Genomic DNA, 72,089 nt, shown 5'->3' on the forward strand with positions numbered 1-72,089 from the left:
GGCTCTGAAGATAGGTTTGGGAGAGAAGAGGTATTAGACTGACTACCAAACTGAAGGTCTACAGAGCCGTTGTGCTGACCTCATTGTGATGTGCTTGTGAAACATGAACAGTCTACCAGCGCCACATCAGGAAACTGAATCGCTTCCACTTCAACTGTCTTAGGAAGATTCTGAGAATCACCTGGCATGATAAGGTACCAGACACTGAAGTCCTTGCTTGAGCTGAACTGCCAAGTATTCAAACTATGCTTCAGAGAGTGCAACTCTGATGGCCTGGCCGTGTTCAAATGCAAAATGTACGCATGCTAAAAAGACCATTTTATGGAGAACTTGCATGGGGTAGGTGATCACATGGTGGCCAGAAGAAATGATACAAAGATATTCTCAAGGTCTCTCTCAAGAACTTTGGATTTGACTGTGCAACATGGGAGACACTGGCACAGGAATGCTCCACATGGCATGCCCACAAAACAAAAGGTGCATTTAGGGGTTAGGGTTAACCCTAACCCCTAAATGCTCTTTGAGCAAAGCAGAATTGAGACAGCACAAAGTAAATGCAGGATGTGCAAATTTGGGATATCTATCCCAAATATTCAAATAGAATATCTGTGCCCCACCTGTGGTAGAGCATTCCAGGTTCATATTGGTTTGATCAGCCACAGGCAGACACACTGAAATTTCACTTTACAATGGTGATGTCATTTAGGTCCTCTGCGAAGATGAAGGACCTTAACCAACCAACCAACCAACAAATCCCAACAGCATGAGATAGAAAGAGAAATCCCATTTAAAGCTAGAGTGGACACTATAAAATATTTGGGAGTTTACCTGCCAAAACAAACTCAGGGACTATATGAACACAACTACAAGACACTTTTCACACAAATAAAGTCAGATCTAAGTAAGTGGAAAAACATCAGTTGCTCCTGCGTAGGCTGAGCAATATAGTAAAAATGACAATTTTACCTAAATTAATTTACTTATTCAGTGCCATACAAATTAAACTATCAGATAATTATTTTCTAGAGTGGGAAAAAATGGTATCAAAATTCATCTGGAAGAACAAAAGGTCCAGAATATCAAGGGGACTAATGAAAAGAAATGCTTGGGTATGTGATCTAGCCCTACCAGATCTCAAATTGTGTTATAAAGCTGCAATTATCAAAACTACTTGGTACTGGCTAAGAAACAGAAGAGTAGACAAGTGGAATATGGTAGGTATTCAAGACACAGTAGACAATGAATATAGCAATCTATTGTTTGATAAACCCAAAAGATCCTAGTTTCTGGGATAAGAACTCAGTGTTCAAGAAAAATTGCTGTGAAAACTGGATAAAAGTGTGGTGGAAACTAGGCATAGACCAATGCCTGACACTGTACTCAAGAGTAAAATCCAAATGGGTACATGATCTAGGTATAAAGATTCATACTATGGACAAATTGGTGGAGCAAGGAACAATGTATTTATCAGACTTATGGAGAAGGGAAGAATTTTTGGCTAAAGAAGAGATAGAAAGCATTATGAAGTGCAAGATGGATAATTTTGATTACATTAAACTGAAAAGTTTTTGCACAACCAAACCCAATGCAACCAAAATTCAGAGGGATGTAGAAAACGGGGAAAGAATTTTTATGTCTAAGCTTGGGGATAAAGCCCTCATTTCTAGAATATATAGAGAACTGAGTCCAATGTACAAAAATACATGTCATTCCCCAATTGATAAATGGACACAAGATTTCTTAAAGCCAAAAGAAAACAAAGTTTATTAAAGATTCGCCATACTGGGTTGACTCTTAAGGAACCTAAGCATTTGTCACACTTGTATTCATTCACAAGTGTGCCAGACAGAATCTCAGCTAGACAGAATCTGAGCTGGATTGAATCTGAGTGCCTTCACTGAGGCAAGATGGAATTTAAAGACAGAAAAGACTGTAGGAGGGATCTAGGGGTGGTCTGGTGGTCTGGGGTGATGGGAGGAGGAGTTGAGGGAGGGTCTTGAGGAGAAGTCCAAGGAGGGCTTACTGGTCAAGTGTTGGAAACAGCTGGAGGAAGTCAGGAGACATCAGACAGTGGAGGGCCTGGGTCAGAAGCAGGTGTTGCCAGGTTGTCTGGGGTCCCACGGCTGGTCTCCATAGATCAAACCTAGGGAGGATACTGATAGGAGTGGCAGATAATAAGATCAAAGGGAGGAATATTAAATGAAGGCTAAATAGAAGATAGGGAGTATCTGGCCCAGGAGAAATGAAAGGTGAATCCAAGGAGCACCCCAAAAAGGCCAGACTTTCTGGGGCCCTTTAGACTAATGGGACAAAGGCCCTCCCGATCCAAGGGGAAAAGGTCTTGGCTTGGGCTTGTACCTCATCAAAAGGATGGTCATTTTATTCTCTCTAGTAAACCAAAGAACCCTGCTGCAGGCCTTTTGATGCTTATAAACCCTTGGAAAAGTGAGTGTTCCCAAGAGGCAGCAATTAATTCAGGTTGAGAAAATGAATATTACATGAGAGGGTGTTAGAGGTGAGCTTGACACACCAAAAAGGTATCAAGGAAAATTTATTTAAAATGGAGCTCAGAGGAGGGAAGACTTTTTACTTTACTTCCCCAGAAGGAACATGGCTACTGGAAGTCTATGACCAGGTAAGGATGAGGCAGGATCCCTGTGGAATTCTGAACCTTTCTCAGAGTATACGCATTATTGCTCTTCTAATGATAAAATATTTGAGTTAAGAATATCATCTTACTGTATAGGAATACAAACAGTTTACCTCATTAAATCTTTTATGTTTTCTCTTGTTTCTTTTTTACCTTTTTATGTTTCTCTTGAGTCTTGTATTTGAAGATGAAATTTTTTATTCAGCTCTGATCTTTTCATCAGAAATGCTTGGAAGTCTTCTATTTCATTAAATATTCATGTTTTCCTGTAAATGCTCAATTTTGCTGGGTAGGTGAGTGTTGGCTATTCTCCTAACTCCTTTGCTTTCTGGGTAATCACATTCCAAGTCCTCAGGTTCTTTAATGTAGAAGCTGCTAAATCCTGTGTAAACCTTATTGTGGTTCCATGATATTTGAATTATTTTTTTTCTGACTTTTTGCAGTAGTTTCCCCTCAACCTCAGATCTGTGGAATTTGGTTATAATATTCCTGAAGTTTTTATTTTTAAATCTCTCTTAGACAATGATTGATTTTTTTCCATTTCTACTTGACCCTCTGGTTATGGGATATCAGGGCAGATTTCCTTGGTAATGTCTTGAAAGATGATATCCAGGTTCTTTTTGGATCATGACTTTCAGGTAGTCCAATAATTCTTCAATTATCTCTCCTCAATCTGTTTTCCAGGTCAGTTGTTTTTCCAATGAGAAATTTCACATTTTCTTCTTTTTTTTCATTCTCTTGACTTCGTTTTTTTCTTCTTCTAGATGTCTTGTGCAATCATTAGCTTCTACTTCCCCAATTCTAATTTTTAAAAACATTTTTACTTAAAGTTTTGAGTTCCAGTTTCTATCTCTGCTTCCCTTCTTGCCTTCCTCCCTTCCTGATATGGTAAGCAAAGAGATATAAGTTATACATCTGCAGTTATGCATAGCATTTCCATATTAGTCATTTTATACAAGAACATTCAAATAATGTCACAGCATCCAGCTGAAGAGACAAATTAATTTTCTAATGATACATTTGCATCATTTACATTTTTCAAATGAAATGCCTTTCTTATACACTGTTTCCCCCAAAATCCCAGTGGAAAGCAGAAGCATAATAATAACATAAAAAATGTTACCTTTTAAACATGAAACAAAATTGCCAGTCAGATGACATCAGTTCAGTTCCAGGTATTTCTGAACTATCTTTTCTTAAAATTGTTTTCAACTTTATTTGAGAAGATATACATGAACACCTTTTAGAAAAAAAAGCAAATTTTTCACATGGGGTTTTAATACTTAACATTGTGGTTGCTTTGTCCATATGTGCACAAAAACACACATAGAACTTGATCTGTCTATGCCTATTTTAGTCCATCAGAGTCTTTTGATGATAATTTTAAACAGTAGTTTAACCAATTTTTGTAAATGATTTTATAGTACTTTCATGTATCCAGTTTCCCTAACATGTACATGCATATAATATTAACCATAAAGTCCACAATTAAATTTAAATCTTCTGTGAAGTCATCCTGCTAAAGTCCAGTTCTTCTTTTAAATATGAGTGTGAAGGTTGTTGTTGCTGCACCAGCCTGCAGATGCTCATGACCACCTAGGTGATGCTGGTTAGCTGAATTTTCCTCCAATAGACTCAACACAAACTTTCTTCAGTAGATGATCAAATTTTTCACTCATTCCAAGTATCTCTGTTCCGGTTCACTTCCCTTGTGTTTTTAGTGTTGTTTCCTGCATAGATTTGAGTGTAGTGTCACTTTTTTGTGACAAGGTTACTTTATATATTTCTCTGTTTTCATTCTTTAACTCTTCATATGTTAGCAGCTTTTCTCTTAGGACTTTCTTCCACAGTTGTATCACAACCTTGTGTTTTATAATCAGTAATCCCAGGAGGAGTTGATTCATTCATGGAAGCAATGAAGGGGATTGGTTCAGAAGGAGGAATGGGACCTTCTTTAGCACTCCTTTCAGATGTAAGAGATGCTCCAAAGATGAATCCTCAGATATTTTTGAGTCAGATCCTGGCTTGTGTGAAAAATACCCAGGTGATGCAAATCGACGTTCCTGTCCCAGATGCAGAGCTTTCCAAGAGGAGAATTTTCAAGCTGTTTAAACTTCTCAGGAAGATAGTTATATAGGAAATTTTTCCATCAAAGTATCCTGTTACATAAGGAAATACAAGTTTAGGGGCAGAATCATATTTAGGGTGACCAGAAAGAATTCCTTTAGCAATGAATCTCTGAGTAACAAACATACTTGTTGCGAAAAAGGGAACAGACCTGTACCAGAAGCTCTCTGGCTTACATTCAGCAAAGACTCTTCTGATGGAATGTAATCCGTTCCTAGGTCAGGGAGTGGCGCTAACCCTTCTGCACTCTGCTCTGTCCAGAAATTGGTCTTTGCACTCACCTTTCCTCCAGGAGGCAGCCCCCCCCCCCCGCCCCCTTAGATATGGGAGGGAGGAAGGAGGTGTTTGGGATCGCTGTTTGTACTCGTTCATCTTGGCTCCGCCCCCCAGGAATTAATTTTCTAAGAATACATTTGCATCATTTTTATTTTTCAAATGAAATGCCTCTCTTGTACACTGGTTCAACAAAAATCCTGATAAAAATCGAAGCATAATAATAACATATGCAATGTTACCTGTTGAAAATGAAACAAACTTGCCAGTCAATGACATCAGTTCAGTTCCAGGTATTTCTGAATTATCTTACCTGGAAAAATCGTTTCATCCGTCTATCCATGGAGAGTAATTCTAATCTAATTACATCTAATTCTTCTTCTTACAGTTCCTAAGGACATCACCTTCCTGCGGAATGTGAAGAATATTTTTCTTTCCAGTTCGATGCACCGGTAGACGGGCAGACATCCCGGTTACTGCTCTGGGAGAACACCCCTGACTCTCAATGAGTAATTTACATCAGTGTAATTTACATCCGTGTAATTTACATCAGTGTAATTTACATCCGTGTAATTTACATCAGTGTAATTTACATCAGTATAATTTACATCCGTGTAATTTACATCCGTGTAATTTACATCAGTGTAATTTACATCAGTGTAATTTACATCCGTGTAATTTACATCAGTGTAATTTACATCCGTGTAATTTACATCAGTGTAATTTACATCAGTGTAATTTACATCCGTGTAATTTACATCAGTGTAATTTACATCCGTGTAATTTACATCAGGAGACACTCAGTCCAATCCAGTCTCGACTGACAAACGGTCCACAGAATCCCGTCTGCTGCCAGTATCCCAAAGTACATGCCTTCTGCTTTCAGTTAGTCGGGTGCCCACGTTTATCCCGGCAGCCTTTCTGCTGGGCAGGGGGAGGGTCTAGGCCCAAAGTAAGGGGAGAGGGGAGCGAGAGCGTGGAGAGATGGGGGAGGAGGAGCTCTCAGAGATGCCCAGCCTAGTGGGAGGTGCCCAGGGTGGAGTTGGGAGGCCTGGGGAGAGTCTGGGGCGGGTCATTCCAGCTGCAGTCATTCCCGATGACTGCGGGGAGGGCTTGGATTGGAGGACAGGGCTCATCCTGGGGGGTCTTGGGGGGGAGGTCTGGGGAGGGGAGGCGGGAAGGTTGGGGGGTGGCCCTGGGTGTGATTGGAGGAAAGGGCTCATCCTGGGGGGCGGGGGAGCATGTGAGGGTGGGCGCTCTGGGGAGGAGGAGGCCCCTACCAGAGCGGACTGGGCGGAAGCAGGAAGCCGGAAGCCTTCCCTCTGAGATCGCTCTGTCCCCTTCCTTGGAGCTGAGATCTCTCCATTTTCGAGCAACCGGCTCCTTAGGGGCAGGTCCCAGGTACGTAGGTCGGAACTGGGGCCGCACTCAGTGCAGGTGGGGCTCATGGTCTGCCTCCCTGCCCTGGCCCAGCCCCCAGTCATTTCCCCTTGTCCAGGGACCCCCTCCCCACTTTTCCCATTGGTTCACACTTTCCCAAACTCCAGTCTTTGCCGAGAGGGACCCCCTCTGGACCCAGGTGTCCTGTCTCCCGGTCCCCAGCTCCTGTCTTCAGCCCTGAGGACCCCACCTTGGAGGCAGGAACCAGAGCTCTCTCCTGGCCCCTTATCCTCTCATGTCGGGCACGGGGCTCCGTCTCCACCCTCCCTTTAGGGATCCCGGGTCTAACCTTTACCAGGGGGTCCCAGTAGTCCCCTGGCTCCAGGTTAGGCCTCAGAACGCTGTCTGTCCTTCTGGGGACGCTGACCTCCCTGCCATGAGCCCTTGGAATGTCTTGCCTCCCAGACCTAGCCTGTTCCCCTCCCGCAGACTTCCTACTGCCCTGCCCCCACTTCTCTCCAGAGCCCTCAGGTCCCATGCAGGGGCTGAATCCCAGACTGGGTTTTCTCTCCCAGTCTGAGACTTCCCTGGTCATTCCCTGGCAGCTCCATTCCAGAGTCACCCTTTAGAGCTCTGACAGGGGTCACTGAGGCTCTGACTGGTCTCCCCTGTGGGATCCCAAGGTGCCCTCTGCCTTTTGGGCTCTGTAGAAGGATGAGGAGGGGAGGGGGATAGAAGAGGAATAAGAGAGGGAGGGAAGTGGTCTCCCTGTTCAGACCCTCCTCATTTCCAAGCCTGACTTTCCCTGCCCCCTCTACTCCTTGGAGTTTTGCCCCTGAGGGCAGGTCTAACTCCTGTGGGACCTCACCCTCTCTAAATCCCAAGTGGGCAGCCTCCTGCCTGGGAGGAGAGGGGAAAGAACTCTCCCTGTCTGAGATCCTTCTCCCTCCCCAGCTCAGTCTGCAGAGGTCCAAGGCCTGGCCCAAGCAGGGATTGGGTTAGATCCAGACACCAAAGCTGGGGGGAAATTAGAAGATTTATCGGGAAATATCAATCGCCTGCACAGTATGAGCCCCAAGGCAGTCAGCCTGGGATTAAGATCCCAGCTGAGGTAGATGGGCTTTTCTGTGCAGTTGAAGGAGGGAAGGACTTCCCAGATGGCTCCAGGTTGTCTCCTGGTTATCAGAAAGGCTTAAAATGAGGACATTCCATGGGTAGTTGGAACATCTATGAGCAGGAGCATTGGTTGCTGCTCCATTTGTGGGGACATAGAGGGTGGGGAAGCAGGTCCTTGGGGTAAATCAGGTCCAAGGATAAGATGGAGGAACTTTACATATTGGAATCACTTTGGTTCTTTTGCTTCCTACACAGAAAGCCTGGATCCCGAGGGAATGGCCCCTGGGAGTGGTGGAGCCCCAGCCCAGGTGAGTGCAGTCCATCCACAGGCTTGACCCACATCTACAAACCCATTTCCATGGAAATAGAGAATGGTCTGTGGAGCTGGTGATACTCCCTCATGGATTGTTTCTGTACAAAAAGAGGCGTGAAAATGAACAAAGCAGTAAAAACACTGCCCTGCCTGGTGTCTTGAGCAGGGTCTGCCCTCCCCCATGCTGCCCTCCAATGTTTTTTCTCTGAGGCAGTCAGGGTGAAATGACTTACCCAGGGTCACATAGCTAGTAAGTCTCAAGTACCTGAGGCTGGATTTGAACTCAGGTCCCATGACTGTCTACTTCTCCACCTACCATACCCCATTTGGTTTTAACTTCCCTTCATTACAGTTGAATGACAAAGGTGTGCCCTTCATTCCTTAGTCTCTATTACGCAGGGATCAAGTCTTTGCTGTCTTTGTGCCTGCCAGCACCCCTCCCCCTACACACAGCTCCTCCCCTCCTCCCTCTTCCTTGTGGCCAAGCTCTCCTTTGTAGCAACTGAAGGCCCAGTAAACCATGCCCCCCCCCCCCCCCCCCAATCTTCTCTGGGTAGTCCTGGAACAGAGCCCTGAAGGCTCCTCCAGTTCCTGTCCTTTGCCTTGGGGTCATCAGAGCAGAACTTGTGCTCCTGGTGCTGCACATGTCCTCCTGCCTCAGCTCCCACAAGCCTTCCCAGGTCCCTCCAAAGCCCTCCCCTTTACCAGCTCTTAGGTCAAGTCACTGAGCATTTTGAAAGGGCCTAGATGTACAAGCCCCTGATTTCTTGTGCAGACTGCTCTGGGGCCATCCTCCTGCTCCTGTCTTTCTAGGACCTACCCTGGCACAGTGACTGAATGATAGATGCCTTCTCTGCTGTTTAAAGGAGACTCCTGGCATCCTTGCCTCTGTTGGTCCTGGGCACCACAGATGGGATAATTAGGTCTACACTGCAGTGTGCCATGCACTGGCAGAGTCCATGAGAGCAAGGAGAAAAGCAAGAATTGACAGTCAGGTTAGTGTGACAAGGTACCTCAGACAGCATCTTGGAAACTCTGAGTCTCCCACAGGCAGGTCCTACCTGGGAAGGCAGTAATGGGTGGAACCAACACAGGCCAATACTCAGTTTAGACGCTGAGCAAAAATCAGATACTCCTAGGATGTTCAACAAGCAAAAGTAGCTTTATTTAAGTGTAGATTAAAAGGACCTTCAATAATAATGTGAGAGTTTTAGCTTGAGTAGACAACATTCCCCTCACACCATGTGGGAGCTCATCTGGTCAGCAGAGCAAGGTGTGGCTATGTGCCATTTATGGAAATCTGTCATGTGTGAAGGACCTTGATTTCACATGGATAGACTTTTATGCCTTTAGGTTGTCAGGCAGCCACACTACTTCATCCAAAGACCCTTAGAATACTGCTTGAAGGGAGGCACATGGAGCCTTTGCCCACTGCGTAAGCAGGTCCTGGGGGTAGCTTTGTCACCTTTCTGGGAGAAGAAAAAAAGTCAAATTCTCCTAAACGGTGCTCGGGGTCAGGGCCCGAGCCCCCTGGAGACAAGATGATCTTCTAATCTGTGGGCCCTGAAGGAAGGAGACCTGAGACAAGACGATCTAAGCAACAAACCTTTATTCAGGGTTAGGGTTTATAAAGGCTGTATCCACCAATCACATACATGCTGAGCTCATCCCATTACTTCACCATCTCATGACTATTCCACATCCTTACACCCGCAGTAAGGAAGCAGGCTTATCTTGTTCCTGCAGCTAGTTCCTGGGTTCCCAGGCTCACTTGTAACTTCACTGTACAGAACATCAGTATCTGCAGGAACATCAGGTTCCAGGGTCACACAGAGCTTCTGCCAGGGTGTGCATCAGCACCGTTCCCACGGGAACAGGCTGTGCCTCTGACTTGCACCCCCTGGGACCCTCTGGGCCCCTTACAAACTGGGTGACAGGGAAAGGATAGAACTCCTGGAGATAGTGACCCCTTCACACATGGGAAGGGTGCTATCTTTGACAACTGTCAGGTGAGTGGTCCATCTAATATCAAGACTGGCTGAAGGAAGAAAACCAGCATTTATGGTCAGCCAGCTACTGAGTGCCAGGCGCTGTGTTAAGCGCCCCAGCAGTGTTTCACTTGACCGTCACAACCAGCCTTGGAAGACGGCCATCGTCATCCCCGTCTTATTTTTACTTACATGGTCTGGAATATTTTGGGGAAACGTGTTTTATCTCATTTTTAAATTCAAAATTTTTATGTCAGAAATTAGCCATCTCTCCCTTCCCTTTCTGTAAAACCTCTCCTCCCCTTGAGAAAGCAAGAAATACTAGCCCCTACTACATGAATGTATGTAGTCAAGCTAAACAAAATTTCTCAATGGTTATAGCTAAAGAAAATTAAATCAGCCAGCACAGTTATCAAGAGGTGAGCAACATGTCATCATGAGTCCTCAGGAACTGCTTGATCGTTGCATTGATCAGGCTTCCCGTGTGTGTATACGCACACATGTATGAATGCATACATCATCAGTCCAGGGCCACCTAATCATCTTCCCACCTGCTCCCTCCCCCACATTGAGAATACAAGAAAAACAACCATTGTACACAATGTCAATCTGAAAAAAAAAATCCCCAGGGCCTATGCCCTCAAATGCATTTCTCCTTCTTTCCCCGAGTCCTTCCCCTCTGGGCAGTGGGCAGCATGGTCCTTCATCATTGGCCCTGGGGAGTCTGCATTGGTCATTGTGCTAATTTAAGATCAATGCCGTAGTAAACCATTACATTGTTAAACTTACTTATTCATTCATACCCCATTTATGACCAAACCCTCAGCTTCTCTTTCTTTGCAACATCTAAAAGAATTATAAAAGTGGAATTTGTTTTGTTTAGGCCTAGTCCCTCCCATAATCTATCCACCTTCTACTTCTCCCTCTCCTTTGTCTCCTTTCCCTCCTTTCCACTAGTGAGCAAAATGTATTTCCATATGTAACCCTGTGCTGTGTGTGTTCTTCCTGCCTTTGACTGGAGGGCTGAGCTTCAGGCATCTGATGTTCCCACCCACTCCCCCCTCCTTGTTTGGATAGATGCCTACTTGTGCCCCATCATAATGTGAGGTAATACTTACTATCCTTGCTTTCCATCCACCCACCTTCATGTATTCCTCTTCCTCCCTTTCCATCTTTTCCTTAAGATCAAGTCGTAACAGAATCCCTCCCAGGTCTTTTCTAATGAAATTCCTCAGGAGCCCTGAGAGTGATCACAGAGGACATATCACCTCCCCATATTTGAATAAAAGTAGTTTGTCCTTTATTTTTTATTTCCCTAGGCAAGTTCATCCTTTGCTTTCTTATATTTCTCTCGACTTGTGTTTGAATAGCAAAAGCTCTTTGCGTTAATAGTCTTTTCATCAAGAAAGCTGGGAAGTCATTTCCTTCACAGTTATTTTCCCCTTATATCATTATGCTCAGTTTTCTTGGGTAATTTTCTCTTGATTGTAAGACCACATCCTTTGCCTCCTGGCATGTTCTGTTCCACGCTCTGTGCTTTCTCATGATGGTTATTGCCAAATTGTGTGTGATACTGTGGCTCTTTGATACATGAATTTTTTTTTTCTAATGGCTTTCTGTATTTTTCTCATTCACTTGTAAGCTCTGTGTTTTGGGCAGTGGTGTTCCTGGGAATTTTTATTCATAGATTTCTTTCAGGAAGTGATCTGTGGTTTATTTTGACTTTCTGATCTGATTGTAAGACATCTGGGCAGTTTGAAGATTTCTTGAAATCTCCTATTGAGACTCCTTTGTTTAATGACGTTCAGATAGTCCAATGTTATTTAAATTTTCCCTTGTTTTCTTTTCTATGAGTTGTTTTTTTACTATGACATAACTGTCATTTTCTTCTGTTTTTTCCCCCCACTCTTTTGAATTTGTTTTTAATAATTGTTATTGCCTTGTGGCTTCTGTTTGTTTTATTTCAAATTTTAGGGAGTTTGTTTCTTGGCCATGGTTTTGTATCTGTTCTGCCAAGCTGTTACCTCCTTGATTCTTTCTTCCACACCACTCATTCTTTTTCCACTCCTTTCCCCCCCAAGTACTCTCATTCCATTTACAAACATGTTTAACTCTTGCTTCACTGCTTCCAGAAATTCCAGTTCAGTTTGTGCCAAAGCTGATTCTCAGAGGCTGTGCTTGTAGATATGAATCCCTCTTCCTTATTTGTGTCTTCAATTCTTCTGTTGCCATGACCTTTCATTATAGGAGGTGCTTCTTTTTCTGTTGGCTCATTCTTTTAGCCTGCTTCCTCTGTAGCACCCTAGAGGGAAGGTCAGGGCTGCTCTTGTGACTGCTTCCTTGGGGTCCTGAGTGTTGTCTAATTACAGGATGTCATGGAAGGGTCAGAGATTTACTAGCTTTCAGTGTTCCCAAAGTAGTCTGATCCAGAACAAAATAGGATTGTTGCCCTCTTGCTCTGAGCTCTCTATGTTTCTGACCTGGGTTTGAGTCTCTACAAGACTGGACTGCTGCCAGGCTCTGTCCCTATTGGCCAACTACTAAGCTCTGCTGGCTGGCTCAGAGGGGCACAATTGTAAGTTTCTCTTTATTTTCCCTTGTTATTCCACTTCAGGCTGGGCTGGACATTGGAAGGCAGACCCTGCTTGACGTCCCAGGCCTGAGCCGCACTCTGGTCCTGCAGGCTTCTGTCCTTCCTTGCTTCATTCTTCATGGTCATTCCACTGCTTGACACAGATTGCCTAGACTCTGGTTATGTGAGCTGGACCTGGGTAGAGGGTGAGAGAGCTGCCAGTGGCAGCCATCCTGTTGCAGTTCCCTGATGTGGGTCTGAATCTTCTTTCCCTGTTTCACAGGATCTCATTGAAGGATTGCTCTTTGTTTAGTGTCTTCCTCACTAGACTTGTTCCAAGGGTCCATGGACCTCCTGTTTCCCTCGCTTTGCCAACCTGGGCCAAGGCCTCACAGGTGTTTGTGGTTTTCCCCATCAGGATTTGGTCTGGTACATTGCCCAGATCTCTTAGCTGTTTGTGGAGAGGAGTTCACTGCCTTGCTTTCTCCCTCTGCCATCGTGACTCTGCCAAACCCACAGACATTATCCTCAGTTTACCTAAGTTGAGATTACTGACCCAGATGTTAAGGGATGTACCCAGTATCACATAGCTCTTAGAGTTTGAGGCTTGATGTGAGCCCAGGCCTTCCCCAAAATCAGTCTTCCTGACTCCTGCCCCAGTGCTCTCAGGAAAGGATGAAGATGAAAAGGTCCTGGAAGAAATCTGGCACTGAGATAATTGATCAGCAAACCTTCATTAAGTGTGTGGGACACACAGAGACAAGGGACAATACAGTTACTTTGCAATTGTGCAAAGTAGAAGCTAAGGAAAAGTGAGAAAGCACTAGAATTAAGAGGGGTTGGGATAGGTTTCCCATAGATGAGACTGAAGCAGGGACAGAAAGTCAGTGCAGCCACTAGGGCAGCTTGGTGGTGCAGTGGATAGACTGCTAGGCCTGGAGTCAGGAAAGCTGAGTTCAAATCAGACTCTTACAAGCTGTGTGACCCTGGGCAAGTCACTTGACCATGTTTGCCTGTTTCCTTCTCTGTAACATGAACTGGAGAAGGAAATGGCCAACCACTTGAGTATCTTTGCCAAGGAAACCCCCAAATCATGCAGAGGAGGGCATGACTGAACAACAAATGTAACATTAGGGAAGGTAGTAGGCAGAGCTGAGGAGGCGCAGTGTGACAGCGGGGCTGTTCAGTGAAATGGGACTGGGCACTGAAAATGTATGGAGCCTAGAGATGGAGGGTCTTGTTTGGGAACAGCCAGAAGGCCAGGGTCCCTGGAGAGAGGAGCACATATAGGGTAGGGACTAAGTCATAAAGGGCTTTGCATGACTTTTGTATCTGTATTTTGTACTGGTGGTTGTTGAGTGGAGGGGCAGGGTGGTGACATGGTCAGAGCCTCCCTTTAGTAAAACTGACTTTAGTGGCTGAGTAAAGGACAGATTGGAGTGGGGAGAAGCTTGAGGCAGGGAGACCCACCAGCAGGGTATAGCAATAGCCTAGGTGTGAAGTGATGAGGGCTTGGGCCTGGGTGGGGACAGTATCAGGTAGGGGAGAAGTGGTCCCATTCGAGAGAAGTTACAAAGGTGGCATCAGCAGAGCTGGACAACAGAAGGGATGTGAGGGAGAGAGAGTATGAGGAGCAGAGGGCGGAACCTGGCTTGTGGACACTTGGGCCAGGTGTTACCCGTCTTGGTTGCTTACTCCCAAGTTCTGGATTGGATAGGTGAAGACTGGGCCTTGAGGCAGCCTTGGGGGTCCGGAACAGTTGGAGACTTTAGGTGGCATACCTAGAGAGAAGCAGGTTCAGAATCCATCATTGGTCTGGCTCAGTTCTGGTTCCTAGCCCTGCCTGCAACATGCTTAAGAATGCTCAGGGCAGGAATCACAAACTAACATGGGACCTGCAGAGCTTGCCAGCTGACTGGTAGTGGCCAAGTTCACTAGATTTGCTGTTGCCATAAAGGCTGAAAACCAGATCAAGAGCCTGCTGAACTAGGATCCCATTATAGGCAAGGGAAGCCTCCATCACCGTTGTCACAGATCAGACCACTTGAGGAGCCCTGAAGTCTGCAGGTCCCCATCCTGAGCTGTCCTTGAGATTCTGGAGGAAGGAAGCATTCAGGATCCCCAGGAGAACACAGGCTCAGCTGGGAGCTGGGAGCACTGTCTCATCTCACTCAGTGCAGTCCAGATTCTGATGACTGTCTCTCTAGAATCCTCTTCATGTTTTCATAGATAAGACTTTATTTCAGTCATCCAGGAAGAAAACTCAATCTCCTCTTTATCTTTATTCTCTTTTCAGCGATTATGTTAAATGTTTGTTTTTCCCCATAATGCAGAGTGCCTGCCAGCTCCTCATGGACTTTCTTACAGACTGTATCACATCAGGTCTGATAAGGAAGAAGTTTCACATCGCCCTCTCTTTCTCCTCCATAGATGGAGCTGCCTCACAGATAGAACACACACTTTCTTCCTGATTCCACAGTGAGACACATTCCATATTAAAACATTTTTCAGCTTTATTACAAGTTATGATGTTTTCTCATATTTGAACATGAATAGAAGTTTTCTCAGAATTCTGTTTGCTTTCTTCTGGCTGTGGTGCCAAGAGGTGACTCTGAAATTTCCTCCTATAAAGTGAGGAGGATTGGAATATTTAACTCTGAAGTGACTTTTGCTCTATGTCCTGTGACCTTTGATGACTTAGGAGGCAGTGACATTTAAGGATGTGGCCGTGGACTTCACCCAGGAGGAGTGGGGCCTCTTGGACCATCCTCAGAAGGAGTTGTACGGGGAGGTCATGCTGGAGAATGCCTGGAACCTGCTCTCCCTGGGTAAGGACACTTCCTCTGCTCACTCTTAGTCTGCCATCAGAGGGAACACTTTCATTCCCTGGTATGCAGGCTTTGGAGCAGCTCTTAGTTATTAGAGAAAAGTGTATGTCTCCTGTATCCAAGAGACAGGCTCCTCAGGCTGTACGGTTTTCCCAAAGAAAGTCTTTGCCCTGTGTGAGAGGAAGCTGAGGGTTTCCTTTGTTGCCCCTGATGCAGTATCTTACCCCTTCTAGGGAGCTTCAGGTCAAAGCACCACTCATTGTGGAAAGGTCTTGGATGTGGAACCAACCTCAGGGGTTATCAGGTCTGACCCCTCCCTGAACATGAGTTTTGCTGCCAAGTCTCTGAAAACTGCTCAGGCAGCTTTTCCTCCCAACTCCTTCCTCTTTGGGACAGGCCTAATATTTGGAATATTCTTCTGGCTAACAAGCACACATTGGTAGCTCAAAGCTCTCACTTGTGTCCTGTGTAGCAGGTTTGTCCTTAATCTCCCTTTACGTTGGCCTAAACTTCCAGCGCAGATGGTGGGCTAGGAAAGGAATAAGCATGTATATCCACCTGCTGTTTGCCATGTGCTGGGCCAAGGGCTTTCTGTATCCTCATAACAACCTTCCAGGTTAGGTGACGTTATCATGCCCATTTTACACTTGAGAAAGGGAGGCAAACATAGGTTAAGTGACTTGGCCAGGGGCACACGGCTGCTAACTGTGTGAGGCTGTGTTTAAACCCAGGCATCCCTGAGTCCAGGCCCAGGGATCTCTCCACTGCGTTGCCAGTTCCCTCTGATTTCTCACAGTGGAATCCGTGCAGTGAATCCATCCTTCTAAGGGGAAGGTGCCCAGGATCAAGTTCTCTGATGCCACATTGGTTCCACGATTTTCTCTCTCCCCTCTACCCAGAGTGAATTGTATGGAACCTCTCCTTGAGGATTTCTGGGAACAGCACTGGGGTCCTGGGCTGCGTGCCCCTTTGGGTGGCAAGGATGACAGACTGAGTGAGAAGTAGAGTTGGCACCATTGAGGGAGACTCTCACCCAGAGAGGCAAACACCCCCTGAATGAACACTGCACATTTTTATATAGGAGTTAGGGAGTGAGGCGCCAGGTAGGGGGAGAGGGCAAAGGTTGATTCATCAAGTTTCCTGTTGCTTGGGCTTGACCCTGATCTGGCACAATTACGCTTTTTCTCTGTTTAATTCTAGGAGTTTCTGCCTGAGTGGAGCATAACAGGGTGAGGGTGGGATGGGGGGGGTGGGGCAGAAGGTTTGGCTGTTTCTCAGAACGAGTTGTACAACATATCTTTTTTTGGGTTATTTGTATAATAAGCACTAATGGGTCAGTATAGACCTCTGTGGGTGACTAGAATGAAGTGATCCTCACAATGGAGCAGCTCTGAATTACAGAGCTTTCCCTAAAGAGAACTGAATTACAATCTCTCTCCATGCTCATCCCTAATGGATACCCCATGCCCAGGGCTGCCAGTTTCCAGAGAAGATATGATCTCTTATTTTGAGCAAAGGAAAGTACCATGGATGCTGGAACGAGATGGCCTGAGGAGCCCCTGCCCAGGTGAGTGAAGTGAAGGCAGGTATATGAGATCTGTGAGTATGAGAGGCTGCTATATGTTGTGGTGAAGGAAGTACTAGACTTGGGGCCAGGAAAGCCTGACTTCGAATTCTTTTTCAAATTTTTTACTAGCAGTGGCTTCCTAAACCAGTTACTTTATGAATTGTTGGTGGAGTTGTGAACTGGTCCAACCATTCTGGAGAGCAATATGGTTCTTTGCTGAAAGGGCTATAAGACTCTGAATACTCCTTGATCCAGACACTGCTAGGTGTACATCCCAAAGATATCCAACAAAAGGGGCGATGATGACACGGACTTTTTTGCACCAAAATATTTATAGCACTTCTTTTTGTGGGGAAATGAATTAGAAATTGAGAGGATGCTTATCATTTGGTGAATGAATAAGCCATGGCATATGATTTTAATGGAATATTATTGTGCTATAAGGAATGACAGGCAGAATATCAGAAAAACCTTAAACACTTCACTGAACAGTTGCATAATGAATGAACAGACCCAGAAGAACACTGTGAACTGTGAATGACTTAACTTTTCTCAGCAATGCAATGATCCCAGATAATCCCAAATGATGGAAATTTTTTTCATTTCCCTAACCAGTCAATAAAGTGAATTGATAGTTACTCTTTGAAAAATTTTTTCCTAATTGCTCATGATGTGCATTCACAGTAATCTTGGGTCCAAAAGCCTGTTATCTCTGCTGTAAGAATGCAATTCAGAGTAATCTTGATCTGGTAATTACATCTTTGATGAGATGTGATGATAAGGTAACCCAGCAATGAGCGGACTAGTCTGGTGCAGTGACAGCCAGTCAGTGGGGGTCTGCACATGCCTGTGATCATTTGATGAATGTCCTACCTTCCTGCAGGTTTGGAAACAATTTGATAGCAAGTTGAGAAATGGAAAGGATATGTTGCCCATAGTCAGAAGCAGTGATGTTCTCATCTCATGAACTACACAAGGATTATTTGCCTGACAATAACAATTTGGAATCACTGCCAAAAGAATCCTGTTCTGGTTCAATATGCACAAGCTTGTTGTCCCACAGACTAAATATGTTAGTAACAAAACTGGGTGATTCTTTACTGCTTGAGGTGCCAATGACAAATTTCAGTTCAAATCCTTTGGACTAGTGTCTAGAACCTTAAAGTGTTTGTGAAACCCGAAGTGGGAAAAGGCTTCAAGAAGACCTATAGTGAAGCGTGTTTTCCAATTTTCTTACAAAAGGATAACAGACCCATAATTGTGTATTTGAGACATTTTGAGACATGGGAAATGCTGCACATTTTTAATGTTGTGTTTATTATAAGGATGTTTTTTTTTTGTACAAATTTTTTTTAATATGATATTTTCCCCTATTAGATATTAAAGCAACTTTTAAACATTTGTTTAAATTTACAGTTCCAAATTTCTTTCCCCTCTTGAGATGGTAATCCATCTGATATAGGTTCTACCTGTGCCATCATTATTTCAAGGATTTTATTTTTAGTGAGCAGAGGCATTTAGAGATGATTTTTATTTATTTTTAGTTTTTTTGGGGGGGATATTACTTTGAATATTTATTTTTAGTTGTCAACATTCATTTCCACAAAAATTCCAAAAAATTCCAGATTTTCTCCCCATCTCTCCCTTCCTTGCACCCCATAACACCTTGCATTCTGATTACCCCTTCCCCCAATCTGCCCTCCCTTCTATTACACCCTTCCCTTATCCCCATCTTCTCTCTTTTCTTGTAGGGCAAGATAGATTTCTGTACCCCATTACCTGTATTTATTTCCCAGTTTTATGCAAAAACAATTCTCAACATTTGTTCCTAAGACTTTGAGTTCCAACTTCTCTTCCTTCCTCCCTCCCCACCCATCCCCACTAAGAAGGCAAGCAATTCAATATAGGCTATATATGGGTAGTTTTGCAAAAGACTTCCATAATAGCCATGTTGTGTAAGACTAACTTTATTTCCCTCCATCCTATTCTGCCCCCCATTTATTCTATTCTCTCTTTTAACCTTGTCAGTCCCCAAAAGTGTTTACTTCTAATTACTCCCTCCTCCCCTTTGCCCTCCCTTCTATCATCCCCCCCCCCCACAGCCCACTTGTCCCTTTCTCCCGTACTTTCCTGTAGTGTAAGATAGATTTTCATACCAAATTGAGTGACCATGTTATTCCCTCCTTAAGCCAAATGTGATGAGAGTAAGCTTCAGTTTTTCCCTCTCATCTCCTGCCTTTTCTCCTCCATGGAAAAAACTTTTTCTTACCTCTTTTATGAGAGATAATTTGCCCCATTCCATTTCTCCCTTTCTCCTCCCAATATATTCCTCTCTCACCCCTTAATTTTATTTTTTTACATATCATCCCTTCTTATTCAACTTGCCCTGTGCTCTCTGTCTCTCTCTATGTGTGTGTGTGTATGTATGTATAATCCCTCCAACTACCCAAATACTGAGAAAAGTCTCAAGAGTTACAAATATTATCTTTTCATATAGCAATGTAAACAGTTCAGCTTTAGAAAGTCACTTATGATTTCTCTGTCCTGTTTACCTTCTCATGCTTCTCTTGATTCTTGTGTTTGAAAGTCATATTTTCTATTCAGTCTTGATCTTTTCATCAAGAATGCTAGATCTTGTGTTATCCTGAATGTATTTTCACAATACTCAAATTGTTTCTTTCTAGATGCTTGCTATATTTTCTTCTTGACCTGGGAACTCTAGAATTTGGTTACAGTATTCCTAAGAGTTTCTCTTTTCAGATCTCTTTCAGGAGGTGATTGGTGAATTCTTCCAATATTTATTTTACCCTCTAGTTCTAGAATATTAGAACAGTTTTCCTTGATAATTTCATGAAAGATGATGTCTAGGCTCTTTTTTTGATCATGGCTTTCAGGTAGTCCCATAATTTTTAAATTGTCTCTCCTGGATCTATTTTCCAGGTCAGTTGTTTTTCCAATGAGATATTTCACATTGTCTTCTATTTTTTCATTCTTTTGGTTTTGTTTTGTAATGTCTTGATTTCTCATAAAGTCCTTAACTTCCATCTGCTCCATTCTAATTTTTAGAGAACTATTTTCTTCAGTGAGCTTTTGAATCTCCTTTTCCATTTGTCTAATTCTGCTTTTTAAAGCATTCTTCTCCTCATTGGCTTTTTGGACATCTTTTTCCAATTCAGTTAGCCTATTTTTAATTAAATTTATTTATTTAACTTTTAACATTCATTTTCACAAAATTTTGGGTTACAAATTTTCTCCCCTTTTATCCCCTCCCCCCCCAACACCAAGCATTCTAATTGCCCCTATGACCAATCTGCTCTCTCTTCTATCATCCCTCTCTACCCTTGTCTCCGTCTTCTCTTTTGTCCTGTAGGGCCAGATAGCTTTCTATACCCCTTTACCTGTATTTCTCATTTCCTAGTGGCAAGAACAAGCCTATTTTTAAAGATGTTATTTTCTTCAGCATTTTTTTGGGTTTTCTTTAGCAAGCTGTTAACTCGCTTTTAATGATTTTCTTGCATCTCATTACTCTTCCCAATTTTTCTTCCACCTTTCTTACTTGATTTTCAAAGTCCTTTTTGAGCTCTTTCATGGCCTGAGACAATTGCATATTTATTTTAAAGGTTTTGGATGCAGAAGCCTCTGGGGGTATGGGTTGTTCTTCCTCATTGGAAAAGATGGAAGAAAATACCTGTTCACCCAGAAAGTAACCTTCCATAGTCTTATTTTTTTCCCCTTTTTTGGGCATTTTCTGAGCCAGTTACTTGACTTTTGAGTCCTTTGTCAAGAGGAGGATATCCTCTGGGGACCTGTAAGTTCTCAGTTCCTCCAAGATGTCTCAATCAAGGGAGAGGAGTTTACTCCTCTCCTGGCCTGTGCACTGGTGTGGGAGCAACCAAAAGCTTTTCTGCCCAGAGTCTATGAGTAGAATTCCCTCTCCACAACCACCTCCAACTCCACCATGCCAGTGCTCTTCCTCATCCCAGGGCCTGGCTCAGGGCTGAGATTCAGATCAGCAGCTCAATTCCCCCTGGGGCTTTAGGTGGAGGGCTCCAAAAATGGATGCTGGCACAGCAGTGGCTGCTGCTGGTGTTCCAGACCACATTCCCTTTTCCTGGGTTAAGGAGCTTTCTCAGTGACATTTGAAGATGTATTTGGCATTTGTGGGTTGAGAAATCTGGGAACTGTTGTTGCTGGTGGTGCCCTCAAGCCTGTTTTGGGTCCTGTCCCTGCCATGCCACCCAGCCCACGCTGGACTGTGCTCTGCTCTGCACCCCGTGCAACAGACCTTTCCTGTTGGCCTTCCAGGCTATTTTGGGCTGGAATTCTCTTTCACTCTGTTGTTTTGTGGCTTCTGCTGCTCTAGAATTTGTTTAGAGTCATTTTTTACAGGTATTTTATGGGCTATGTGGGGGACCTTCTACAGGTCTACTCTGTTCTGCCCCCCGGGCTCTAGAGATAAGTTTTTAAAAAAATGAAATAAATAACCGCTATCAAAATAAATTTATAGGTGAAGGGGCAGCTAGGTGCTGCAATTCATAGAGTACCGGCCCTGGAATCAGGAGGACCTGAGCTCCCATCCAGCCAGAGACACTTGACAATTATTTGTTGTGTGACCCTGAACAAATCCCTTCACCCTCATTGCCTCACCGAAAGAATTTTTCTGTTGAGAAATATGAATAGGCCAGAACAAAATATTTTATATTTTAAGTAAACACACACAAAAAAATATTCTTCATGTGACCTCAAATACTGCCACAGAAAGAAATAAGACTGAACGTTGGTACTAGGGAAATTACATTATCCTTATAAACAAGAGAGATTGTGAAATATTTTGAATATTTAGGATGTATATACCAAGTGGCATAATATCTGAAGGAGGAACTGAAAGTGCAAATAATGAAAGTGAGTGGAAAAGATTGAGTGGAAGCAACCTTTCTAGGACTGTGGACAGAGCATGTTAAGTCACAGCTTTGAGTTCATGTCTCAAATTTCAGATTTTGGATCAAGTCATTCAGCCATTCATTATGAGCTCAAGGGATGAATTTCAAATGGAATAAGAACACTCTGCCTCTGTCACAGGTTGTGAGGATCCAATGTAATTGTGTGTGAAGCTCTTTATAAATTAAATCATCCTTAGGATGTAAGCTAATGACAATTTGAAATAATTGATTCTGCCCATTTGAAGACTTTTGAAATCTGAAGACCTTTCTCTTTGCCTGGGGGAAGAGAATGTAAAGGAGTTTATGTTCTGCTAATGAGGGAAGGAGGTAGAATTATATATGTGTCTGTGTATATGTGTTTTATTCTTTGTTTCTTTCAGAAGGAAAGATCAGACTTGAAGTGAAGAAGACTCCTGCAGAGCCGAGCCTTTCTGTGAAAAACACTCAGGAACAAAGATTCATGGGTGATGGTCCCTGTGACTTCACTTGGAGAGAAATCTGCTCTCTTCATCAGGGAATCCACACTGGAGAGAAACCTTATGGATGTAATCAACGTGGAAAGACTTTTACAAAGGGTGCCCATCTTACAGTACATCACAGAAGCCACACTGGACATAAACCTCATGAATGTAATCAGTGTGGAAAGACTTTTAGACAGAGGGGCAGTCTTATACTACATCAGAGAGTACACATTGCAAAGAAACCTTATGAGTGCAATCAGTGTGGAAAGACTTTTATACGGAGGGACAGTCTTATCCTACATCAGAGAATCCATACTGGAAAGAAACCTTATGAATGCAATCAATGTGGAAAGGCTTTTATACGGAGGGACAGTCTTAGCCTACATCAGAGAATCCACACTGGAAAGAAACCTTATGAATGTAATCTGTGTGGAAAGGCTTTTACACAGAAGTGCATTCTTAGTGTACACCAGAAAATTCATGCTGGAGAGAAATCTTATGAATGTAAGCAGTGTGGAAAGGCTTTTACACAGAGTTCCAGTCTTACTCTACATCAGAGAATCCACACTGGAGAGAAACCTTATGAATGTAATCAATGTGGAAAGGCTTTTATACGGAGGGACGGTCTTAGATTACATCAGAGAATCCACACTGGAGAGAAACCTTATGAATGTAATCAATGTGGGAAGGCTTTTACACAGAGTGCCAATCTTAGACTACATCAGAAAATACATACTGGAGAGAAATCTTATGAATGTAATCAATGTGGAAAGGCTTTTACAAAGAGTTCCAGTCTTATGCTACATCAGAGAATCCACACTGGAGAGAAACCTTATGAATGCAACCAATGTGGAAAGGCTTTTGCACGGAGGGACAGTCTTAGCCTACATCAGAGAATCCACACTGGAAAGAAACCTTATGAATGTAATCAATGTGGAAAGGCTTTTACACAAAAGTGCAATCTTAGTGTACACCAGAAGATCCATGCTGGAGAGAAATCTTATGAATGTAAGCAGTGTGGAAAGGCTTTTACAGAGAGTGCCAGTCTTAGACTGCATCAGAAAATCCACACTAGAAAGAAACCTTATGAATGTAATCAGTATAAAAAGTCTTTTACACAGAAGTGCAATCTTATTGTACAGCAGAAAATCCATGCTGGGGAGAAACCTTATGCATGTAATCAGTGTGGAAAGGCTTTTACACGGAGTGACAGTCTTACCCTACACCAGAGAATCCACACTGGAGAGAAACCTTATGAATGCAATCAATGTGGAAAGGCTTTTACACAGAGGGGCAGTCTTACCCTACATCAGAGAATCCACACTGGAGAGAAACTTTATGAATGTAGTCAGTGTAAAAAGTCTTTTGCGCAGAAGTGCAATCTTACTGTACATCAAAAAGTCCACGCAGGAGAGAAACCTTATGAATGCAATCAAAGTGGAAAGGTCTTCAGAGGCAGCTAGAGTCTTGCTCAACATCGGAGAAACCACACTGGAGAGAAACCTTATGAGTGTAATCAACGTGGAAAGGCCTTCAGAGGCAGCTCAAGGCTTGCTGAACATCAGAGTGTCCACACTGGGGAGAAACCATTTGAATGTAAGCAGTGTGATAAAACTTTTACAAAGAGGGTCAACTTTAGAGTAGTACATCAGAGAATCCACATTGGAGAGAAACCTTATGAATGTAATCGGTGTGGAAAGGCTTTTAGATTCAAGTCTGGTATAATTAAACATCAGAGAATCCACACTGGATAACCCATAAAGACTTCAGGCAAACATCAGCCCTCTTATTACATCAGAGAATTCATATAAAATATAGAGCTCCTCACTGACTTGATTGAGGAGAGGCATGTAAATGGAGTGTAGAGCTTTGTACACAGCAGAAAATTCTGCATACAAGCCATTGATCGACTCTATGTGAAGAAGGTTTTCAGTCAGAAATCATCTCTTATCCTCTCATCAGAAGATTATGTTAACAGGATTTTTACTGAATCAGTCTCTAACTTGAGAATGCTTGGAGCCACACAAAGCAAGCCTAGAACCAGACATGCCAGTAATCAAGTTGTTTAATTAATCAGTGTCAGAGTGAGGAATGTTCCCTTAGCTCAAGTAAAAGCATAGGTTTTACACTTAAGTCACAAGTGGGGAAGCAGAGGTGGGGAAGGTAGATTACAAACAATCTTTTAGTGGTTTCCCACAAGTCCCACAACACAACAGTTTTGCAGTCACATCTTTGGAGGTCATGACCACCTCCCCTAAAGAAGAGACCCAGAGTTCTGAGAGGGGAACAGGTTCTACAGTCTTTGATTGGCTTCACTGAAGGTCCAGTGATTGTGACCCTTGTCAGAGCTTTGATTCATCAGTTTAAGCTGCGTTGTGAGCGCTGACTCTCAAGCCAGAGAACAGCTCTTGAGATTTAATTATTAGTATATTCACTATGCATTTCATGTCTGTAATATGAAAATTATAAATTTGTTTCTCGTTGCATACTAGGAAGAAACCTTGTGAATGTGCTCCATGTGACATGACTTTCTCTGGAACATGGAGGTCACTAGTGAAGCTTACATTTTGCATCTGATTCTAACTGAATGGTGAAATAAGGGGAAATACATCATGCCATCCCACCAGGTTGCAAAACCAAAAATGTGGAAATAGGCTCATAAATTGAAGGAAGACATCTGGGTGTTCTCAAAAACAGAATATCTCCAGAATTAGGAAATAAACTCACATCAATATTATGTCAACTTGGGGAACAGGTTTGGAGAAGGGAAGAAATCAGAGGTGTTTGATCAAGAGAATAAAAATTGGGGTAATTTGAGAAAATTTTGTGGTCTCCTGTCGGCCAGCTACATGTATATATTAACCTGTGTCCAGGCTACTGAATGTGACAATCAAGAAACCTCATTCACTAATTTTTATGATACAGCAATCATGGTGATGAGGAAAGGATTCCCCTGATGGATGTGAGTTAGAGCAGAACCATTGTGTAAAAAAGCAATCGTTCTTACTGCTCATAGGCAGTAAGAGGCCCTGCCATTTCTATCTATCCACACTCTCATGCTTGCTCCTGCTCCGCCAGCCTGGCAGGGAAATTGAAGGGAGCAACCAACCACATTAGATGCTTCTGGGCTGATGGTCACATAAAATCTGGGATTCTGGACAGTCAAAGGGACCTCCTGGGACTTCTCTACAGGAGATGACTTGTGTCTTGTAAATCTAAATAGACTGTTTTCCTGTTACCCAATCAGAGCAAAATTTTGACATAATTTTCCTTAAGCCCTTACAACTAACAGTATCAAAGACCTTGGTCAGATATACAAACATTGTGTACAGACCTCTGTTCTGTTCCTGGCATTCCTCCTGGAGTTGTCAGGCAGCAAGCACCATATCGACTGTTCCTTAGCTCTTTCTGAAGGCTTGCTGACTCCCAGGTAGATGACCATCTTGCAGAGGAAGAATTAGCCTATTAAGGAGGACTCTGGCAACAGTTTTGCCAACAATCACTAAGAGAGAGATTGCCGCCTGTGATTGTTGCAGGACAATCTTTTCCCTTTACCTTTATACAGATGGACAATGCAGGCATCCTTGAAATCTTGGGGGATAATCTCCTCTTGGAAAATTTCAGTCACCTTTTGTATGAGCAATGGTCCCCCTACTTTGTACATGTGAGCTGGAATGGAATCAGTACCAGGTGCTTTGCCACATGAAGGGAGCCTAATGGCCCTCAAAACCTCTTCAGTTGGAAGTTCAGCTAAGGAGAGATTGACTTTAACTTGAGGTAAACAGTCACTAACCCTAAATGCCTCAGCATTGATTAATGATGGTCTGTTGAGAACACTGGAAGTGTTCAGCCCATCTCTCCAGGATCATGTCCTTATCATTAATCAATGTGGCTCCAGCAGCACTGAGTAGTTGTGATGCTCCATAGGTCTTTGGTTCATAAATAACCTTTAGGGAATTATTAAAGTGCTTTGGATTGTCACTATCAGTATAAAACTGAATTTCATCTGCCTTCTTACTGAGCCAGGAATCCTCCATCTCTCTAAGCTTTGCTTGTACTTTTTTTTTGATGAAATTAAATGATGCCTTCTTAGAGGTGGATAAACTATCCTGCTGGTAAATCTGTGGAGTTCTTATTTTTCATTTAGCAGCTTCTGAATTTCCCCATCATTTTCATCAAACCGGTCTTGGTGTTTCCAAGTATTCTGACCCAGATGAGTAAATGCAGTTACACCAGATCTCTGAAAGCTGCCCACTCCTTTTCTTCTCCACTGTTGCCAACTGTGTGTTGACTTAACTTTCCCTCCAAGTTAGCAACAGACTGTTCACACTCAGAGATGAGCTCTAATTTGTTGACATTAATTCTTCTGGTGGTCATTTAGCCTTGGGGGTGCCACTTTTGATGAATGAGGATATTTAGCTTGGAAAGAATAAGTCTATTATCATTCCAGCACTCTGCACGACACATTGCCTGTCACTCTCGCGTGTTGTCTGTCTCTTCTCCTTACAATCACAAAGTCTATTAGATGCCAGTGTTTCATCCATGAAGTTTTATTACATTTAGGTGAATGGAAAACAGTGTTGGTGATGAGGTCATGAGGTACACAGTCTTCTGGAGGAAGTGACCATTGCTGTTGCTGTTTCCAGCTCCATTCCTCCCTAGATCTCCCTGCCAACTCTGGTAGTCTGAACCGAACTGTAGCATTAAAGTCACTCAGAATTATGAATTTGTCCTCTTTTGGCACATTGATGATGAGTCTCTAGGTCTTCATAAAGTTTTTGTTTGACTTCACCAGGGTTCGTTATGGTGGGAGCACAGGCATTGATGATGGCATAGCGTTTTCCTGCAAGTGGCAATTGCATTGTAGAGCTCAACTGAAACAGGAAATCAGAGATTTTTGCCTATGTTAGATCAAATTACCCAGTCCTAAGAAAATCTCTCTTCCCCTCCCCAAAGAAAATCTCTCCCTCAGAAAGAGATGAGGAAAGGAGAGAGGGAAAGAGGGAGCTCTGAGGCTTTGGTCCCTAAGCCCCAGCTTCCCTTTAAGATGAATAGCAAAGGCCAGGAGGGATAAGCACACCAAAATGACTTACTCTTTTACATGCTGAACCAAAGCTGAACTCTGGACTATGGCCAAGGAGTTTCCAAGAGGCCATGAAGCCACAGGCAGTTTGACAGGAGAATTCCAACTCACTTTGTCTACTTATCAGTCCAGCCTCCCTGACATTTTATCAATTGATACAGGTTCTGGTGAGTACTGAGGAGGCAAAACAGTGGTACAGAATTACTGACTGTAAACATCCTCGGGAAGATATTTCTTAGACTCTGCCTAATAAGGACCATGTTTATTAGACAGAAAAAGTTGGCCAGTTCCTTATGGAAACCATTCCTGAAGCATTCCCAAGAAGGATTGGGTCTGTTATGTGGGTTGTAGAGTAGGATCATGTACATAGTGGAATAAAATATAAAATGCAGATTTTTAGTAGTATAATCAAATCTATAATATCAAATCAGCATCTACTCTTTTCAGTTCATTACAGGCCCACTGAATCTTTACAGCAAATTCAGATACAAAAGGCTATAACTGAAGTTGTTACAGGACTAAATGACTTGTAAATAGGATCAATAAGAGACTGAAACAGGATTGATGTTATTCTCAGGAAAAATGATTTCATTGTTGACAAAGCAGACATTCTGAGCAAGGTGACAGTAGTTCGGGGTGGTGAAGCTCCTTCCAAACATTCACTATACACCAAGATCCCTCCTATCTTTCAGGACCTGGAAGGTAATAGGTGAGAAATTACAAGACAAGGGCTTTGAAATAGAGCCATGTAAAGCATTGCCTAAAGACTAGGAAATAAGATTAAATGTCATCATCCCCACTCTTCGTTGGTTGCTTGGTTGTTGTCCTTCATTTTCAAAGAGGACCAAAATGACATCACCATGATAAAGGCAAGTTTCAGTGTGTCTAACTGGTTGATCAGACCAATATGAGCTTAAAATGCTGTACCACAGGTTGGGCATAGATATTCCTTGTGAGTATTTGGGGTGGATACTCCAAATTCGTGCATTCTACATTTACTTTGTGCTGTCTCAATTCTGCTTTGCTCAGAGCACAGCAACTTTTCTTATGTGAGCATGCCAGGCTGAACAGTCCTGTGCCAGTGTCTCCCATGTTGCATAGTCAAATGCTAAGTTCTTGAGTGAGTCCTTGAGAGTGTCCTTGTATCACTTCTGACCTCCGTGTGATCGCCTGCCCCATGTGAGTTGTCCATATAATAGTCTTTTTGGCAAGCATATATTTCTCATTCAAACAACATGGCGAGCCCCTTGGAGTTGCGCTCTCTGAAGCATAATGTGAATGCTTGGCCACTATTTGTAAGTCATAGGAAAAACCATCTCTCCTTTAAATAGAATATTCTCACCATACCTTGGCAGCTTTATTGAATTTACCTTACCACCCAAAGTTAAGAATCATGACCCAGTGTGATTAGTGCTGGGAGTGTTCTTCATCAACACAGACTTAGTCAGAGGCAGGGGTGGGATCTGGAAGTGAAGGAAAGAGCCTTAGAGCCTGGGCTGGGTTTATCAGTCTTCTGAACTTCTAAAGATGTGAGATAACTGGGAAGGGGGTTTGATGGGGAAGGGTCTTTTAGATAGGTATCTAGATTAAAATTAAGGTGGGAATAAGGGACCTTTAGAGGGGTGGGTATTCTAAGGAAAAAGGCACAGGGAGAAGATAAGGTTACAGGGATAGGGTAAAAAGAGAGGCTGATTAAGAAAATCTTAAAAGTATCCTTTTCAGATCATAATGCAATAAGATTGTATTGAATAAGGGACTAAAGAAACACAAAAACGAATTGAGGTAAAACAATATAATCTTAAAGAATGAGTTGGTTTAAGAACAAATGGAAATAATGATTTCGTTAAAGAATGACGAGACATCACATTAGAACCTATGGAATACAGAAATGACAGTGGTTAGAGGAAAATTTGCATCTCTAAATGTTTGCATCAACAAAAGAGAAAGTGCAGACTAATGAATTGGGTATAAAATTAAAAACTAGAAAAAGAATAAATTCAAAATCCCCAATTAAACATTAAGTGGGAAATCCTAAAAATTAAAAGTGAGATTAATGAAATTGAGAGTTTAAAAAACCCAGTTGGCTTTTGAAAAACATAAACAATTAGTTAATTTGATTAAAAAAGGGAGAATAAAACCAAATCACTGGGGCAAAAAATTAAGAGGATAAATATATGATTAGCAAGGATGAAATTAAAACGAATATAAAAAGTTATTTTCCCAATTATATGTCAACAAATCCAACAATGTAATGTAAATGGAAGAATATTTACCCAAATATAAACTGCCCAGATTAGCAGAAGGGGAGATTGAGTATTTAAATAGGCATATTTTAGAAAAAGAAAAAGAACAGGCCATAAATAAGCCTCAGGACCAGATGGATTTACAGGTGAATTCTATTAAACATTTAAAGATCAAGTAATTCCAATATTTAATTATTTGGAATAATAGACAAAGAAGGGATTCTGACCAAGCTACTTCTATGAAACAAATATGATATTGATACCTAAATCAAGAAGAGCAAAAACAGAAAAAGAAAATTATAGGCCAATTTCATTAGTGACCATGGATGCAACAATCCTAAAAAAAAACAAAAACAAACCAAAACTAACTAAAAGATTACAACAATATATTACAAAGATTATACTTCACAATCACTTGAGCTTTATTGCAGGAATGGTTTAAAGAAAGCTATTAAGACAATTGATTAAATCTATGGTAAAAGTTTTTTTAAGCTCATACGTTTGTATCAGGAGATGCAGAAGTAGCTTTTGATAAGGTCCAACACTCATTTTTACTGAAAACACTTGAAAGTATTGGTATAAATGGATTGTTACTCACATTGATGAAAAGCATTTATCTAAAGCAAGCATTATTTGTCATGGGGGTAAACTAAAAACCTTCCCAGTAAGATCAGGTGTAAAACAGCGATGTCCGCTGTCACCAATATTCTTCAGTATTGTAGTGGAAATCCTAGCAATGGCAATGAGAGGAAGAATAAATAGAAGGAATCAGATCATGGAATGAGGTAACAAAATGATCTCTTTTTGTAGATGAGATGATGATATTCTTGGAAAATCCCAGAGTCAAATAAAATGTTTGTTGAAAAAATGAATAATTTTAGCAGAATAGTGAGATATAAAATACACACAAATCATTGATATTCCTGTACGTATCCAAAAAAAAAAAAATACAAAACCAAACTCTGCTGGAGGAGATAGTAAAAAATACCCCATTTGAAATAACTCTAAGCAGTATAAAATACCTGTGAGCAAACCTGACAAAACAAATAAAATTATTTTTAAAAAGTTATACAAAAAAGATCGCATTTAAATGATTGCAGAAATAGAAATTGTTCATGGGTAGGTAGGACCAATATAATAACAATGAAAACTTTTACCCAGACTACTTTATATGTACAACCTCATCCCAATTAAATTACCAAGAAAAATTTATGGAATTAGAAAAGATAATAACAAAATTCATTTGGAACAAAACGTCAAGAATACAAAAAATATAATAAAAGAAAGCAAAGGAAGGTCCAATATCATAGATACTAAGAACATATCTGACCAGGAGAAGCTCAGTCTCAGCCAGTCTGGATTGTTACAAACTGCGTAGGGCATCCCCAAATTCTCCAGAGCCATTGGCTGCTGGCTCCTCGAAGTATAGGTTCCATCACTTTCAGTTAGTCTGCTGCTGCAGTTTTATCAAGGCAGTGTTTGTGCTCACAAGGAGGAGGGGTTGAGTCTGGGAGGGAGGGAGGTGGGGGAGGCCCTGGGAAGGAGGAGCTCTCAGAGATGACCAGCCTGGAGGGTGGTGGCCCAGATGGAGATGGAGCACTGGTGTGGTGTTTGGAGACCTGGGAGTAGATTAGGAGGAAAAGGGGATCATTGCAGTGGAGAAGGCTTTCTACATGATGGAGGGGTGGGCTTAGGGAGGAGAGGCAGTCAGGGTCCTTGAGTCCTGGCCCTGGGTGTGATTGGAGGAAAGGGTTCAGCCATTGGTTGGGGGACTAAGGGGCTGGATAGGGTGGTGCTCTTGGGTAGGAGAAACCTCCCAGGTTGGACTGGTGGGAAGCAGGAAGTCTTTGAGCTGAATCTGCTCTGCTTTCCATGAAGCTCAGATACTTTTTTTCTTTGGATTTCAGCTTTCAGCCTTCCCTTTAAAGTTGGATGTCTCTGCCTTCTGGACACCTGCTCTGTGCATGCAGATTCCAGGTAGGTATTAGCCAGGGCCCTCCACCTCCCAGCTTTTGCTGGCTGTCCTTGCGCTTGGGCCTCATTCTCCAGGTCTGCCAGAAGCTTGCCTCCCAGGCCTGGCTACTGGACAAGCTCCCAGCACCTAAAACTTTTCCAGACTCCCAGTCACTTCCTAAACATCCTGAGATTTCTCACTTTCCCAAACTTCAGACTCTGCCCATAGAGATCCAGGTGTCCTGCTTTCAGGCTTCCCTTCAGGACTCAGGTGTCTTTTCTCCCTGCTCCCACCTCCTGGTTAGTGATTCAGTTGTCCTGCCTTCAGACCCAGCCTCCTGTAAGGATCCCCAAGTCCTGCCTTCCTGACCCCAGACCCCACCTTGGATTCAGAAGCCAAAGTTCTTTCCTGATCCCCCTTATCTGAATCCTTGGCTCTTGGGCTCCTTCCTTATCATATCCCAGGCATTTGACTCCCTTGAGGAATTCAAAAAATGTGGGGATTAAAGTTATCCAACCTATAATAAGGGAGATTGAGGCAGAGTTCTGAGACAATGGCACTTTATTAAGCATCTATGGTCCCCTCTAATGAAGGGGACCTCTGATCTTCCTCACGATCTGAGACACCCTCTCCTTCCAGGGCTCAGTTGTTAAGGGCTGGGTATCTAGACATTCTGGAGCAATTATACCAAATACAGAATAATTCCATTGGTTGACATATGGTGCATAGGCTAAAATAAGCCAAGCAACGTATAAGCAGGCTTCCAGGTTGGGCAAAGTGGGGAATATCTCCGCTGACCAGGTGGTCACAAGCTGGAGGGGGCTTCTCCTTCACTTAGGCAGGGGCTAGGCATACATCCCAGAACACATGGGGGGGTGGAGTTTTCCATACCTTGCTACCTCCCAGGATGGGTTTGGTCATGGGATTTGAGCAAAGCAGGATGGAGATATCCTTGTCAGCATTCTTGGGCCTGGGCCCCTGAGCTCCATAGCTTGTAAGGAAGTAATGATCATTGCATTAGAATTTGAGGCTTAGTACAGGGCACTTGTATTTGAATCTATTTTCCTATGTGACATATAAAGTATGGATTAATACCTGGCTTATTCTTACCCAAGTATGCCAAAGAGGCGTGGCAAAATACAGAAGAGCCTTTGCTCTTGAGAGCCAAAAATGACATTTTAGAGGGGGAGGGAGTGTCAAAGGTTGGGTGAAGCATGAGGCATCTCCACTGGTCACAAGATGGCCACCTGCTCCTGTTGGACAAGAGAGAACTGTCCAGAGACACAAAAATAAGTCGGGAGATTTTCAATGTAGCTGAGTCACCTCCACCCCACTGAGCATGGTCACCATGACAAGGAAAAACCAGAGGGCAGGGGGTTCTCTACTATGACTGAGCAAGTGAACTTACAGTGTGCAGCTCACAGCTCTGGGGTCAAGTATGCAGAGCTTCTCATCCCACCTGTATAGAATCACATTAAATAGATTGTCACTGATGGGAATGGAGTAGGGGTCCTCAATGAATCAACTTCCTCACAAGCCTAAGCTGTACCTGAGGATCCCAGGCATCCTCCCTATCTCTTAGTTAGACCTCAGGATACACTCTACCCCTGCTCCCCTTCCCCTGGCCTCCTGCTGCCCTGCCCCCACTTCTCTCAGAACTCTCAGGTCCCCTACCAGGGGCTGAATCTCAGATTGAGTTTTGTCTTTCAGTCTCAGGCTTTCCTGGTCATTCCCTGGGGTCTCCATTCCAGATCCCTCCCTATCCTCCAGCTTCCCTGGCTTACCTCCCTCCAAGATCTAGCAGTCAGTCTATTTGCTTAGAAAATGGGTGTGTTAATTGGGGAGAGGGGAGGTAGGGAGGACAGAGGACCAGTTGGAGTGAAAGCTCCATCTTAGGGGTCATTGAGGCTCTGACTAGTCTCATCTAGTCTGGTATCCTAAAGTGCTGTTTGCCTCTTGGGCTCTGTAGGAGGATGGGGAGGGGAAGGGACAGAGGAGGAGTAAGAGAGGGAGGGAAATAGTGTTCCTGTTCAGACTCTCCTCATTTCTAAGCCTAACTCTCCCTGCTCCCAGTATGCAGAGAACCAAGGCTTGGTCCATGCAGGGATTGGGGCAAATCCACACACCAAATCTGGAGGGAAATTAGAACTTTTATTATGAAGTAAAACAAATAGCAATGACCCAGAGTATGAGCACCAAGGCAGTTAGCCTGGGATTAAGGTCACAGCTGGGGCAGATGGGCTTTTCTGTGCAGAGGTGAAGGAGTGAAGGACTTCCCAGGTGGTTCCAGGCTGTCTAGAATGAGGACATTCCATGGTTAGTTGGGACATCTGTGATGAAGAGCTTTGGCTGCTGCTCTATTTGTGGGACCATAGAGGGTATGGGAGCAGGTCCCTGGGGTGGATCAGGTCCAGGGATAAGATGGAGGAACTTTACACCCTGGAGTCACTTTGGTTCCTTTGCTTCCTACACAAGTAGCCTGGATTGGGAGGGAATGGCCCCTGAGAGAGACTGAACCCCAGCCCAGGTGAGTGTAGTCCATCCACAGGCTTGACCCACATGAACAGTTCAGCCATTTCCATGGATAGAGAGGATGATCTATGACTCTGTTTATAATGGGTGTATCTAACTCAAAGTGAGAATGTGATAAGACCTTAGCCTGAAAGGGCCAGGGTCTCACATTCCATCCTGGGCCATCTCCAGTCATCCTCATGAATATCAGGACATTCCATCCTGGGCCATCTCCAGTCGTCCTCATGAATATCAGGCCACTCCATCCAGATGGCTTAGGAGAAGAAAGTGAGGTTGGTGCCCTTGCACAGCCCTCCCTCACTCAAGTCAAAGTCAGCTATAAGTCATGTCATCATCTTGAAGTCCTGGTCCTCTTTGAGAGTGAAGGACAAACACAACACAACATCACAACAACAAGCTGCCTTATGGATCATTTCTGTACAAAAAGAGGCATGAAAATGAATCAAGTGGTAACAATAATGCCCTGCTCCTGTCTTTTTCATTTTAAGCTGATTCATTGGTACCTTCCTATCTTGAGCACTGCCTCCCCTCCCCATACTGTCCTCCCACGTTCTTTCTTTGAGGCAATCAAGGTGTGGTGACTTACGCAAGGTCACACAGCTAGTAAGTCTCAAATGCCTGAGACTGGATTTGAACTCAGTTCCTGCTGACTCCATGACTTGTGATCTATCCACTGCTCCACCTTTTGATTTTAACTTCCCTTTCATTACAACTGAATGACAAGGGTGACCCTTTCATTCTTTAGTGTCTGTTACCTAGGGATCATGTCTTTGCTGTCTTTATACCTGCCACCTTCTCCTCCCCCTACATGTAGCCCCTCCCCCTCCTCTTTCTTCCTTGTGGCCAAGCTCTCCCTTGTAGTGATTGAAGGTCCCAAAAAACCCTTCTCCCTGAATCTTATCTGGGCAGTCCTGGAGCAGAGCCCTGAAGACTCCCCCAGCTCCTGTCATTTGCAGTATAGTCATCAGAACAGAACTTGTGTTCCCAGGGCTGCTCACACCCTCCTGACTCAGTTTCCCAGAGAGCAAAGGAGCATTTATGATCAAGTACCTACTAAGCACCAAGCACCAAGCACCAGTATCTCACTTGACTCTGACAACAAACCCTGCAAGTGGATGTCATTATCCCCATCTTATTTTTACTTATGCAGTTAGGAATATTTTGGGGGAAATATTTTCTACTTTATTTTTTAAATTCAAATTTTTTTACAGCAGAAATTAGCCTTTTCTCCCTTCCCTTTCCACCAACTCCCCCTTTGAGAAAACAAGAAAAACTAGCTCCTATTACAAAAATGTATGTAATCAAGCAAAATGGAATTTCTTATTGGTTATTTCTAAAGAAAATTCTATCTCTGAGGATCACCTCTCTATCAAAAGGTGAGCAACACGTCATCATGAGTCCTCAGGAACTGCTTGATCATAATTCCAATGTGCATATGCAAATATTTATATATACTCACATTTCTATCAGTCAAGATCTACCTTCCCATCCTTCTACTTTACTTCTACCCACCATCTTGCCCTCCCCTTGGCCTATCCCCTCTAACAAGTCTTCCTTTATCTTCCCATTCTCATAAATCTAAACACTCTTTTATACACCCTTTTAACATATTCTCTCACCATCCCCTCTACAGACTCCTTCTTAATTCTCACCTCTCTCCCATCCCCCTAACTTATTATTTCTTTCCCAATTTAGAAGACTTGTATATTCTTTTAGATATGTATGTATTGTTCCCTCTTGAACCCATTTCCAATGAAAGGAGGTTTTCAGAACTGATAGCCCTCCTCCCCTATCTAATTCCTCTGTGTTGGTTCTATCTCTGGCACCTCATTTGTATAAGATAATTACTCTTCTTAGATATTCCTGAAGTCATATCATGGTCAGGTCTGCCCCAATCTTTCTTATGAATTACTCAACTACTAATAACAATCTTAGATGTAGACTTTATATTTTACATACATAAAAGGTAAACAATCTGTCTATTGCATCCCTTGTAACTGGGCATTAGTATGTACCTTATATTTTTCTTGGCTCTTGTATGTTGAATCTTCTACTAAACTCAGGGTTTTTTTGTTGTTGTTAATAAAATCCTGAAAATTTGAGAATTCATTAAACATCCTTCTTTTTTCTCATTTAGAATTATGCTTATCTTGTCTGGGTAGCTGGAACACTAGTTCTTTTGTTCTTTGATATATACTGTTCCAAGTCCTTTAGTGTTGCCAGTGCTAGCTATTGTGTGATTCTAATCATGGCACTGCCATATGGAAATAGGTTTTTTTTTTCTTGTTGCTTGTAATATTTTGTCCTTGATATGGGGGTTTCAGAATTTGACTATACTGTTCCTGTGGGTTTTCCTCATAGGATCTCTGTCTTGACCCCATGGGGTCTCTGTAGCACAGTGGGATCTGATCTTCCTTGTCAGCAGAGGTTCCCTCTATCATCCCCGAGTCAGACACACAACTCCCCTCACTGTCTCAGGGGTAACTGTTCCTGGGGCTGGCGCAGAGGCAGCCTCCCAACCCAGCTGATGCCAGCTTGCAGCTTGTTTAAGCTGACCAAGGACCTAGCCTGGAGGTGTTTACTCTTCACAGGAACATCCTGGGATTTCTCTTCAGATTTTCTCTGATTATCCCAGGAGTACTCCTGTTCTACCCCTACTCTCATTTATTTTCACCTTTTTATGTTCACTCTAAGGCACTCTTAGCTTTTTTGTGGAGGAAAATCTTTAGAGCTTGAAATTTTGTGACCTGCTGTGCCATCTTTCCTGAATCTTCTCCTCTGACTCTTAACTAAAAAACAAGTGACTCCAGGGATTCCAGAGAAAATAAAAGATTTAGAAATTCTTGGGAATTTCAAGAAGTTTAAAAGAGCAATAATTTCCTCAATTGTTCCTAAGCAAAATAATAGAATAAAGGAAGTGAAAGATGAAATATAGATTACAAAGAGACCCTAAATCAGATGTTTTAAAGAAGAAATCACAATGTTGAAAAATAAATTGGCAAGTTAATGCAAAAGGTGGTGGATTGTTCCAAAACATCAGAGTCTCTGATAAAGTGAATCCTATGCTTATGACTGATATGGAATAAAATGAAATGGAAGATCATTAGATTCCAAGATCATTCACTAGACATATGTTGTGAATGTATCAGACTGGAAACATTGATGACCAGTCCCAAGTATCAGAATATTCTCAGATCTGGCCAACCTTTCCTATATATGGCCCATAAGTCAACCCCATAACTCAGAAAAGACAGAAAGAAAGGAAAGGAGTTGGAGACACCAGTTGTAAATGGCTACCTCTAGCTATTTGATCATGGAGTGGAGCAAAGATATTTGGCAATATCTCAGGGTGATCATTGAGGGTGTTTTGAGAGAAGTGGTTTTATTTGTGACAACAGGAAAGGAGTCCATAGTGTGGGAGAGAGTGAAAATTAGTGAAAAAAAATGGAGATACTAGAAGAAGAATATCCCAAGGTAGATGAGGGATGGAATGGAATTATTTCAAAACATACAGAGATTTTCTTTAGCAAGCAAAAGGATGACATTTTCATCAGATACCAGGGCCAAAAAAGAAAAGAAGACATCTGATTTATGTGAGATAAGGAGAATAAGACAACTCTTGATAAATGTCCAGTATTTCCAATGAAATGAGGCCAAGTTCTCAAGTAAGAAGCTGTGAAAGGGTTGGGTTTGGGTGGGCAGAGAACAAGGTATAAAGGACAGTTAAGGATGAAGGAAAATATTTGGAAAAGTTGCTGTGGTGAGTGACATGGGGAGTTAGATAGGGAGATGTCAAAAGATTACCTTGCCCCAAAAATGGTCTAGCTGAGATTATGGAGCCTAAATTTGTGGTGGACCCAGGAAGCCTGGTTTCACAGTTTTCTCACTCTCATCCAGCAGCATGAGGAAGAGTGAAGGGTACTGCCTTACATGGAAATAATGTGAGGGTGAGCTTTGCATAAATCATCATACCAAGTCTCTCCTGATCTCTGTGGCTCAATATCTGCCCCATTTTTGGAGAATCATTGACCAAGTGCATGTAGGTGGTGATGACCACTTCCTTTTAGGGAGCTGGGAGGTAGAAACTTGAAGTTTTCCCATGGTATGAAACACTTCAGGAGCCTAGAAAGAAGCCTCTGTGATCTTCAGTGCTGGGTCTGGTCAGGTTCCATCAAGGTCACAAAATTAGTCACCTAACAAAGGTGACTAATTAGAGGTGATTGGATGTATGAAAGAGACAGAACCATGACTGAAGTCAGAACATGAATTTGACAACTTAGGAGAGAGACCAGAATGCAAGGATTGAGGTCGAGGCTGGGACTTGCTGTCAGTCCTGGGTCCAGTCAGGCCTAGCAATCATAGTACAAAGAGCCTTTCATCTCTGCTGCAAGAATGCAATCCAGAGTAACATCTTGATCTGGTAATTACAGCTTTGATTTGATGTGATTACAAGGTAACCCAGGAATAGAGGACTACTCTGGTGCAGTGGCACCCAGTCAGTGACAGTCTGTGCATGCCTGTGATTATTCGCACCTGAATGTCCAACCTTCCTGCAAGTTTGAATACAATTTGATGTCAAGTTAAGAAATGGAAAGACTAAGTTGCATGTAGTTGGAAGCAAAGTGTGATGTTTGTATTGCATGAACCCCAAAAGCATGATATGCTTGGTTATAATGATTTGGAGTCACTACAGAAAGAATTTTTTTATCGTTGAAATATACACATGCTTGTTGTCCCAGAGGATAAGTATTTTAGCAACAAAATTGAGTGGTTATTTACTGATTAAGATGCCAATGACAAATTTTAAGTTCCCTTCCTTAGGACCACTGTCTAGAACATTTGTGGAAATGGGAAATGCCATACATTTTTATTCCAATGTTTATTGCAAGGACTTTCTTTTTAGTACAATCAGAATTTATTTTTACATAATATATTATTTTCCCCCTATTTGATATTAGAAAACAAACTAATTTTATTTAAATTTAAAATTTCAAATTCTTCCAGTCCTTCCCCTCCCCTCTCCCTGTGAGGTAAACAATGTGATATAGGTTCTACATGACCTGTAGAAGCTCCCCACCATAGCCCACAAAATATCTGTAAAAAATTACTCTAAACAAATTCTAGAGCAGCAGAAGCCACAGAATTACAGAGTGTAAGAAATTTCCAGCCCAAGACAGCCTGGGAGACTGACAGGAAAGGTTTATCACACTAGGTGTGGAGTGTGGCAGGGACAAGACCTGGAACAGGCTTCACAGCACCAGCAGCAGCAACAGTTCCCAGATTTCTCAACCCACAAATGCCAAAGACAGCTTCAAACGTCAATGAGAAAGCTCTTTCACCTGAGAGAGAAGGGAACTCAGTCTGAATCTGCCAGCAGCAGCCTCTGCAGTGTCCATTTTTGGAGCTCTCAGCTTAAAGACCCTGGGGGAATTGAGCAGCTGATATGAGTCTCAGCCCTGAGTGCCTCTCCTGGGTTGAGGATGAGTACTGACATGGTGGAGCTGGTGGAGGCTATGGAGAAGGAATCCTACTGGCAGATCCTGGGCAGAACAGAGTGCTTGTGGTTGCTCCTAGAGTGCAGGCCAAGAGAGGAGTAAACTCCTTTCCCTTGATTGGGCCACCTTGGAGGAACTGAGAACTTACAGGTCCCCAGAGTATATCCTCCTCTTGACAAAGGACTCAAAAGTCAAGTAACTGGCTGGGAAAATGCCAAAAAAAGGAAATAAAAATAAGACTATAGAAGGCTACTTTCTTGGTGAACAGGTATGTTCTTCCATCCATTCAGATGAGGAAGAACAATGCATTCCATGAGAGGAAGATCTAAATGTCAAGACTTCTCCATCCACAACCTCCAAAATAAATATGCAATAGTCTCAGGCCATGGAAGAGCTCCAAAAGGATTTTGAAAATCAAGTAAGAGGTGGAGGAAAAATTGGGAAGAAATGAGGGCAGTACAAGAAAATCATGAAAAGTGAGTCAACAGCTTGCTAAAGGAGACCCAAAACAATGCTGAAGAAAAAAAAAAACATCTTTAAAAATAGGCTAACTCAGTTGGCAAAAGAGGTCCAAAAAGCCAATGAGGAGAAGAATGCTTTAAAAAGCAAAATTAGGCAAATGGAAAAGGAGGTTCAAAAGCTCACTGAAGAAAACAGTTCTTTAAAAAGTAGAATGGAGCAGATAGAAGCTAATGACTTTATGAGAAATCAAGAAATTTCAAAACAAAACCAAAAGAATGAAAAAATAGAAGACAATGTGAAATATATCGTTGGAAAAACAACTGACCTGGAAAATAGATCCAGAAGAGACAATTTGAAAATTATGGGACTACCTGAAAGTCATGACCAAAAAAAAGAGCCTAGACATCTTTCATGCAATTATCAAGGAAAACTGCCCTGATATTCTAGAACCAGAGGGAAAAATAAATATTGAAAGAATCCACCAATCACCTCCTGAAAGAGATCCAAAAAGAGAAACTCCTAGGAACATTGTGGCCAAATTCCAGAGTTCCCAGGTCAAGGTGAAAATATTCCAAGCAGCCAGAAAGAAACAATTTGAATATTGTGGAAATACAATCAGGATAAGACAAGATCTAGCAGCTTCTACATTAAGGGATTGAAGGGCGTGGAATAGGGTATTCCAGAAGTCAAAGGAACTAGGATCAAAACCAAGAATCACCTACCCAGCAAAGCCGAATATAATACTTCAGAGGACAAAATGGTCATTCAATGAAATAGAGGACTTGCAAGCATTCTTGATGAAAAGACTAGAGCTGAATAGAAAATTTGACTTTCAAACACAAGAATCAAGAGAAGCATGAAAAGGTAAACATGAAAGAGAAATCATAAGGGACTTACTAAATTTGAACTGTTTACATTCCTACATGGAAAGATAATATCTGTAACTCTTGAAACTTTTCTCAGTATTTGGGTAGTTGGAGGGATCACACACACACACACATGCATGCACACACACACACACATGCACACACACAGAGCTCAGGATGACTTGAATAGGAAGTGATGATATCTAAAATAATAAAGTTAAGGGGTGAGAGAGGAATATATTGGGAGGAGAAAGGGAGAAATGGAATGGGGCAAATTATCTCATAAAAGAGGCAAGAAAAAGCTTCTCAATAGAGGAGAAACGGGGAGAGGTGAGAGGGAAAAAGTGAAGCTTTCTCATCACATTTGGCTTAAGGAGGGAATAACATGGTCACTGATTTTGGTATGACAATTTATCTTACACTACAGGAAAGTAGGGAAGAAGGGGATAAGTGAGGTGTGGGGGCATGATGGAAGGGAGGGCAAATGGGAGGAGAGAATAATTAGAAGTAAACACTTTTGGGGAAGGACAAGGTCAAAAGAGAATAGAATAAATGGGGGGGCAGGATAGGATGGAGGGAAATATGTTAGTCTTACACAACATGACTATTATGGAAGTCTTTTGCAAAACTACACATGTGTAACCTATATTGAATTTCTTGCCTTCTTAGTTGGGATGGGTGGGGAGGGAGGAAGGGAGAGAAGCTGGAACTCAAAGTGTTAGGAATGAATGTTGAAAATGGTTTTTATATAAAGTTGGGAAATAAGAAATACAGGTAATGGGGTATAAAAATCTATCTTGCCCTACAAGAAAAGAGAGAAGATAGGGATATGGGAAGGGAGGGGTATGGTAGAAGGGAGGGCAGATTGAGGGAAGGGGTAATCAGAATGCAAGGTGTTTTGGGGTGGGGGGATGGAGAAATAGGGAAGAAATTTGGAACTCAAAATTTTGTGGAAATGAATATTGAAAACTAAAAATAAATAAATAAACATTAAAAAAAAAAAGGAAACTAGGCATAGACCAACATTTAACACCCTATACCAAGATAAAATTAAAATGGGTACATGATTTAGATTTAAAACTGATACTATAAGCAAACTGGGAGAGCAAGGAGTAGTTTACCTGTCAGATCTATGGAGAAGGGGTGAATTTATAACCAAATGAGACAGAAATCATTATGAAGTGCAAAATGGACGATTTTGATTACATCAAATTGAAAAGTTTGTGCACGAACAAAGCCAATGCACCCAAGATTAGGAGGGAAGTAGAAAGCTGGTAAACAAGTTTTACACCTAGGGTCTCTGAGAAATGCCTCATTTCTAAACTATATAGAGAACTGAGTCGAATTTATAAGAATAGAAGTCATTCCCCATTTGATAAATGGTGAAAGGATATGAAGTCAGTTTTCAGAGGAAGAAATTAAAGCCATCTATAGTGAGGTGAGAAAATACTCTAAATCACTATTAATTATAGAAATGCCAATAAAAGCAACTCTGAGGTACCACATTATACACATTATATTAGAAAGGCTAACATGACAAAACAGGAAAATGAGAAATTTTGGAGACGTGGAAAATTGGAACTCTAATGCATTGTTGGTGGAGGAATAAACTGAACCAGCCATTCTGGAGAGCAATTTGGAAATATCCCAAAGGACTATAAAAATGTACACACCCTTTGACCTAGCAGTACCACTTCTATGCCTGTATCCCACAGAGATCATACAAATGGGAAAAGGACCCACATCTATTATAATATTTATAGAAGCTCTTTTTGTGGTGGCAAAAAATTAGAAATTGAGGGGATTTCCACCAATTGACAAATCATTGTACAAGTTGTACTATATGAATGTAATGGAATACTATTGTACTTTAAGAAATGATGAGATGAAAAAAAAAAAAAGAAATGGTAACTTGTAGTAGGACTGGACCTATAGTCCTTAAATGCTGCTTTCTGTATTATTTGGTTTCCAGAAACTGATGCCCCTGAGAAATAAAATATTCTAGCCTTGGAAAAAAAAAAAAAAAAAAGAAATGATGAGATGGTAGAATTCAGAAAAAACCTGGAAAGTCTTGTATGAACTGATGCTGAGTGAGGCAGGTAGAACCAGAACGTTGTACACAGTAACAGCCACATTGTCCAATAGCTGACCTTTACAGACTTAGCTCTTCTCAGCAATGCAAGGATCTACCACAACTCTGTGATCCCATTCACTGCAGCACACTTTACAACTATTGCCGTGAATAATTTAAGGGTCTAATTGCATAGTATAATGATCTCTCTATTCAGCAATAAGCTAAACATAGTTAAACATAGTCAATTACAACATTCATAGCAACATCCTTGAGCGAAACGTGTCATTTAATGCATCTACGTATCTCATGATGCTCAGTGCATCACGTGGTGTGCAGCAGATGTCATTGCATCCCCAAAGTCAACACGATAAATCATTAAGGGGTAGTAGAAAATGCCACACCATCCACCCCCAGGGCACTATAAAAATGATCTCCTTATTCAATGCCCAGCGTCCAAGTAAAGTCCGCTGTCATATTGATTCGAGGATGACTTCCAAACCTCTCTGCTCCTTCTCTGTGGGCTGACCCAGCTCTTCCCTGGGTTCACATGCAGCCAGCTCTCTGCTCCTGTTCCTCGTCTCAGTTCAGAGGGACTGTTCCATTCCGAACTCTTTCTGCTTCTGCCTGACAGCGGTCTTCAAGGGCTGCTGCCCTTAGCTTCTGTTTCTAGGAAAGCAAAGCTTAACAGGGCTATTAGAATATTTATACACATTACCACTGCCATCACCCCAATTTGCTTTTATAGCTTTTAAAAGGGGCTTAAGCTAAGCCTTCTTCCCATGGGAGGATCTCTGCTTATCAACTCAATTCACTCACAAAGACTAATGGACAGGGCTTTTGTCTGAGAAATTAACAGACCAACAGACAAGATCCCAGAGGAAAGGATCAGCAGTGCCAAGGAAGCAGGAAACCAAGAAGAAGGAGGATTGAGAAAAGCCCATTAGATTTGGCCATTAAGGAATCATTGATGATTTTGGAGAGGGCAGTTTCAGGTGAATGAGGAGGAGGAGGAGAAGAGGAAGGGCTGGAAGTTGGCTTAAAAGGATAAAGAAAGAAAGCTTTCAGGGATGGTTGAATCTAGAGAGGGTGGAGGAGGACCAGGCATATTTGGAGCTGGGAAGGAGATAGCAGATAAGGAGGCACTGGAGATAATAGAGAATGGGTATAGTAGTAAGGGAGATCTGCTGGAGAATTTGGGAGGGAATGGGATCAAGGGTATATGTAGATGGACCTGCCTTGGTAAGGAGACAAGTCACCTCTTTATCCAAGAAAGGGGTAAAGGAGGAGATAGTGGGGGATGATGTTGGAGGTATTTAAAATGGAGAAGTGAGAAGGAGGTGCTCTTGGAAAATGGTATCAATTTGGGGGGTGAAATATGAAGCAAAGCATTTAGGAAGCTAGAGGAGAGATGGGGTGGGAGGTTTCTTAAGGGGTGAAAAAGGTTTGGAATTTTTACTGTGGTGAAGACATCTAATTAATTAAGGAAGTGTCAAAGGATTGCCTTGCTGCAGGGAGAACCCAACTGAGATTATGTTATTTAAGTTTGTGATGGGACTGGTCAGCACAGGTTCACAACTTTCTCTAGCTTTGCCCAGCAATGTAGGATAGGAGTAAGGGAGATGTATGGTAGGAATGATTCAGCTGTGGGGTTTGGCAAAGTATAATTGAGATTCCAGAGGATAGAATGGCATTGGTTGAGATGGTTCACCCCAGGGTTGAGGAGAGGGATTGAGAGAGACAAGTGAAGTGATTCAATGATAGTCCTTCATGGAGATCTAACCTTGTATCAGATGGTATCTTTGTGTCCTGTGAGGCTCCAGTCATACATGCAGGATCAGGATGCAGTGTGGGCTGGAGGAAAACACTGAAAGGCAGGAGGTGGTAGTGTGAGAGGGATGTGCTAGAGAAAGCCCTGGGGAAGACAGGTTGGTGCCTAGTAAGGTTTAATTCATATTCTTCACTCCCTCCCTCCCTCATTCATCCTTGAGTCTGGAGTGTGTCCAAAGAGATATTCTCTGACAGAAAGGTGTAGGTTTTAATGAACTCCAGCTTGGTGCAAATCAACAGTGGCAAATGGTGACCAGTGGAGCCAATGGATGTGATGGGAGCACTGCCTTCTGGTCAGGCCACATCTGGGAATTCTGGGCACCTTATTTTGGACAGGATATTGATAAGCTGGAATGCATCCATGGGTGTGCAACCAGGGTGGGGAGTCTTGAGTCCATGCCAGCTGAAAATTGGAAGGGGGAACTGGGAACATTAACCTTGTTTAGAGAAGGCTTTGGGAAGAGAAGACAAGAAGAGAGGGAAGGGAGAAGGGTCATCAAGTGTTTGGAGGGTTGCCTCATGGCAGGAGAATTGGATTAGCTTTGATTTGCTCCAGACTCAGGCACCCAGAGCACCAGGTGGAAGTTACAGAGAGGCAAATTTAGATTGTAGAAAGAAAAAACTATGTAAAAGTAGGTCTGCCTTGGGAATTCCTGTTTTTCCTTTCTCTGGAAGTCTTTGAGCAAGTAAAGAGAAAACTTGGGCCCCAGGCAGTCTGCTCCCCAACTTCCTCCATCACTCTTGGGGTTTCAAGGTTAACTAGCTGTGCTAATAAGCAGCCAAGGCCCTCACCTAATTAGCACCAAGTTACTAATGAGATGCTTTAGCAGTATAGGGATCCTGGGGGCTGTGCCTCACAAGGCACAATTCTGGATGAAAAGGCCAGAGGGGCAGCCCTGGCAGATGTGAGGAGGAAGCTAATGAGCTCACCGGAAGAGCCTCAGATACTAATACACCCTGACTCCTCCCCAGCCCACTAAAGTGTTTAAAGAACTTCGTCAAGTTGTGCTCTCCCATGGGCCCATCACACTTGTTCTTGGGGAGGAGAGCCTAGTAGTTAGAAGCCTCTGGACGCCTGGGTCCATACTTTATGCCCAAGTTCATACAGAGTAGCTTTGGGCCTTTGGGCCTCTGCTTCACTTGGGGCCTGCGTCGTCTCTTCTCTAACATTACCTACCACTTCTATGGTGTTTGAAAGTTTCCAAAGCAATCTGCCTTCACTCTAGTCATGGCCAATTGGGCTTCTGTGATGTTCCATCTCCATCTATCCCCTCATTGTCCCTCCTTTGGTATCAGTCAGTGAGCATTTATAAAGAACCTCTTAGGTGCCAGACACTGTGCTAGGCATGGGATATGCAAACACAATAATGAGATAATCCTTGTTTTCATACAGTTTATATTCTATAGAGTGAGACAACACGCACATTAATATATGCTTTTCAGTTGTGTCGAACTTTCATGATCCTATTTGGGGTTTTCTAGGCAAACATACTGGAGGGGTTTGCCATTTCCCTCTCCAGGTCATCTTAAAGATGAAGAAAGTGAGGCAGACAGGGTTAAGTGACTTGCCCAGGGTCATACAGCTCTCTGAAATGGATTTGAACTCAGGAAGAGGAGTCTTTCTGACTCCAGGCCCAGTGCCCTATCCACTGGGCCGCCTAACTACCCATATACAGAATACTGTACCTATAAAGGCAATGTAATGGGGCTTACAGCATCCCCACATCACCTAGCATGGAGGTGCCTTGCATCTTCCATCATGTGGGTGTGGAGGGCCTCCTCTCACTGTCGTCAGAGTCAGAAAAGGTCTCATCTTGAAAACTGACCTGACTGGGACTGTCTCTTTCTTTCCTGTGCTTTCTTGAAAGATCACATACAGTTCCGTGGGTTCCATGAACTGAGCTGGGACAAGGAATGCCATCCACCCTATTTATTCTATCTAGCACTAAGAAGTGGACTTGAGGAGTGTCATTTCTGTCTTGTTTCATTGGTCTTTCCCAGTTTCAGGTGCTGGTGGTAATCTCCACTGGTCAAACTGGGAGCTTGAGCCATGGGCATTTTGGAGCCAGGATTATGGGTGAGAGGGTGAGAGTTGGAACAATGAAATGGGATTTTAGATGGCCTGTCCTGTGTTGGAAACCTCCCCTCCCCAGGGACTGAGGTGGTTTAAGCAGGGAGGAAGAGGAGGAGGAGAGAATTGTGGGAATTGAGTGATCCATACTGACTCCATCCTGTGACTGTTCTGGTGCTAGCTCAGTTCCCTTTCTATTCAGTTATGAGTCTAGTGCAATGTCTGTCTTGTGAGAAAATTATTCAGTTGTGGAAACTGGGAGAGGGCTTTGTTGCATTGTTCGAACCTAGTCCTATGTGACTGGGAAGCTAGACCTCTCCCTGCTTCTTAGAGACCCTTAACTGGGGACCTGGGTTATGCTGACCAGAAAATCCAGTCAGATACAAAGATTGAGGCAAGGAGTTTTCTCACAATTGTACAATTCGAGCAACCCATAAGCCTCATCAGAAAGCTGGCCTCCTGCTGTTCAATCAGTTAGCGTTTCCTTGTTCCTTTGAACCCATACACTTGCAGGGAGTGGGACACCTCTTTTTCTAATTTAGGAAAACTGTAATTGTTTGTTATCTTTCTTCCAATTTAGCAAGCCCCTAATCTTTCCTCCAAATAGAAATTAGATGAACTAATCTTATATCTTGGATTGTAGCCTTATAATTGTTTGCTTTCCATATATAAAAATCTGTCTCACCTTGTATTCAGGGTTCAGTGCCAAGCTGAGGAGGCCTGGTCCCAATCTGTTATGCAATTGGCATATGTTGTTTAATAAATTAATATGTTCAGAAACCTAAACCTTGTAGGCTCAGTTATTTCAGATTTCACCCGTCACAAGGATAAAGCTCCATGTGTTGGAGAGTAACTTCACATATTTATGATTATATCTTTTCAAGTCAATATTATTTCATAAAAAATAATCTTACTGTTAGTGGATAAACAGAACTGAAGTGCAGGGGACCCCTCCACCCACAACTGAGGGAAGTATTGATGGTGGCTGGAGACATTGACAAAGAGAACCTAGACACCCCAACACCCCAATCCCTTTAATGGGTACTGGGAAACCCTGAGGGATGGGTGAGATGTAACCTATCCATACATCTTCAGTGAGTGCTAGGGTAGTTTTAGTCAAGTGCTACATAAATAAGACCCATTTTGGGAGGGATGGAGGCATTAGCTGGGGGATCAGGAAAGGCTTCACACAGAAGGTGACTTGTTGATTTCACCTCTGCAGCATCTGGTTATTTCACCTCTGCAGCATCTCTGGTCAGTTTCACCTCTGCAGCATCTCTGGTCAGTTTCACCTCTGCAGCATCTTTGGTCATTTCACCTCTGTAGCATCTCTGGTCAGTTTCACCTCTGCAGCATCTCTGGTCAGTTTCACCTCTGCAGCATCTCTGGTCAGTTTCACCTCTGTAGCATCTCTTATCATTTCACCTCTGCAGCATCTCTGGTCATTTCACCTCTGCAGATCTGTCCTATATTCCCATTCTCTTCTATGACCCTGCCCCCACCCTGGTACAGTCCCCCATCTCCTCACCTGGACTATGGCAATAGCCGCTGGGGGCAGGATCTGCTTACCTCCAGTCTCTCTCCACTCCACTCCATTATCCATTGATGATAAAGTGATCTTCCTAACCCTAATCCTAACCCCACCTCATCCCCTCAAAGCCCAGGGGTTACCTGTTACCCTCAGGATCAAATACAAAACTCTGGTTGGCATTTAAAGCCCTTCATAGCCTGCCTCCTCCTGCCTTTCTGGCCTTTTCACATCTGATTCCTCAACCTGTACTGTCCACTCCAGTGACCCTAGCCTCTTTGCTGTCTCAGCTCAAGGCATCTCCCCCATACCTGGATTTCTCTCCTTCCTCAGCTCTGCCCATTGGCTTCCCTGGTTTCTTTAAGTTCCAACTAACATTCTACTCTAGAAGAAGGTGAAGTTCTATGAGAACTCTAATTCCTCATACCCCTAAATGCGCATGCCTTCCCTCTGCTGAATATCTTCCATTTATCCCGTCCATGAATTATTTGTGTGTAGTTGTTTGCATGTTGAATTCCCCATTAGACTGTGAGCCCCCTGAGTGCAGGGGCTGTGCTTTTTAGCTGTCTTTGTGTCCTCAGCACAGTGTCTGGAACATATTAGGCACTTAATAAATGCTTGTTGACCAACTGATACCAGTAATGGGATTTGAGCTGATGGCAGGGGAGAAAGGCACCCCCCTCACTCAGAGGTTATCCCAGCTTCCTGAGTAGGAGATGTAGCTGGAGAGGGGAGTCCAGAGCCAATCATGGTCTCTTTCTATCCTCTGGCCTTAGCACAGGGGAAGTACTGACCAGTGAGTGATCACAACAACCCTGTGCTAGAGGTATCATCAGAGAAGCCTGACACTTAGAGAGGCTGCTTCATCTGACTTGGACAGAGTCTCTTCACTTTCAGCCTGGCCTCCTACCTTCTATCCATGGTCATCGGAGCCCTGCAGATGAGTTTGTGTCTTCCAAGAGGGAGAGAAGAGCCCTGGCCCTGTGTTCAGCTGCATCCTTCCTCCTTGGCCAGAGGAGGAATTTAAAACCTTTGGAAGGCCAGCCAGAGGCTTTGGACTTTTTCCACTGGTGTACAAAGAGACTCCCCGGAACAGTCTTGTCTGTATCAGAAATTGAAGCCATACTGGATGTGATGAGGAAAAGTAGATTTAAGTCTTGACAAAGGGCCAAGAAAAAGAAGCTCTACCACCCCTCCCCCATTCCCGCTCCCACCTTAAAGGGAACTTCGAGAGTACCAGAGACTTAAAGAAATCAAGAGCTATTAGTTGACCCAGCTGTAATTCTCTCTCTAGGCTTGCTCTCTCTTTCCCTTGGACTCTGGATTTGTGTAAGCATCTGTTCCAGACTTCCGATGGGAAATCTTACACCAACTGTTCTTATCATATCACTATAGTGAATACCTGTTTCTTTGAGAAATTCTGGATGACAAATGGGTATCACTGATAATGCATACAAATTGACAACATATATTTGTATGTATTATTAATTTGTCATATTGACATGTATAATATATATTATTGTTTGTATGTAGACATGCGTGTGTGTAACTATAGGAGATGAGGACCTTGGAACTTGCCTGGAGCACCCAACATGGAGGCATCCTGCTTCTCTGCTCTCCCCTTCTGTATGGTGGGTGGTGGCCTCCTTTGATTGGCTGCATCATTTTTTAATTTTAATTTTATTAATTTATTTGTTTTCAACTTTCTACAATCACTTCCATAAGTCTTAGATTTTCTCTCCCTCCCACCCTACTCCCTCCCTGAGATGGTGGACAATCTCATAAGGGTTCTATACATACATTCTTATTAAATACATTTTCACATTAGTCATGTTGCATAGAAGAATTAAAATGAATGGGAGAAATCAAGAGAAAAACCAAACCAGAACAAAATATAGCAAAATATTCTGCTTCATTCACCAATTCAGTTTCATAGTTCTTTCTCTGGATGTGGAAGGCATTTTTCCTGAAGGGGCCTTTGGGAATGTTTTAGGTCCTTGCATTGCTGTGAAGGGCTAAGTCTACCAGAAAAATTCCTTGTACACTATGGTTGTTACTGTGTACAAAGTTCTCCTGGTTCTGCTCCTTCCACTCAGCATCAGTTCATATAAGTTCTTCCAGGTCGCTCTGAAGTCTTCCTGTTGATCATTTCTCTTTTTTGTTTGTTTGTTTTGTTTGTTTTTTTAAAATTTAATTTAATTATTATTATTTTTTAATGTTTTACAATCACTGCCATAAAATTAAGATTTTATCCCCCCCACACCTACCCCCACTACCCCCCTCCCTCCCCATGACAGCATACTATTCTGTATAAGTTCTACATATACTTTCCTATTGAGTACGTTTTCACTATAGTAATGCTATGTAGTCGCTGTTCATCATTTCTTATACCACAATAGCATTCCATTACTTTCATATACCACAACTTTTTCAGCCATTCCCCAATTGATAGGCAGCCCCTCAATTTCCAGTTCTTGACCACCATAAAGAGAGCTACTACAAATATTTTTGTACATGTGGGACACTTTCCCATTTTTATGATCTCTTTGGCATATAGTCCTAGAAGTGATATTGCTGGGTCAGAAAGTATATGCCTTTTTGTAGCGTTTTGGGCATAGTTCCAAATTGCTCTCCAGAATGGTTGGATCAGTTCACTCCTCCACCAACAATGCAAATGTTCCAATTTAACCCATATCTTCTCCAACTTTTATCAGCTTCCTGTTTTGTCATGTTAATCAATCTGATAGGTGTGATGTGGTACCTCAGAGTTGTTTTGATTTGCATCTCTTAGTCAATAGTGATCTAAAGCATTTTTTTCATATGACTGTAGATAGCTTTAATTTCTTCCTCTGAAAACTGCCTATTCATATCCTTTGCTGCCAGGCCTAGAGGCCTGTGGGCTACCCGAGTCTTACCTTACCTCTATCGGAGGTCTTTGGCTGGCCAAACCGGATACTCGTATGAGAGAAGAGACCTATCAGAGTCGAACAAGGGTTGAGCTTTATTCAGGGTTCTGGTTACAAGTGCAGGGAAATTCTTCCTTAGGAGGGAGCGAAGAATCTCCCAAGGAGGCAAAGATCTTACAATAAGAGATTGGAAGCAGAAGTGTAAGTGGGGAGAGAGGGGGAGGGAAGAGTGGAGAGAGGAAAAGCGGAGCCTTCTGTCCTGTCCGCGCCCCTCCCACACTAAGAGCGCTTTCAGGCTTTCCTGATGCTAATTAAGCTCTCCAGCCGCATAGTTTGCACCTGAATACCGTGCTGTTAGATAACAATAGGTGTGCCCAGATCCAGGACAATCTCGAGGGCGGGGAGAGCTCTCTCCCATCACGGTTTCTCACGGGAAGAGGTGGAAATACACGAGATAGCTCGGTTCACCTTGATTCCCAGTCGTTTCCTGGGGGGCCTCATGAGAACTCTAAGATTTAGAAGTTCCCACCTTTACCCGCCCGAGACTGTCCACATGGAATTGAGCTTCCATCCCCAGCACTTTGCCCATTTATCAATTGGGGAATGACTTGTATTCTTGTTCATTTGACTCGGTTCTCCATGTATTTTAAAATGAGGTCTTTATCACAGACACTAGTTGCAAAAATTCTTTCCCAGTTTTCTGCTTCCCTCCTAATCTTGGTTGTATTGGGTTTGTTTGTGCAAAAATTTTTCAATAAAATGTAATTAAAATGATCAATTTTGCACTTCATAATAATGTTTTCTGTCTCTTGTTTGGTCATAACTTTCTCCATAAATCTGAAAAATTCACTATTCCTTGCTCTCCTAATTTGTTTATAGTATCAATCTTTATACCTAGGTTATGTATTCATTTGGACTTTATTCTTGTGTATGGTGTCAGGCATTGTCTATGCCCAGTTTCTGTCACACTGTTATCCAGTTTTCCCAGTAGTTTTTGTCAAACACTGAGTTCTTATCCCAGAAGCTGGAGTCCTTGGGTTTATCAAACAGTAGATTGCTATATTCATTGACTACTGTGTCTTGAGTACCTAACCTATTCCATTGGTCTAGCCCTCTATTTCTTAGCCAGTGTCAAGTGATTTTGATGATTGCTGCTTTATAATGCAATTTGAGATCTGATAGGGCTAGGCCACCTTCCCTAGCATTTCTTTTCATTAGTTCCCTTGATATTCTGGACCTTTTTTTCTTCCAGAAGAAGTTTGGTATTATTTTTTCTAGCCCTAGAAAATAACTATCTAGTAGTTTGATTGGTATGGCACTGAATAGGTAAATTAATTTAGGTAGAATTGTCATTTTTAGGATATTAGCTCAGCCTACCCATGAGCAACTGATGTTTTTTCACTTACTTAGATCTGACTTTATTTGTGCAAAAAGTGTTTTGTAACTGTGTTGATATAGTCGCTAAGTTTGTTTTGGCAGGTAGACTCCCAGATATATTTTATTATCTACTGTAGCTTTAAATGGGATTTCTCTTTCTATGTTTTGGTGGTGGCCTTTGCTAGTAATATATAGAAAGGCATATAATTTATGTGGGTTTATTTTGTAACCTGTGACTTTGCCAAAGTTGTTTATTATTTCAAGTAGTTGTTTACTTGATTCTCTGGGATTCTCTAAGTATATCATCATATCATCTGCAAAAAGTGATACCTTAGTTTCTTCTTTGCCTATTCTAATTCCTTCAATTTTTTTCTCTTATTACTAAAGCTAATTTTTCCAGTACCCTATTGAATGACGGTGGTGATAATGGACATTCTTGTTTCACCCTTGATCTAAATGGAAATGCATCTAGCTTATTTGCATTATGTATCATGCTTGCTAATGGTTTTAGGTAGATATTGTTTACAATTTTATGGAAGGCTCCACTTATTCCAGTGTTCTCCATTGTTTTTAATAGGAATGGGTATTGTACTTTGTCAAAAGCTTTTTCTGCATCTATTGAGATAATCGTATGATTTCTGTTAGTTTTGTTATTGATATGATCAATAATGCTGATAGTTTTACCAGTATTGAACCAACTCTGCATTCCTTGTATAAAACTTACCTGATCATAATGTATGATTTTCATAAGTTACTGTATTCTTTTTCCTAATATTTTATTTAAAATTTTTACATCTATATTCATTAGAGAAATTGGTCTATAATTTTCTTTCTCTGTTTTGGCTCTTCCTGCTTTAGGTATCAGAACCATACTCATATCACAAAAAGAATTTGGTAGGATTCTGTCTTTACCAGTCTCCTCAAATAGTCTATATAGTATTGGAATTAACTGCTCTTTAAATGTTTATTCACTGCCACCACCCTGAGGAATTCCTAATATTTGATAGAATTCACTTGTAAATCCATCTGGCCCTGGAGATTTGTTCATAGGGAATTCATTGATGGCTTGTTCAATTTCTTTCTTCTGAGATAGGGTTATTTAAGTATTTAAATTTCTCTTCTGTTAATCTGGGCAATTTATAATTTTTAAAATATTCACCTATCTCACTTAGATTGTCAAATGTATGGGCATACAGTTGGGCAAAGTAATTTCAAAGTAATTATTGTTTTAATTTCCTCCACGTTGAAGGTGATTTCACCCTTTTCATTTTTGATATTGGCAATTTGGTTTTCTTCTTTCTTTTTTTTTTAAATCAAATTGACCAAAGGTTTATCAATTTTATTTTTTTCATAAAACCAACTCTTAGTTTTATTTATTTGTCCAGTAGTTTTCTCAATTTCAATTTTATTGCTCTCTCTTTTGAGTTTCAGTATTTCTAATTTGGTATTTTCTTAGGGATATTCAATTTGTTCTTTTTCTAGCTTTTTCAGCTGCATGCCCAATTCATTGATCTCCTCTTTCTCTATTATATTTATGTAGGCATTTAATGATATAAAACTTCCCTTAAGAATTGCTTTTGCAGTGTTCCATACATTTTGGTAGGTTGTCTCATTATTGTCATTCTCTTGAATGAAGTTGTTGATTGTTTCCATGATTTGTTGCTTAACTCACTCTTTCTTTAGGATCAGAGTATTTATTTTCCAATTAATTTTTGCTCTGTCTTTCCATGGCCTTTGATTACACATAATTTTTATTGCATTATGATCTGAGAAGGATGCATTGACTATTTCTGCCTTCCTGCACTGGATTGTGAGGTTTTTATGCCCTAGTACATGGTCAATTTTTGCATATGTGGCATGCACCTCTGAGAAAAAGTATATTCCTTTCTATCTCCATTCAGTTTTCTCCAGAGATTTATCATATCTACTTTATCCAGAATTCTATTCACCTCCCTCACTTCTTTCTTGTTTACTTTTAGGTTAGATTTATCAAGTTCAGAGAGGGGGAGGTTGAGGTCCCCAACTAGTATAGCTTTGCTCTCTATTTCTTACTGTAACTCCCTTAACTTCTGCTGTAATAATTTGGATGCTATACCATTTGGAGCATATGTGCTTAGTAATGATATTGCTTCATTGTCTATGGAGCCTTTTAACAGGATATAGTTTCCTTCCTTATCTCTTTTGATGATATCTATGTCTGCTTTTGCTTTGTCTGAGATTAGGATGACTACTCCTGCTTTTTTTTTTTACATCAGCTGAAACATTATATATTCTGCTCCAACCTTTTGCCTTTACTCTGTGTGTATCCCCCATTTCAGTTATACTTCTTGTAAACAACATATTGTTGGATTATGGTTTTTAATTCATTCTGTTATCAGCCTCTGTTTTATGGGAGACTCCATCCCATTCATATTCACAGTGATGATTACTATCTGTTTCTTTCTCTCCATCCTATTACCCCCCCACTTATGTTTTTAGTTCTTCTCACTTCTTTCCTCTCCATAATAAAGTTTTAATTTTTGACCACTGCTTCCCTCAGTCTTTCCTTCCTTCTATTAACCACTTTATTTCCCCTTTTCCCTTACTGTTTCTTTCCTCCCTTTTAGCCTCCCTGCCCCTTTCTTTCCTCTTTTCCCTCCTACTGCCTATTGGGCTAGTTAGATGTCTATACTTAACTGAGTTTTTTGTTCCCTCCTTGAACCAAATCAGATGACAGTAAATATCAAACAGTGCTCATCTTCCTCCCTTCTTTCCTTCTACTGTAATATATTTTTGTGCCTCTTCCTATGACATAATTTACATTTTATGTCTACTCCTTTTCACATCTCCTTTTACAATCCCTTTGCACCCTTAAATAACATTCTTTATCATCACATCATTCAATTTTTACCCGCTCCCTCTATCTACATATATCCTATTAAATATCATGATAAATATACAATTCTCAAGGTTAACAAGTATCATCTTCCCTTATAGGGATATAAACACTTTGCCCATATTGAAAACAAATCCCCCCTTACCCCCCTGTTTACCTTTTTATGCCTTTCTTGAGACTTTTATTTGAAGATCAAATTTTCTATTGAGCTCTGGCCTTTTCATTAGGAAGGTATGGAAATCCCTTATTTCACTAAATGTCCATCTCCTTGCCTGAAATATTATACTCAGTTTTGCTGGGTAATTATTCCTTCGTTGTAGTCCCAGTTCCTTGCCTTATGCAATATCGTATTCCAGTCCCTCCCATCTTTCAGTGTAGAAGCTGCAAGGTCCTATGTGAACCTGACTGTAGTTCCTTGATATTTGAATTGTTTCTCTCTGGTTGCCTGCAGTATTTTATCCTTTACTTGATAGTTTTGGAATTGGGCAACAGTACTCCTTGGTACTTTCAGTTTGGGATCTCTTTCAGGAGGTGATTTGTAGATTCTTTTGATAACTATTTTGCCTTCTGGATCTAGGACCTCAGAGTTGTTTTCCTTGATGATTTCTTGGAAGATACTGTCCAGGCTTTTTTTTTCATCATGGCTTTCCACTAGACCAATAATTATTAAATTTTCTTTCCTGGATCCATTTTCCAGGTCAGTTGTTTTTCCAATGTGATATTTTACATTTTCTTGTATTTTTTCATCCTTTAGGTTCTGTTTGACTGATTCTTAATGTCATTAACTTCTACTTGCCCAATTCTAATTTTTAATAGATTGTTTTCTTCAGTTAACTTTTGCATCTCCGTTTCCATTTGTCCAATTATTCCTTTTAAGGAGTTATTTTCTCCAGGTAGGTTTTGCACTTTTCCATTTGTCTATTCTTCCTCTTAAATTCTTCCCTGATTTCTTTTTCCATATTTTTAAAATTTTTATCCAATTTTTCTTCTGTCTCTCTAATTTGGCTTTTAAAATCCTTCCTGAGCTCTTCCAAGAATGTTCTTTGGACCTGAGATGACCTCATATTCCCTTCTGAGGTTTCACATGGGAGTTCAGTCTCAATGCTGACCTTTTTGGAATTCGCGTTTTAGTCCTTGTCCCCATAGTAAGGTTCTGTAGTCTTTTCTGGTTTGCTTCCTGCTCAAGATGATTGCCTTTTTTCTGGTTTTTAAAGTGGATCTCTGCTTCTGGGGTACAGAAGGCTCTGTCCTATGGTTCTTGTGCTTAGAACTTGTGCATTGTGGTGTCTGTTTCTTTCAGGTAGAAGTTAGAATGCTGCAGCTTACCTGACGTTGAGCTGGCTGGTGTGCCAAAGCAGAGGTCAGGTGAAGTCTTTCTGAGTTTCCCTGTAGTTACCCTGGAGCTTGCTGCATGAGGTGTAGAGGAGGGGTTGTCTGGCTGCAGGAGGTCTCCTCTCCTGAGCTAAAGCACAGGTAGGCTCAGCAGTTGATGAATCCTATGTGTGCTAGTGTCTTCTTGATTCCCCTGGCTATGCTGAGGCCCTCCTAGGGTCCCAGTGTTGGCACTTATGGGTTCAACCCCCTTGGGGCTCAGGATCTCCTCCTGGTTTGCTGAAGTGTGGCTGTCTGGGACAACTCTGGTCCTGCTCTGGTACCCTTCAGCCACAGCAAGAGAGACTCCCCTTTGTGATTTTTCCATCCTCAAGGGCTGAGAGATTGTTTATTCCTTCCACTGATCCCACTATTCCAGGGTTTTTCCTGGGGAAATATTCTCTGGGTTTTTCAAGGTCAACAAGGGGAGGAGGTGAGCATTTACAGATCATTCCACCATCTTGGATCCCAGAAGTTCAAGGAGATGACTTTGAGACATTTAGTCTGCTAGCTGATAGTCTCAGGAGTGGTTGTTTCTGTTACTTGAGTTTCTGTACTTCTCTCTCACTCAGTTCCACTGGGCTTCTGTCCTGGGCTGATATGTTTGAGAATCCTCACTGCTTCAGACCATCGGGTGGTTCCTGCTCAGTTTTGTGATGGTAGGGTCCATGCTGGTACAACCTGTGCACTGTTCACTCTGTGTGCTTCCAGCCCCATGCAACAGATCCTTCCTGTCAACCTTCCAGGCTGTCCTGGACTGGAAACCTGCCACTCTGTATCCTACTGGATTCTGCCACTCTAAATTTATTCAGATTCTCTTTTCAGACATATCTGAAGGAGATTGTCTTAGAGCTTAGGTGAGTACTTGCTCTCACTCTGCCACCTTGACTCCCCCTTGATTGACTACATCTTTAAATCTGCCCAGCTGGGTTAGTCAGTCTCTTTCCTAAGGTCTCTTGAGGGTGAAGATCACACGAAATTCCCTTGCAATGCAGGATCCACAAACAAAACTGGGATGGGAGATAGCACCTTCCCACTCTTTTATGCTCACCCCAAAGATAGGGCTGGGGTGTGTATTCTTTGTCATTTGTTCTTGTTTCCAGTGCAGGTGGTAATCCCTCCAGACCAAAGAGTAGGGATTCCAGGTTGGAGGGACTCAAGCCCAAGGGAGATTCTTGGATGTGGGACTTAAGTAAGTTGTGAACCTGATCCCCTTCCCCCCATATGAGATGGTATAAATGGGGGTGGGGTAGAAGGATTAAGTCCCACATATTGAAGAATAGGTTTGCATATTTGAAATTATACCTTTAGAAGGAAACATCCTTCTGTACAAGCTATTAGTGGTTAAATGGAGCTGGGGTATGCAACCTCTTGTACTTGTGGTTACACCATCGGTGAGGGCTACTGCCACTTTCAGAGAGCCTAGGTATTCTCACACCTCCTTAGGGGTAGCAAAGAACCCTAGGGGAGAGGTGAAATATGACATTCCTAGTCTTCAGGCGATGGGGGCCAGGGTAGCAAGTGTTGCATGTATATATATTCACACACACACACACACACACACACAAACTCTCAACCAGTTGGGGCTACCCATACACTTTGAGGAAACACACTCCCCCTTTTTAATTTTGTTCCAATGACTCAACTTTCTGATGTGAATCAGGGCTTGGGATAGTATCCCAGAGCACGTGCTACAAGTTATTCTAAAAGAAATAAAATCAGGTTTTAAAAAAATCCAACTATATTGGTAAAAGGGGAGGATGAGGTATCTGGCAATAGGGAGAAGGCAAAACCTTTCCCTCGCCCTTCAGCTTTTGGGTTGTCTGCCAAGGAGAATGTCCTTTGTGTTAGAAATGACAGGATAAGCATGGATAAAGGGGAGCTGGTACCAATAGGTTATAAGAGAACACCCCATTCTCTTTGGAGAAATCTGGCTTTTGTGGGGGAAGGATAATAAGAAGAGAAAAGGATTTGAGCTCTACAAGAAGGAGAAGGATTTGGAATGGTTTGGATTGGATCTGGAGAATGAATTTGGGGATGAGAGGAGAGATTTCAGAAGATTTGAAGGACAGTTTGTAGGTCTGGAGTGTATTTCCACCTTCCTTGAGAGAAAGCTGAAGGAAAAAGAGACTCAAGAAGGATTAACAAAGACCAGGATTGAAGGATTTGTGAGCAAGGCTGTGAAGAAATGACACAAGAATCAGCAAGAGATACAAAGACAGAACTTATAAAAAATCTGTAGAAAGATGGACAGAATCATTCTTTGTGCAGATGAATGACCAATAGAACAAAGGTCACAAAAGGCTGGTGTGATCACCACTAACACATCGAGAAAAAAGGAGAAAGATTATGTCCTGTTACTACTGGCCCAGGTGCCCTTGGGAGTGACAGATGCCTGACATCTGAGGACAAATGCAGAGTTGGTGTGCTCAAAGCTAAATGTTTGTAAAGTCATGAGCACAATGCTTGTCACTTAGTAGCCACTTAACCATTGCTCATTCCTCTCCTCTTCCCTTCCAAGGATTCAGCTTCAGGAAATGAAGGTGGGGCCAGGGATGGAGGCTGTCCTGTGTGCTCCAAACCGAGTAAATGAGCTCATCAGCATTTAGGTCACAAAATTTAGATCACCTTTTAGGAACAATCAGAGAAGCTGGACTGTTTTCCACTCCAGGTGTAGACACAAAGGTCATAAATATATCCAAGGCATTTGGGCTGGAGGAAGCTGACACCCAAGGAGCAAACAAAGGCACATGGCCCAGAATGATTTTTAGGAAATGAAGCAGAATGATGAAGGTTGACAGGAAAACTCTGGTGTTCAAAGACCATTGGAGAGACTTGATAATGAGTTAGAATGCATGAATATGAGACCCCTTAACTGAAGGGAAACTAGAACAGTGATGGAAATCAAAAGCTACCTTTAAAAGAAAGATAACCTCCTAAGGGGCTGCCGAGTCTTCCTTCACAATGGAGAAGGGATGGGAGCCTGATTCTGGAGCAACAGAAGGACACTCTCCTGTCTATAGAAAGTGGGCAAACTTTCTGTGATGGCCTCCATTCTGCTCATCTTGTGAAGAGACGCTGGAGGTGTTCAGGGAGGGTGCCTTTGAAAGGTAGTGACCATCCAAGTAGAGGATCGCTCCTCATTCCTGTCTGCTCATGTCAGATGAGGAGGCAAGGATTGAGTCTTCAGTGTGGAGAGAGGCCTTAGACCTTCCTCTTTCTCCAGGCTATTGCCATATGGTCTGAGAATACGTAGTGCTGATATTTTTGCCTTTAATGTATCTGTTCTTGCTTTTAGGTGAAGCAGTATTCAAGATGGCTGTGGATTTGTGAGCTTCAGAAAACCAGGAGGTGGACATTGGTCACAAACCAGATGGTGAGCCGTTTGTTTGACCTGGCAGCAGTAGAAGGCAACCCAGTAGCACTAGAGATGTGAACTCACCCATCCATCCATCATTATGTCAAATTTAGAACCTGACTTGGTATGTGCCCGCTGTTCCCAGGGAATGAGATGGTATAGGAGAGAGTGTGCCTAGGTCTTGGGGAAGAGGGGATGTTTGTACTTCTGTTCTAGTTTTAACTCTGAAGTAAATATCCTTTTGTAGAAGCTGATTAATGTTTATTGGATCAATGGAACTGAGGTGCTAATTGCTGATGGTGCACACTGTGGAGAACTCTCCAGAATCAAGTCTTGAGCCAATAGAATTAGAATTAGAGAAGAGACCATTTGAACCCTTCAGGGGCACCCTAAGAACTGGTTGGGGTCAAGATCCATGCCTCTAGCTGTGGCTGATCAGACCAGTGTGAGTTGGAAGGCTCTGCCACAGGTCGGGCACAGATAGTTCATGTGAAATTTTGGAGGGGAAGGGAGATGGCTCTAAATTTGCATATCTCAAATTTGAGCTACTGAGATTATGCTCCCCTCACAGAGCATAGTGCCTCCTTTGATGAGGGGGGCATGCCATGCTGGATGATCCTATATTAGTGTCTTCCTTGTCTCACAATCAATTCCATAGCTCTGGCAAAGGCATGCATCAACCTGGACAATGATTTCTGCGTTCTTGGAAAGTACACTGCCAAGGAAAGTGAAATGGTACGTAGTATTCAAAACTTCTCCATTTGCTGTAACAGATGGCTCCACATATGGAACTGGCTGGTGGAGAGCCTCTGTTTTCTTGGTGTTAATTGTTAGGCGAAAATCAGCATAAGCAGCATAGAATCAATCCATGCTTTGTTGCACCTAGGCTTCAGAAGCTGCATTGAATGCACAATCATGGGTGAACAAAAAGTCATGCACCAGCTCTCCCTCCACTTTAGTCTCAGCTTGAAGCCTTTTCAAGCTAAATAATTTACCATCAGTGCAGTAGCTGACTGATGCTGTGTTCATTTTTGTTGAAGGCATCTGACAACATGGCTGAAAACATCATGCTAAAAAGCATGGGAGCAAACACACTGCCTTGCTTCATTCAATTGGTGACTGGGAAAGCTCACTAACCAAGTTCATTGTCCAGAACCTAGGCAAGCATGTCATCATGAAACTGATGTAAAATGCTTAGGAACTTCTCCAGGCAACCAAATTTGGGGGGGGGGGGATCTTCCACTTGCTTGCTTCCACAAGCAATCATGACCGATAATATCAAAGATATCTTCTTTGACAAGATGATGAACGTTGTGTACAGGCCTATGCTTTGCTTCTGACATTTCTCCTGGAGTTGTCAGGCAACAAATACCACATCAACTGTTCCTGAGCTCTTTCTGAAGCCACATTGGCTCTCAGGTAGATGAACATCTTCCAGAGGAAGGATCAGCCTATTTAGGAGGACTCTGGCAACAGTCTTGCCAGCAATGACTAAGAGAGAGACCCCCCTGTGATTGTCACAGGAAAATCTGTTTCCTTTTCCTTTATAGAGATGGACAGTGGAGACATCCCTGAACTCCTGGAAGAATAACCTTCTTTTGCCATATAACTTGGAAAATTTCAGTTAGTTTTTGTATGAGCACTGGACTCCTTGCCTTGTAAATTTCAGCTGGAACAGAATTGGCACCAGGTGCTTTACCACACAAGACAGACCTAATGGCATTCAAAACCTCTTCATCAGTGGGAAATTCCGCTAGAGAGGAATTTACTTCAACTTGAGGTATATGGTCAATAGCTTCAGAATTGGTTGATGATGGTCTGTCAAGAACACTATGGAAGCATTCAGCACATCTCTCCAGGATCACATCAGCATTGGGTAGTTGAGATGTGCCATAGGTCTAGAAATAACCTTCAGAGAATCATAAAAGTGCTTTGGATTGCTACTATCAGCATAAAACTGAATTCCATCTGTCCTCTTGCTGAGCCAAGAATCCTGCATCTCCCTAAACTTCACTTGTACTTTTGATGGAGATAGAATATCCTACTGGTAAACCCCGTGGAGGTCTCATTTTTTATTTAGCTACTTTTGAATTTCCCTATCATTTTCATCAAATCAGTCTTGATGTTTATGAGTGCTCTGGCCCAGATAATTAAATGCAGTGTTATACACCAAATCTCTGAAAGCTGCCCACTTCTTTTCTGCTTCACTGTTGCCTACGGTGTGTTGATCAGCTTTCCCTCCAAGCTGTCAACAAACTTTTCTTGCTTGAAGAAGTGCCCTAATTTGTTGATATTAAGTTTTCTAGTAGTTATCTTGCCTTGGGTCCATCACTTTTGTTGAATTCAGATATTTACCTTGGAAAGGATAAGTCTATGATCAGTCCAGCACTCTGTACCACACATCATCTTCATCGTTCTCACATCCTGTTTCTTCTTCTTACAATGACATAATCTATTAAATGCCAGTGCTTGCTGTTAGTGTGCATCCATGAAGTTTTATTGCATTTAGGTAAAGTGAAACAGTGATGGTGGTGAGAAGGTCATGTGATGCATAAGTCTTCAGAAGGAAATGACCATTGCTGTTGCTGTTTCCAACTCCATTCCTCCCTAGGACTCCCTGCCAAGTCTGGTAGTCTGAGCCGACTCTAGCATTAAAGTCATCCAGAACTGTAAACTTGTCCTCTTTTTGGCACATTGATGATAAGGGTCTCTAGGTCTTCATAAAATCTTTCTTTGACCTCATCACGGTCCATCATGGTGGAAGCATACACACTGATGATGGTGGTGTGGTGTTCTCCTGCAAATGGCAATTGCATTGTCATGAGCCTGTAGTTCACTCCCTTTGGGAGGCATACAAACTTGTTGACTAGATTAGTTTTGATTGCAAAACCTACTCCAACTTCACAGTGCTCCCCTTCACCATGGCCACCCCAGGAAAATGTGTATCCAGCTCCAATTTCAGTTAGCTGACTTTCATTTGCTTGCCTTGTTTCACTCAGGGCTGCTGTTTGGATGCAATACTTGCTGAGTTCTTTTGCAACAAGAGTAGTTCATCTTTCAGGTCTACTGGATTTCTTATTGCCCACAATTGTGTGCACACATTCCATGGACCAGTGGTGAGTGGAATGATCTTCACAAAAGTTTCTGTTCATTGTCTGTGTGTGTGTGTGTGTGTGTGTGTGTGTGTGTTTGTGTGTGTGTTTCAGTCTCAGGGTGGGATCCCCACCTGCATCAGGAAGTAGGCTGGGGTTGGGGGAAGCAGATAATATTTAGGGTACCTTTTCTAGTCCCTTTCTCATGCTGGAGTTTAGTAGTGTAATCCTTCAAAAAGGCTGCTCCAACGTTAAGGAAGCTGCTGCATTCCACTGATGTTTTCATCCAGTGAGAAGACGACCCCATAGTCTGGGTGGCCCAGGTGTGGGGTTATGACTACAGCTCCCAGGGTACTTGCTGCTTTGTGCTTGCCTGTCACCACACAACTCTGAGATAGGTAAAAATGGTAAAATGGTGTTGGTGATATCTTTTGGTTCACGTGTAAATTGGATTTAAGGGAGAGTTGTGTGAAATGATTGGCCTCACTCTCTTCCAGAGTGATCAACATTCAATGGCAAGATAACAGTCAAGATTATTGGTGATGGCTCAGGATGCAGGTGGATAACCTTAGTGGCTTGGATGTCTGACCAAGCACTAAGCACCCTACAGAGCCTGCTTCAGCCAACTTCGTGTCTGTTGGAACAAATTGTTCTCATTTGCCTATCCATTCTGTTGGAGGAATTCTTCATATGCCTGTGGTAGAAGCTTCCACCCACAACTCATGGACAGGCTTGAGACCATCAATTATCTTCAGCCTGGTTCAACCCATCTGCTGAAATAGTTTATTGGAGTGTGGCCTCTGCACACACTACAGCTTCTTGGAGTCAATAGATGGGAAGATAGACAGATAGACAGACAGATAGAGAGCCAGATAGATAGAGAGACAGATGAATAGATAGGTAAACAGGTAGATAGATGGATAGATAAATGGATGGATGAATAGATGGATAGATAAAAATAGGTAGACATTTGGACAGGGTCTATTTGAAGTTTTGTTTGACTACACAGCTAGGATAAAGTGCAGAAGTTGGAATTAGGAAGATTGGAGTTGATGGGGGGAAAGATAATGAGTTCATCTTTGGACCCATTAAGTTTAAGATATCTCTGGAACATCTGGTTCCAGATTTCTGCTAGGCAGTGGATATGTGAGATTAGAACTCAGCAGAGAGGTTAGGGCTGTATACACAGGTCTGAGAATTATTAGCATAGAGATGACAATTAAATGCACAGGAGCTGATGAGATCACCAAACAAAGTTATAGAGAGGGAGAAGAGGACTCAAGGCTGAACCCCATGGAAGACCTGTGGTTAGGGGGTGTGATTTGCATGAGGATCCAGCAAAGGAAACTGGTTAATTAATGACTCTAATCACATCTGCCTCCGGGAGAGTGGGCTTGGCTTCATGTTTGTCTTTTTGTCGATGAGATCATGTGCTCTCAAACACGAATGCACCAAAAGCCTTTGGTTGTCATCAGACAGGCATTTTTAAAGATGCTGACAATTCTGGATAAGTAGCTAGTGGAAAAAAGGCTGCTATCAACTTCCTGGTAGGCCAACAAAGAATGTTCATGCACATACTAGCTGGCTCCCCAGTCCCAGAGCAGATCCTTCAGCATCTTTCCTTGTGGACAATGTCATCATCGTCAGTGGTCCAGCTGCGTACCAAGCCTTCCACACTTGGCAGAGGAGTCCTTTTCCTCCTTTGGTCTTTTCAGATCTTGTAGTAGTATCACTGGGTTAAAGTGGACGCACAGTTTATTGATTTTCTGGGCAAAGTTCCACATTGCTTTTCAGAATGACTAAGCCACCTCCACCAGCCATGTACAAATATACCTGTTTTTCTACAGTCCTCCATTTCTGTCACTTTTACCAATCTGTTGGGTGCCAGTTGAAACTTCATGTTTGGCTTAATTTGTATTTTCTTTGCTTATTCGTGATTTGGAGCACTAAAAAAAATACAGCTATTGACACCTGGGATTTCATCCTCTGCTAACTGGAGGACATTCTTTTTCAAGAATAACTTGGACTAGCTGACTGATACAACTGAGTACTGTGATTTTGTGATCATTTCGTCTTTGCTTGGAGACCTCCAGTGAGGTAAGGGGCACTTGCTACCTTCGGAGGGAACCCATTTTTCAGATGTCTGAGTGTTATGAAGAACAAAGCAGAACTCTGTTGCAGGTTGAGGGTGACAGATATATAGGCATCAGTCTATGTGAAAAACAAATCCTGAGCAGGTCGCATAACAATGAGAACAAATAATAGACTGTCCTTCATGACTCATATTGTAGCCCACAGCATCACAGATGACTGAGAGGAGGCTGAAAGCTGAATGGGAGGAGCCAGTGATCTCTCTGGCTTTTGGACAGGGCTGAAGGGGGAAAAAAGCTTTGGGTCATTAATTCTGATCTTTGGTAGGTTTGTATTCTAGTCATGATGAGAAGTGGCAGAACTCAAGGTGAAGCTGAATAGAAGGAGGTGATCTAATATTGAATCTGTGAGCCACCTGGAGGGGGATGTTTGCTCTCTGTCAGACACAGATCTCAAGATTTTCCTCCAAAATTTAAAATATCCCTTGGGTGCCTCTGTGAATGCACAGCAGTGCAGTTTGGGAAAGGTGGTTCTGGGCACTTGGCTAAGTGCAGGAAAACAAAAACAAAAGCAGGAGGGATCCTCCTCCCAAGGAGATCACCTTCCAGGAGGGAAAGACAGCCCACACAACTATAGGAATGCGGAGTGTAGCCAGAAGAGAGCTGATTTTTCTCTTTTTCAGAAGGGCATGAAATAATCTTGTCATTTCTTACCCATGTTATTGTGAGAGACAGCCAAAAGTTAAGTTTCCACAGAAGTTATTGTTAGTTGATGGAGTCATTCAGAATAATAAGGAGGCTAGCAGATTACAGGTGGACTCAACCAATCAGGAGACAGACAGTAGCCTTCGGAAAACCACAGAGTCAAGATAGGGGCTGATCTAGCCTGAACTGATTCAGGAATATGATCGGGAATAACTGGGAGAAAGCTTTTCTTCTTTGCACTTGCTTAATAAACTACTTGTACATTAATTTCTCTGCCCAGGGAGGAAAAAAATCACAAAATTAGGCACATTTCATATGTAAAAGAAGGGAGAAGAAACATGTGAAGGAGGAATGTAATGAGTGTGTAAACAAGGTGGTGGCCTAAAGGGGAACAGACCAATCAGTCCCCTGATGGGAGGATTTGTTTTGAATTAATTGTGTATAGCTCATTTCGCTGCTGTACTTAGTGTTCCCTCCTCCTGAAAAGAGGGTGGGGCCCTGCTTTGGCCAAAATGTTCAATTCCTCTGAACTCTGCTGCAGTAAATTTTCCTTGATACCTTATTAGTGTCAAATATTATCTCTAACATTACAATTACTGTTCTTTGGGCTAGAGGTGGAAAAGCAAATTCAGGATGGAGTGGGAGAGCAAGAATAGGGAAGATGGGTGGCAAGCAGATGGCCAGGTGGATGATGGGATGGGAAGCAGGGTCTGTCTGGGTGGAGTCTAGGGCTGGCTTGTTCACTTTCCTTGTCTAACTTGTTAGCCAGTACAGCGCTCCAAAGCCAGCTGGGGTATGCCTCAGGAAACAAGAGGGGGAATCATTCCATTGAAGAAATGAGGTAAAGTTTTAAGATGAAATGAAATTCAAAATGAAAACCCGAAGATACTTTTCTTTCCAGAAAACATCCTAGGTAAAAGCAAATTACCTTCCTTTAAAAACTCAGAAAGTTAAAAAAAACCCAAAACCAATGTATCCTAAGGAGAGTGTCCCTCATTTACGTGGCTGTTTGTGGTTAGCCACTCAAATGCAGCATTGGAGCTGTCCCTGAGGGCACACTCATTTCTCATGGCCCACACCTGAGTGAGAAGGCCAACCTTTCGGCAGGCTGCAGTAGCCCACCTGGCCACTAGTGGGCCGGGCTGATTTTGCTTCTCATCTTTTGGACTTTTCCTTTGGGGAAGTGATTTCTGGTGTTCTGAGTTCTAGTCTAAGAGAGAAAATATTAAGACTAAAACACAGAAGTGGTCACTTTTATGTTGGCCTTCCCCACCTTTCAGTGAAGACTATCTCAACTTTTCTTCCCTCTGGAGCTGCATGGTTGGACAAATTCCTCCTCTGCCTTCTCTTTCTCCTCCCTCTCCTCTTTCTTCTCCCATTCCTCCTCCTCTTCCTCTTCTTCTTCCTTGTCCTTCTCCTCCTCCCTCTCCTGTTCCTTTTCCTCCTCCCACCTCTCCTCTTCTTCTCCCCCTTGTTTTTCTTCTCCCCATTCTCCTTCCCCTCCTTCTCTTCCTCTTCCTTTCCTTCCTTCTTTTCCTCCTCTTTTCCTCTTCCTCCTCCTCTCCTTCCTTCTCCATCTCCTCCTCCTCTTTCTCTTCCTTCTCCAATATTTATTGAAATAGGTGACTTCTACCTGGCCCTGCTAGTTAGCCTGGGCATGTCTGAAGGATGCATTTGCCTGGGGTTTTGTGTTGTACCTGTGGCTCATTAGGGAAGTCCAGGGAGAGGAAATTTACTATATCAAGGCAGGTCAACATTTTCTTTGAAATGTGCAATATGACCAAGCTACTTACATCTTCAGGATTTGAAGTGATTGCCCAGGGTCACACATGTAGGATGTATCAGAGACTTGAATCCAGGCCTTCCTGGCCTTTAATTACAACACTGCCTCTCCCAGTGTTTCACCTGTTTCTTCAATAAGACTTTAATCTAAAGGGGATGGAGGGAGAAGATTGTCTGCATATATACACCATCAACAGAAGCTCAATGGTAGTGACAAGAGCTCCTGAGACACAAACAAATGGCCTGGCCTTGGCCTCCAGTGGCTGTGTGCAATTGCTTGAAGCTTGGGTCATAAGAAAGAACAGCAGATGTTGTCACTTTGACCTTCCAGGTGTCACTGAGAAGACCAGGATGAGACCTGGGCTCTGGATGGGCATGTGTTTATTCTTCATGTTGCTGAGGACAATGAAGATGCTGATGGCCCCTCCCTGCTCTGCATGCATTCATGGTGTGCTTTACATCTCTTTTCTGATTTGGTGCTCACAACAACACTGTGAGCAGGCACCATTTTATCTCTATGTTAATGACAATTACTTATAGTAAGCAGAAGAGACTTACATGTGCCAGCACATTTGTACAAGTGAGGAAACTGTGTCTGAGGGAGATTATGACACCACAGCGCCTGAGACAGAATTTGAACTCAAGACTTCTTGCAGCATGAAGCTCGCCATCCCATTGCCTCAGAAATTTCAAGGGAAACATTTTTAAAAATAAAGAAGGTAAAAAAAGGGGCTGGAGAAACATTGTCCATGAAGAAAGTCCATGAATGAGTGGGTGTCCACATTAAATAAATGGACAAAATGTCCAGAAATGAGAGTTGAGAAACATGACAAAGATTAGCAATGGGAAGGTCGCTAGAGGGGGAACAGGAAGAACTACTATCTTTGGAGTACACTACAGCCATCTAGCCAGAAGAGTATGGAAAGAGCCCTCCCATCTGGCAGAGGTGGAAGACCTTGGCAGCCATGGGGAGCCCCATTGGCCTAGACATAGTTGGAGCTTGCTCAAAGCTAGAAGCAGAGCGATCACTTCTTAACTCGTTATAATGATAATTTTCTCATTCAAATGGGAAGGGAGAGACTCTTTTCTGGCTCTGGTTCTCACTAGCAGCTGGAGCAGGAATGGTAGTATATCTGATGTGAAGCAACCACCATCTCCTTGAGTTTGTGATAAAGAAGGAGAAAAGAGCTAGATGTGGCCTGACATATTCCTAGATTTGGAAGCTTGCTTCAAGGGACCCCTGTTATTATCTATGACTGACCAATGACACCAAGCTGGGAGAGTCAGGAAGGGTCTAAAACGGCCTTGACAGGTTAAAGCACTGCACAGGGACCAATGGACAGTCTTTGTCTTGGTACAACTTGGGGAAGGCACAGTTAGACAATAGCTTTGAAAAAGATCTGGATTTGTTGGGCATGATATGTTGACACCCAAGGCTCTTGGGTTTGGGGACCCCCTGGAATAGAGAGATGGGGGTCCTGGTGTGCTGTGCCCCTAATCACTCCTTCTGGAGGCCTTTTGAGGAAGGACCTAGGTGACCTGGAGAGAGTCCAGAGGAGAGTAATTAGGATGGAGGAGGGCCTGAGGATGTGGAAAAACCTTTGCAGAGCCCCTACTAGGTGCCAGGCACTGTACTGAGCACTTGACAAGGGTTATCTTATTAGATCCTCACAACAGCCTGTGAGGGAGGTGCACTATTATGCTCATTTTACAGCTCAGGAAACTGAGGCAAATAGAGGTTAAGTGACTTTATCAGGGTCACACAGCTAGGATGTATGTGAGGCTGGATTTGAACTCAGGTCTTCCTGACCCCACTGTGGAGAAGAGATGCCTTCAAGTATCTGTAGGGTCCGATGGACTCTGTCCTGATAGCCCAGGATTACAAGGGGCATGGCAGGAAACTTCAGAGCTGTCATGATTAACTAAGAACTTAATGGTCTCCAAATTGCAAAACAAATTTTTCCTTGATCTTTCATGCAAAAATGTGAGATGTTTTGTGTAAAAATGACTATCTTCCCCACAAAAGGTTAAGACAAAAGGCACAAAAATGAAAACTCCCAGGTGATAGGGCAGAAGAAAATTATCAGCATATTATCTAGAAAAAACAACTCAATTTAATTTTCAATTTTCAGTAACCAAGAGATCTTGAGAGGTCCCAGGAAGAATAACTTGGCACCCTGAATAGACTCTCCCCACATCTTTAACAAAAGTGTGTTAAAATATCATATCTTGAAACTTTTCCTGGCAGATATGTTACTGAAGTGTATATTCTGGATGACAAAGGTTAATGGACAAAGATGCAGAAAGATCACACTTCCCTGGGCACATTTTCACTGACTTCTTCACTAAAACTGCCAGAAAATCAAATGTACAACCTTCAAAGTGGTGGGTTTCACCTCCCCAGAGGTCTTCAGACCCTAAGGTCATCAGAAGAGGATATCAGGTGACTCAATGGGATGTTGTGGGGACCTCCTGCTGGGCTGCTTGGTGGTTAACAAGTAGACTACCTCCCTTCCTGCTGTTCCCACAATGCCTGGACCACAGGTCTTGGCTTAGGGAGAGATCTTCAAGATATCTTGTCTGGTTTCTGCTTACCGTGGTGACCTAACTCTGGGCTGGACAGAGTCAACAGGAGCAAAAACAGCTTTCCACCCAAGTTGTCCTGGGGCCTTAAACTCTCCTTTACTCAGGGATTCCCTCCTTCTACCTCTTTACCTCCTCCTGCCCGCCCCACTCTCCTTCTCCAGGCAGGGGCCTCCTGACTTGGACTGGTGGTCAGCTTGAAGACAAGTCTATATTAGGAATGATGGAGGGACCAAGTATGTCAGGACAGAGAGGACTGTGAGAATGGACCTGCCTCTGCCAAGGTGAGGTCTCTCTCTGATTTCTCACTCTCCCAGCTCCTGGTGGAGTGACCCAGCCGGGGCCCGAGGGACTTTGTTCTAATTGGCTGCATGGTGTGGTCACATGTGGGCAGCTTGGGGAACGAGAACCCAAGAGTCCTCGAGCTTCAGTAGAAAAAATCACCTTTGTGCACAGTGAAGGCAGAGGCCAGTCAGTCCTTGTACCACACGGTCTTCTCCATCACTCCCTACTGCTCCCCAAATACCACATTGTTATTACAGCAGAGACCAAACCAATCAGGCAAAGAAGCAGCATCTTGGCTTAGAGTTCAGGTGACTGCAGCCTGGGGTGAAGACAGAGCCAGTGTCTGTGACTACTGTGGCTTGAGTAGGGCAGGTAAGGGGTCAGTCAGACCTTCCTGACCCTTCTCCCTTCCCCTCTGACCTGAGGCATCACGGGATCCCTCCCCCACTGGTGTCAGTCAGCTGGTCACCTTTAGAGCCAGGCTCTGTTTGCCTCAGAGGATGCCTGCCTGCCTGTCTCTCTGTCTACTTTGCTCACACTCCCTAGCAACTCTCAGCATCCCGGGTTCTGAACTTTCCCCAGGTCAGCCAGCCATGTGCCCTCCTACTTGGTCAGTCTAGAAAGAGTGATGGAAGGGAAGTGTAGGGGTAGCATTTATGTGGCTGGTGAGAGGACCCTGGAGGAAGCAGCAGAGGTTTCTCCTTGACTCCCCTGCCCTTGCCCAAGACTTTGGCACCACAGGGTGACAGACTCAAACAAACCTTCAGGAAGCTGTGCTATTGATTTCTGGAAGGGAGGCTAGCTGCAGCTCTGAGGATTGAAATGAGGTTGAGCTCGGGTGGCCACCCACAAGGAAATAAGGAACAGGGATTGTTACAGACTTTAGGTGTTGGCTGGGGTTGAGGGCTATCCTTGGGAAGCCCCCGATGGAGGCTCGTCCAGAAGGAGAGAGGAAGGGAGGATTTTGTAGAATCGCCAAAGGACTTGGAGGAAAAAAGAAGGTGACAAGACCCAGTCAGACCCGGCCAGGCCAGCTCCTCTGGGGGTCTGCAGTCAGAGGGCTCAGGCTTGAGTCTGGCTCTGCCCCCAGTCCTTCTCTGAAGACAAGCAGCCAGGGCCTCTTCGGTCCTGGGAGCCGAGGTTAGCCGTGGCCCTCCCCGCCTGCCCTGGCACTGTCCCTCTTTTCATTCCTTCACTTTTTCTCCTGTCCTCCTTTCTCCTTCTCTCAGGCCCCACCATGGACTCTTTCTATCCCCACGCTTTCTCCTTCCAGCTCTCACCCATGATTTGAATTTCATTCGTTTCCTTACCTACT

At 42.7% G+C, this 72,089-nt stretch overlaps 1 protein-coding gene, 1 long non-coding RNA gene and 1 pseudogene across 2 annotated transcripts; 2 read left to right on the forward strand and 1 right to left on the reverse strand.

The window, feature by feature from the left end:
* Positions 1-1,721: 1,721 nt before the first annotated feature.
* LOC140520581 (OCIA domain-containing protein 1 pseudogene) lies at positions 1,722-5,518 on the reverse strand (annotated as a pseudogene).
* Positions 5,519-6,266: 748 nt separating this feature from the next.
* On the forward strand, positions 6,267-8,705 carry LOC140497134 (uncharacterized). Its single transcript, XR_011964548.1, has 3 exons — positions 6,267-6,451; positions 7,802-7,854; positions 8,673-8,705. It is a non-coding gene; the product is annotated as an uncharacterized lncRNA (long non-coding RNA).
* Positions 8,706-8,710: 5 nt separating this feature from the next.
* LOC140534155 (uncharacterized) lies at positions 8,711-26,322 on the forward strand. Its single transcript, XM_072654900.1, has 4 exons — positions 8,711-8,854; positions 15,121-15,247; positions 16,719-16,814; positions 22,135-26,322. The coding sequence occupies exons 1-4, from the start codon at positions 8,819-8,821 to the stop codon at positions 23,676-23,678; spliced, it is 1,803 nt and encodes a 600-aa protein (XP_072511001.1). The 5' UTR covers positions 8,711-8,818; the 3' UTR covers positions 23,679-26,322.
* The last annotated feature ends 45,767 nt before the right edge of the window (positions 26,323-72,089 follow it).

Source organism: Notamacropus eugenii, chromosome 1, assembly GCF_028372415.1.
Source record: "Notamacropus eugenii isolate mMacEug1 chromosome 1, mMacEug1.pri_v2, whole genome shotgun sequence".
Taxonomy (NCBI): domain Eukaryota; kingdom Metazoa; phylum Chordata; class Mammalia; order Diprotodontia; family Macropodidae; genus Notamacropus; species Notamacropus eugenii.

Coding starts and splice junctions, on each gene's coding strand:
- LOC140534155 (XM_072654900.1), top strand. CDS start 8,819: ATGAGAGCAAGGAGAAAAGCAAGAATTGACAGTCAG. Junction 8,855..15,120: donor AAGCAAGAATTGACAGTCAG/GTTAGTGTGACA, acceptor TTGATGACTTAG/GAGGCAGTGACATTTAAGGA. Junction 16,815..22,134: donor CCTGAGGAGCCCCTGCCCAG/GTGAGTGAAGTG, acceptor TGTTTCTTTCAG/AAGGAAAGATCAGACTTGAA.